General features: G+C 32.2%; 1 protein-coding gene across 1 annotated transcript; it reads left to right on the top strand.

Annotated features, from left to right (window-relative positions):
* Positions 1-36533: 36533 nt before the first annotated feature.
* On the top strand, positions 36534-62640 carry LOC130450268 (uncharacterized). The gene is made up of 4 exons (XM_056788583.1): positions 36534-36766; positions 36871-37058; positions 37142-37216; positions 60626-62640. Exons 1-4 carry the CDS (start codon positions 36681-36683, stop codon positions 61168-61170), a joined length of 894 nt encoding a protein of 297 aa, XP_056644561.1. The 5' UTR covers positions 36534-36680; the 3' UTR covers positions 61171-62640.
* The last annotated feature ends 9449 nt before the right edge of the window (positions 62641-72089 follow it).

Raw genomic sequence — 72089 nt, 5'->3', positions numbered from 1 at the left:
CTGTCCACACTGCGTCGCTTTCCAAGGCCGCTGTATAAAAATGTGGCTTCGCAGAGATTGAACACCCACCATATAACCATGATCTGTTCCCGTTCGACAAATGTTTCTTCGTAATGCTGAATGGCGAGTTAAGAGATGAAATATTCAACAGCTAAAATGAACTTAAACGTATTCCCAGGAGAATAGACAAACGCTTGATCATTTTTCGACGAATAATCTATTGTCCGGCATTTAGCTAACACTCCGGGAGAATATACATGCGTGGAGCGCCATCAGCCTATTATTCTGGGATATTAGCTAAAATCCCAACTTGTCTATTGACCTACGACATATACATTCAGTTTATATAGTTATATACATACCGAGTTAATAGAAACGTATTAATTAAGACGTGTTCTTAAATGAATAGGAATTTTCAAAAGGTGGGGGAATGCGGTGTAGTCTAATGTCGGCTATACACCGTCTGTAAGACACCTCGAGACATGCGGAGTGCGAAAGTGTACAGGGTAGCTCTCAACTCGTCCTGGTATGTCTCGGGTTGTCCAGCCCACGCTCTCTCCCGTGTCGATTTTTCTTGCCCGAATCAAAAGGTCTCGGCATGTCCCGCGAGAAAGCCTACGACATTATAGTAACGAATTGAGTATTTGGAACAACGGAAGTGAATTAGTTTTTTTAGAAATATATCAAAAAGAACCCGTACTATAGAATACAAGTGATAAATTTCATAAAGACAAAAAAATTACATAATGTTTGGATTGATATACAATTACCTCTTGATACTCCACAACTTCGTTATATTCATTGTTCTTTTAATGTTTCTTTTTAATCTCCATTACTGTTGAATCCAATAACATATCTAGTAACCATTAAAGTAATCGTAAAAATATGAAATTGGCCAACTACAGTCTCTGTAATTTTTTACTCCGTTAGTCTGAAAAATAGAAAAACTCTTGACATGAAAGCTGCGGAATTTTTACTGCATTATAGTCCAGTCTAATTACGCTTTCGAATATATTTTGCATATTTATTTGACTTTCATTCAAAAAAAAAATAGAAAACTGTTGAATACACCAAGTTCAAAATGTAGTATGCAAATACTGGATTGCTGTCGAAGGAATGGAATTGAAATTTGATGTTTGTTTAAAAGAAAGACTTGCGGAAATTTTAAATGAAATCTTTATAACATTTGAATACTGTTTTCTTTCATATATTTTCAGGTTAATTGAATAGTTGGAATAGAATTGTTCGAGTTTTACTTTCTGGAATTTATCCTAGAGGGTGAATTATTAAAGATATCTAATTGCTGAACTTCTGATTCCAGAATTAAAAACATGATTCAGTCTAAAAAAACATCTAGTGAAAAAAGTACAGAAAAATATGGAGAGAAATAAATACGGAAGTGAAAGTAGTAAAATGGAATAAAAAAAATGATAAAGTTTCTCTCGAGCTCCATCTAATGCTAATATAGACGTTATAGGAAGTTTCAAATATTCTTTTTGGCATGACTAGAAGACACCGCCTTCGCGAAATGTCTGTTTTTGTCTTTCAAATTATGGTCCGATTTTCAAAAGTTTAACTGTATACTCTCTACGTCATACCATGGTCGGAGATGACTAGAAGTGCTTTCAGATGGCTTAAATTCATTTCTGCGTATACTCAAACCATAATTAAACCATTTCCAAATATTTATTTCTATCAAATACACGACCACATATTAAATTGTAGCAATGGCACTTTTCCTTGCATTGAAGTACCTAAGCATGATCCAGCACCAATTTTAACTGAAAAACCGTTTGGCCAACCAAAAAAAACTGATATTTTTCAAATTATAGAAGGTAATAACGGAACTTAATGTTCATACAAGACGGACCTAATGAATTTGCGTTTCTCTCTGAATCATTAAGTGTCAATGAGGCGCACAATATTCACGTTTTTTATTATTAAGATGATTTTTTCTATAATTTGATGATGAGTTTGATCCGTAATACGTCTTGCATCGGGCCATCTACTGTTTTGTCTAAATTTGGATCTTTTGATCTGTGATATTTTCACTTTGTCTGATCAAATAATCATGTGTTCCGATCTCTGCAAACTTTCTCAATGCCTTTAAAAGTTCAGTTTTTTCTCAGACAAACATCAGAACGGTACATATATACATAGAATACAAAACAATTACTCATAGTTCTCTTAGGTTCAACAATACTAAGTTTTTTAAATATTGCAGCCCATCTAAGCCTAACTAAAATAGAAGTTGGTACATAATAACCAGTTAACATATTTAATATATTTTCAGTTCTCAATAATATATTAAATGAATTATTCTTCTCTTCTTTTGTGTGACAATATCCAATTCTAATTTCTTATTGTATACGCTGTTAACAAAATCATATTTCTCAATCCGCTTGATTATCAGATTTTATTCTATGTATGCAATTTTTTGATATTTTATCTACATTAGATATATATTAGATATATATATATATATATATATATATATATATATATATATATATTAGATATCTACAGAAAAAATACCAGCCTAGACATATTTCACCCCTTAACTTGGCCAACAAAAAATAGTTGAACGGGGCGAACAGATCAGGGCTATATGGTGGGCGTTCCATCACTGCGAAGCCAGTTTCTTGTACAGTAGCCTTTAAAAGCCAAGCAGTGCTGACTGGAGCATTTTTCTGAAGCACGCGCATACTTCAGCTGATTTTGCCGCGCCTTTTTTCGGCGCAACTGCCTTAGTGAGTAATATGCAGCGCTTATCAAACGGATACCCTCGCAGTACTAAAATATTGTTGCTACCACTTTTTTTATGCTTTTCTTGATCTCTGCTTTTTTAGCACGGATTCACCTTTCCGATGCCTCGCCATGGAATCTTTTCTAGACGTCGAATCATAGTAGAAGATCATAATTTCATCACCCGTTATAAATGATCAGACTACGCTTTCTTGGTCCTCGCGGAAAAGCTCTAAAGTCTACTTAACACTGTTTTTGCACTGCTCTAAGAATTCAAGAATTGCACTAATTTTCGTGATATTCATATGTTCATGTAGGATACTTAAATACATAAATTTTGGAAATGCTGGTTTATGGTGCAATTTCTTTTGTTTTAAGGCTTAGACAGTCACCGTAAAAGAACCCTCCTTAGGTGGGTCACCTTCTAATGAATCTCGTCCGCAGCGAAACGCTTAGACCCATTTTCAATTATTGGATATGACGAACACAAAGCCGTGAATAGCCTACATCCTTTTTTTGACTTGTTTTAATGTTACTCTGTTTTTAGTTAACAATTTTATAAAATTTGAGACACTTTCCTAAACAACTTGATTGAGTGGTCGTTCGAGATCTACTATAATAAAGTGGATCAAAGCAGCAAGTTGGAATTTTATTGCAAAGCTTGTTTGGTCTTGTTACTGACGCGTTCATAAAGATTTATACGAACACAATTTATTCACTATTTAAGTCCAAGAAAACATGGACCGCCCGCACTGCGTAATTCAAATCATTTTTGTACCAGCGTTCATAGTTGTTGATAGTACAGATGAATATTAGCCTAACATTAGTTACACTAGTTACCTAATGGTGACTTTGCTAGTCTCTTAGACCTGTTTCAAATAACAGACTCTGCATGCCCCACTCGGAACAGTTAATCACAAACTAATTACAGCAACATGCGCACTAGAAATCCAACCTCAGGATTATCTTTGACACGGATTTTTTGGCGTTATAGATCGGCCAAATGGAAACATCTAAAGGATTTCTATTTTAATTTTCCTTCAAATAATGTTTGCTTCAATTCCAATGACCCTTAAGTGTGTGCAAATGAGAAATACTTGCAAGCAAACCATAAATGCTCGGAAAGAAAAATATAATGTGAGAATGAGAAACAAACTTCTCAGTTACTCAAATGGATCAAGGTCTGTAAGAAAAGCGGAAATGTTTCAAATTCAACTCTTGACTCGCGGGAAATCTACCACCCAACAAGCCTGGAGTTGGTACATCTATGCCAGAAATAGAATTTTGACACCGAGATGTGGAAAATCTTCTCAAAGGCTTAAGCATCAATACAGTGACTAGCTCAGATGAAATATCACCAATCGTATTGAAGAGTTGATAAACAACAAGATGGTTCCCAATGATTGCCGTTTGGTTGCTTTAGTTCCAGCCATTGGCAAGTTCATGGAGAAAGTCGTTAACCAGCAAATCTTGAGATATCTTGAGTCTACTAACATCATCAGTGACCATCAATACGGCTTCCATAAACAAAGATAACATATAGATGGCTTTTGACAGGTTTTGGCATGACAACCTTCTAAATAAATTAATATCGACTAACGTAGCTTTCTCGAAGATCAATCCATCCATGTCGCTATAGATGGACATACCTCAGAAAGGTTTGAGGTCAACGCTCAAGAATGCATCTTGTCACTCACGCTCTTTCTCCTGCTCATCAACGATTTACTCGAAAAAACTGCAAACTCGATCTATATCTTCGCCGATGATAGCACACTGGTTTAGTCGTTCCAATAAACCGCTTGAATAAAGCTAACACCCAAATCCGTAGACAGCAACAGATCACCACAATCAATACTGATCTTGAAAATATTCTAGAGTGGAGTAGAAGCAATCTGATTGAGTTCAATGCAGCTAAGACCCAAACTGCTATTTTTACAGGTTGGCACTGCAACTTAGGATTTGGTTCTGTCTAGACAAAAAATATCACCAGCACTGGAAATTCGCTTGTTGGGTGTTAAGGTTGGAAGCAATCTGTCCTGGCTGGATTAGCAAGGCAGCTTCACAAAAATATTGCTCGCATATTTAAAGCTCGGCTCCTAAGGATACCTTGAAGATGCTCGGCTCAGAAGAAAGCAGTTCGATTTATAGGCGATCCAGAGTTGACTAGAAACTTATATAGCTAAGAGATAGAAAAAAGGTCGCCTACCTGACTCTTTTTGAAAAAATTACGTGAATTGAATGTAAAAACCTTTTCCAATTTTTTTGTTACGTTACTTCATGTTATCATTGATTAATAGGTGCAAATAATTTTTGTTACAAACAATGCCAAATTCCCTTCTCAAAATTATCCATGAATAAAATAGATTTTTCCAATGTGTATATTATATACACTAGTGGTCAAGAAGAACGCACCACCCCGATTTCTGAAAATATTTTTTTGTTTAATAAATTTAAATTAATATTGTCATTGCTTAACTTCTTTTCAATAAATTTGACGCAATAATAAGAAATGTGTAGTTATATTGAGTGATTTCTAATAAGTAAAAAAATAAAAAACATTGCAATGAAACCAAATTTTCTTAAAAATAAAACAATAATGTTCCTTTTTTGAAAACACTAGTAGCGTGTATTTCCGCTTCTTTATGTACTTAAGGCTAATATTTTCCTGGGCATGCTCTCAATTAGATGCTGTATCACTTCTTGAGGTATGTTTTCCCATTCCTCTCATGCCGCTTGCTCAAGCTCATTTGAATTTTGAGGAGATGGATTTCGACAACGACTGCGGCGTTTTAAAATGTCCCATTCATGCTCGATAGGATTCATATCTGAACTTCTTGGTGGCCAGTACATGGTATGAATTCCTACTACGTTTAAGTAATTTAGAACATCTGGCGTAACGTGTGGTCTAGCATTATCATGCATTAAACTAAAATAATCACCAATTAATGGCCCAAATGGAACGACGTGATTTTCAAGAATGTCAATTATGAATCTTGTTGCATTAAGGGCGGGTCTAGGAAGATACACTAATTCTGTGGGGGCATCAAAACAAATTTCTTCCTCCTCCCTAAAACATGATAGATCCTCCTTGGAGCGGTTCCCTGGGAATGATACAAGACTGCGCAAATCTTTCTCCTTGCCATCTATTACGTCCATCTGGACCTCTTAGACTGATTCAGTCTAGCAACACGATGCTGCCTGATTAGCAATGGTGCCTGGAGAGCCCTTCTACTGTGTAGACCAGCATTCTGAAGGTGTCGTCTTATTGATCTATTAGAGATATTTACATTTCGGACTTCTCGTAAAAGACTGTTGAGCTCGAACCGATTTCTTAATGAATTTAAGTGCAAAAAACGGTCATCTCGAGGAGTTAAAACTGAAGGACGTCCTTGTCCAGGCCTTCTAGAATGTGAACCGGTCTCTCGAGATCTTTGCATCAATCTGCCAATGGTTGTGTGGTGTACGCCAAACAGATTTGTCACTTCCGAAAACTTTGTCCTTGTCCAACTATCATGGCTATTCTTTCAGCTTCGCGTTCCTTCACCTGCCTAACTCTATTCATTTTTTGTTTCACTAGTCTCGACTTTAACACATTTTGATTGACTTAAATGCTTCTGTCCACAAGTTGGTACAACAATAGAATGAAGAAACCAGTTATTTGCTGATAAGAAATTTTACTACATTTTATCGCTAACATTTAAGATACTTTAACATTTTGTGTTAAAAAAAAAGAAACCCAAAAGATTAACATTTTAGGTTTTGATATTGTAATAAAGGATGGTGCGTTATTTATGGCCACGAGTTTACTATAAAACAAAAATTTCTTGGGAATATAGATGCTATGCGTAGTAGTAAAAATAAAATGTTGGCGTTAGAGCTGTTGTAGACGTCCGTTTTTTCACCGGACAACGGACCGTGTTTTTTACCGGATTCGTGATGGTGTATGATTTATACTGGAAGGAGACATGCATCGGACATCGGTCCGGCGAACAATATACGCCGGATGAACCACCACTTTCCCTCAGCGCGAAGGACACCGTTCCGGTGTAAGAAAGTGCGGTTATCCATGCCAATGTATCGGTGCGTGTTGACGCTGCCGGACGTATTGTCTGTTTTCTGCAAATGGAGTGCCGTCTACCTGCGTTCTTTTAAAAAATGGCTGCTATTGACATGGAATAAAAATGAAAGTTTTCTTTATCCGAAAGTAATTGTAAAATTTAGTTTCATCTTCTTCCAACTGCGTAAAAAGAGTATGAAATGCATCATATTCTTCCTTTTCAATAATATGGGATGCACCCACAATGACCTTTTACGTTTTCCTATTTCTTTTTGTTTCTTATTTTACAAATAGTAGGCCAATACGAGTTTTTTTCTTACCACTCGTTTCATACGTACGAGACCAGTTTAAAACTATGCACTAGTGCATATAAGACGGTAGACCCAGGTAACATCCATCCGGTAAAAAAACATATGAATACAAGGATAGCCGTTTATTGACAGTCCGGTAAAAAAATCGGACATATACTTTATTTGATGGCTTTTTATCTGTAGCGTGAAACAAGCAAATTGAATAACGAAGAGTAAATATTTCATTTTAATAATAACTGGTTAGAAGTAGTATAGGATCACTGATGACATGTTGGTACCATTTCGCGGGATATGTGGCTTCATAATGGTTGTTTCGAATGAACCTAATAATAACAAATTAAAAATTTTCCGTACAAAGGTATATATACCAATATTATTGACATATACAGCGGGACGTATGCAGATGCTCATGCTTTGAATTATAATGGATTTTCCAAGCCTGAATCTCGGTTTTCGGAATATGTGAAAGGAAGGAATAGAAATTAAATCTGCGATAATTGATACAGCGACTATCCATTAAGAAGTTGTTTCTTGGAAATAAAAACACATTTATAGACACTACACATAAAATTTAAAAGACATTTCCTTTAGGAAATCCTTACAAATAAAAATAGGAAGTTGCAATCATATGTGCGAAAGAGAATTAAATCTGTCTTTCTTATTTCTGCAATGCATGCCGATGAATAAATAATGATACAGATACACATATACAGTGTCAGGTGAAATGAGCGGAGGACATGATTTGTGGCTTAATTATGCCTCAATGGTGTCTGTAGATTTTCTCGTTATGTCACACTTTCTGAGATGTGAAGTCATCGAATAATGTTCTAAAATTTAGAATATAAATGAAGGAACTTGTTTTTCTAATTTTTGTTGAGTAAATTATGGTTTTACAACATCAAATCTAATTGTTAGTGCTAATATTAATATCCTATGTAATTATTAATGTAGTACACCGAAAAAGATTGATCCATTTTGACGGTATTGTCAAGTAAGTTTGAATCTCCAAGTTATTTCAGTTGTTCAGTTGTTGTTGGAATTGATACATTATTAATCATTTCGGAACTTCGTAAAGGTGTGAGAATTACTTGATGATTGTTTGTTTTGGATATAAGAGAGAACCTTAAAAGAAGCAGCCGATTCAGCTGATGAAACTTCTTAACTACTATTATGTAGTCAAAATCGCCCTGTCTAAATTTCGGTCAAAAATGACGATTTAGTTGAAAGCCCTATAGATTATCCCACTTCAGTATGTAGTTTAGCGTGTCGCGTAGTAATTAGATCAAGATAATTGATAATATAATAAGAATTACAAATAAGCCAGTGACATGGAAGAATGTTTTTGATTTTCTGGACTGCATAGGAAATATAGAGTACTGGAAATAATAGTGAAGCAAATAACAGTGACCAAGAGAAAGAAAGTGATAACTCAGAACATGATACAGCATCAGGAATTGATCTTGGTGACGGAGATGAGTTATCAAGAGACGAATTTGACATTTAATCAGATGATTAAATGATGATTACATAATCATATTAGTCACCTGTCTTTCTTCCATCTTAAATGAAGATGTTACTTAATATCAGAGTGTTGTAAGAATTTCGCATAAGACATAAAAAATAGTTCTGCTAAATTTACTACACACTAAGGTATATTAATGAAAAGGACCTTGGGATCTAAGAATTTCCATGTTAACTAAGTTAGGTTAGAAAATATTGCTCATTGATCTACATGATCAGATTGTAATAACAGAAAAATACCCTACTTGAGTGTTTTCTTTAACAAAAAAAATCTTTCTGGTCTTCGGGAATTTGCCTCGCAAGATAAACCACCCGGTCCAGTCTCTTGTAATAAAACCCGATATATTGTTCAAGAGTTCAAGTATATAAATGAAAAAATCACATAACTAAGTTTGAATTGTGAGTGTAATTGTACCTTTGTTGACCATTTGAGATTGGTCGAACTAAAAGCTTTTTTAGATCTCATATACATTTATAATTGATTCAAATCTAACCACGAAAATTGAGAATCATTATAGTCCTGTAGCCAGGAACAGAAATACACGACCAAGCTTCTCCCAAGCGATAATTGGGATAATTGATAAGTTTCATAACAATTTTTTTTATTACAATATTTCAATTTCTGAATCCAGTACCGAAGACACGTCACAGTTCCAGAATAGACCCGAGCGCTTGTCATAATGTTAGTTTTTACTAAATGCATACGGAGATAATTAGTACAGTATTTTGATCTATTTAATTTGGTTCTTATTGTTAAATAATAAAATAAATATTGAAATTGTCAAACCTCAAAAGTTATCGTTCTTGTTTTGTACCATTATTTACGAATACAACAAAAACTACTCCAGAAAAAATGTTTTTAAATGTCCCGCAAGATGAAAAACACCGAAAAAAATGGTTTCAAGCAGTGCACCGAGAAAATCCCTAAACAAAATCAAATTTATTATTAATTATTATTTATCTAAGTATACAAATCAAATAAGTAAATAAGTTACTTCAGTTGTTGTCGGATCTTCACTTCTTCGATGGGTCCACATAAGTATTGCTAATGCATGTTTACAACCACCTGTACACACAATATAAAAGATTATTATTGTTTGTAACATCAAGTATAAATTACCTGCTGAAGCTACGCAATCATTGTACATTCTAAATTTCTCTTGACTTTTCATTAAGACTTAAAGAAACAGAATAAGCTTTACTCCGAGCCCGATGTTCTGCACGTACACGTCCTTTGAGGATACATATACCATTCATACGACAAAGTTGAACTTAACCTATAGCTTTGTCGCCGCAATTCCACGTGATGCTCTACAATTGATGCAATAATTTATTATATTTTTCATATTCAATATAGTGGAGATTAAATACTTGAATATTTTCATTTATAATATTATTTTTTAACAAACTTACCTTGTTTTCTTGGCACCTCGAACAGAATTAAACCGATCGTCATTTTTTTAAAAATATCAACATCAGGAATATTGTCAGATTTTGCCTTCATAAATCCTTTGTTGCACATAGCTAATCTAAATTAACTAAATAATTTTTTTCTAGCAGTAAATATTATTGTTAAATCACGTGTTATAGCCTTAAACACTGTATTGTTATGAAATACCTTTAACATTATGACGTCACAACTATAGTGATCAATCGTGGCGCATTCATAGTCACATGATTTATTTTTAAATTTCATCATTTGTTTATTCTTCATAATTATTTGAAAAAATTTTTTTTTAAGTTTTTCGTATGAAATATGAATATTATTAATAATAAAGTTTTGAAATACATAAAAAATTAATAATTTTTTTTCAAAATCCCTATTAGTAGAATGAATCAGAAAGTTGTATAAGTAAACGTCAGCTGCGCCTCGGTGGGTGGGATGAACGACATTAGCCTCCCTCGCACTTCAAAAAAAAAAAGAAATTCAGTCATGTCCCAACTAAAAACTTGTGAATTTGTAGCTAGCGCCTCGAACGAAAAAAAATTAGACTTTCAGCGATTTCCTCTCAAATAAAAATTTTATTGATGATAGCTCATATATAACTATGAATAAATATATATGTCAACTGGCTTTATCTCGGTGGCAAAAACCGTCAGCTGATAATTTGAAAGTTATTACGTAGGAGTTAAGCGGAAGCATTTATTGCCTATTAGCTGACCAGTTATTCCTCGACTTACTGCTAACTGATTTTTTTATTAATCAGAGCAGTATATTAACAAACAACTTATTAATCAATAGATAATGGAAAATAATACTGTTTTGAAGACACAGCCAAATTTGAATATCTGGGGATAACAGTTACAAACAAAAATATATTTCAATAAGTGATAAAAAGAATTGGAAAAGAAAGCAAGGGTGACATAGAATCAATTTTATATTCCAAAATTACATCAGCGAAAACAAGACTTTATAAAACAGTTATTCGTTTAACTCCGAAGTATGGATATTATCAAAAATATACTGAAAGGAGACGATGATATTGAGAAAAATAAGAACAAATAAAAAACTAACGGCTATTTACAATCCATTGCCAATCATGAAGATATTACGAGTACAACGAGACACTTCTCTCGAATGAAATGTTCTAGAACATAAAAGAGAAAAAAGAAATACAGAAGCCAGATATAAAAAATATGAGAACAAAAGGCATAGAACAGGATTAACTGAAGAATTCAGTACACCTAACAAAATAAAGAAAACTCTAAAGCCGTGAGCTCATTAGCATATTCTGTTTTTGTATTGGATGAAATAATGAAAATTTGCTACTAGTTATATAAAAAATAGATAAAACTTAGTCACATCAAGTATCTGAGTGGTATATTTTTCAGAAAAGAAATTTTGTCAGTAAGTAGGTGTTTGACATTGACATTGAAAAAACTTGATAAAACTCAAAACCAATAAATAACAGATCATGTTTACGGGTTTCTAATCCAAATGAGTAACATTGTATATTAGAGATGACAAATTGAATCAACTGAAGGCTGCTGTACAATTTCATAGTTTTCTAGAAAGCTTGATTAATGAAATAATAGTATTTTATTTCCCCGCTTCGCGAGAAGTCATTTCGTTAGCTTGGAGAGAACTTGATACAGGAACAATTCAACTTAAATTACACCCTTTTATTCCAGTGGAAGTCCTCTTCTTCTCCAGTCCTTTTTATTCTACAAACAACAAATCTCATTATCCAAACATCGTAGCGATTCAAAGAAAAATTGCCGGGACCTTACGGAACTATAAAAACACTTTAACTTTCGTATTTTTGTTTTACAACTCCCCCGGGGTTATTCACGCTTTTGTTGTTTCTTTGATTGCATGTTTCGAGATACTTTTTTACTTTTTTTTTATATTCTAGGTAATGCAAAAAGGGCGACTCACGTCGGGATTATAAATTTACTATATATCTTTACAGGTCAGGCAATAAATAATATCTACTGCATTAAAAATAATACTTTTAACTTATTTAGTTAACGAGTGATTAACTGGGTTCGGTTAGTAATATTTTTCAATATAACGATTGATTCTTAGATGTTTAATGTCAGTGAATTTATGAAATTTCTGAAAAAAAATTCATTATTTTGTATGAAATAAGGAGTAGTTTCAAAGATGACGAATAGCAAAAACGTTCTGGAATGCCAAAGGGGATTGCATATGATTTTAGACAAGCAAACACACATAATAGGAGCAATAATATTGAATTCAAGTGCAGAAAATCGCGTTTAATGCGGTATGGAGTATGCCTTATTTGGTACCAATCTGCCCAGTACTCATAATTATCATTGTCATATAGCTCCCACTAGAGCAAGGGGCATCTGTCGTCGTTATTTCAGCATCTATGGTAAAACGATGAGGTCGCTACCCTCATACGTTGTTTTATGGGGCACTTTCAATTTTATTGACAAAAGCTCTCCATTCTCATATACTCTTGACCATTTCTGAAGAAACTATCTATGTTAAGTTTATCTGTTGTGATGATTTCTGGTAAGTTCTTAACCATATTCTCACAGGTCTGCTTTGATTCCGAAATTGAGCGAAGCGGTACTTCGTACGAAACCGAAATTTATCATCTTTATATATTTTAAGCAATTCAGGTTTCGTTAACTTGGCATTTGCTGGCAAATCATATTCCAATAACCAATTTATTGTGATATATTGCATTGTCGACTATAAGAACGGACCTTGTAATGAGATACCTACGTACCCAATTTAAAATTTATGAGACCTTATAAATTTCAGGGGAATATCGTGAGATTCACACAAAGCTTTTTATCTATCTGGCATTGACTGCCACCTATAAAATAAAGAAGAATATATTATAAAATAACTAAAGGGTATATATGACAGTCAACTTGGTACGTAAATAATTAAGTAGGCTTATTACCTGAATCCAATTTGTTTAAGAAATCGATTAAAGCTGGATGCGCTTATTGGCTCTGATAATATTTTACGGTCATTAATTTTTTTCAAAACACCTAAAATTGCATATTTGAGTTTACATTTTATTATTTATTACGTTAATAATTTTTTCATAAAGTTATTAACGGTATGTACAATTTCTCGTCCCTGGTTGTGTTCAACAACACCTTGGTTTCCGACTTTTTTCAGCAACATTTTTTAATTAAAAGATATCATTAAAGTATCCTAAAACTTTTTTTTAACAAATGGTTACTTATATTAGCACGACACAAAACACAAACTCCAAACAACTACAAATAGCACTAATAATTAAAACCAAATAATAAGACGAGTAAACTACCTGCCATATATATATTTATCCCTTTCGACTTCATGAGTGAAATCGGGCAACATCGGAAAAAGACTGCAAATAATAAAATATCCATGTAAACGAAACCGCTGATGTTCAACTTCTAATTTAAATCATGCAAAAACCGCGCACGTTGCCACGTCATTTAGCAAAACATGTTCTACCCCAATAAGAATACAGAAAACTTGTAAACACGCCAATGTAATAAAAATACAGTGAAGAAAAGGGATGAGGATATTCTCACGCTCTTTGTTAGCTATGACGTGCCTGTGTTTTTCTTATTTCGCGCCGCCATTGATGGCGACTCGACGTCTTATCCTCCAACGGACATCATGTACAACTAAATAGAATCTAAGTCTCAAAGATACAGTTTTCGTATAGTAACAGATTTAGCTTTCTATTCAAACCATTGCTCAGCGTAGTAGCTGCATAATCTCTGTCTACATCCTACATTAACGCTGGGTAGTACGCCCCTTTTTGACCACTTTGTCTTCTGCCCACACATGGCGTACTCACATATACAGGGTGTTTCAAATTAAATGCGCACTATTGGTAACTTTTTTTAATATTCTAGATACGAAGTCGGTTAAATCAGCAAAGTAGTAGTATTTCTCACGCTGATTAAGATGGTAAAAACAGAAAAACAATTTCTTATACCGTTTTTGAGCAAATCGAAAAAATAGAATATTTTTTAATAGAACTTTTCCAAATTATTCACAGACTATAAAAGCTCTAATACAGCATTAGTCTAAGTCTAGAAATAGCAACTCATTAACTTATTCATCTCTCTAACAAGTTGACTGTGGATATTCAATTCATTTTTTTAACAAGTTGGCTGAGATAAAACTCATGTATAATCTAAATATTCTATTACAGTATAAAAAAAAACAAATACAAACTAGATTAAATGTGCATAAATATCGCCGTTTTGTTCAATTCAATTTTCATTCTTTAGTACACGTTTCGTAGAACCATTTGTAGCATTCCACCTATCTTGGAAAGGTCTTTCCAACAATATTCTGACTTCGCGTCAGGGGGAGGAGCTCCATCTAGTTGAAAATAAATTTGGTAACGTGCTTCTAAATTGAGATCATCCAAATATTCTTCCAGTACCTCAGATAGCATATCAACATATCTCCTGCCTGTCAAAGTACCTTCATAAAAAACTGGCCCAACTATTTTGCTGCCAATTAAACCACACTATACATTAATACTGAATTGTCTTTGCGGATTTTTTGGATGAGCAATAAATAAATTTTCTCGACACCAACAGTGTATATTCTTACAATTAAACATACCCCTATTTGAAAAATTTGCAACGTCGGTCCATAAAATGGATTTTAAAAAATTGCAGTTCTGCCTACACATATTCACAAACCATTGAGAAAAGATCCATCTTCTTTCATTATCACCGGGTAGTAATGTTTGCACTGGTCGGTACTTGTTTGGCACAAACTTAAATTTTGTGAGAATTCTCCAAATTGTAGATAAAATTAAGCCACTTTCCCTTGCCAAATCTCTGGTTGAATTATTGGAATTGAATGTTGAAAATGATTTTTGTACGCTTCAAAATATGTCAACACATTCACTTCTACTTGTACTTGTACACTTCTATAAAAACAGTTCATTCATTCATAATTCATAATTCCAATAGACCCAGTGGTCTCGAACCCTCTTGTTCAATTCCAATTGACAATAAAGAAAAAATTGTCATAATGACAAGAAATTTCGAAAATGGGAAGTAAAAAAAATCACCCTAGCAACGATCATACTCGTATTATTCATTAAATAGGAGTCGGTCAAGTTCAACAATTACAACGATGAAAATGATTTCGGGCGTTTTGTGTTAAAAGAACTGAAGAAGAAAACTTTGAACTTAAGAAAGACAATTCTTCAACATCACCCCTACTTGCATGCGAAGTTCGAACCCTCTAGTTAAACTTTTTCTGGCCAAAAATTAAGAAAATATAACAAAAATGACCATAAAATGGAGAGGGGTGGAGATGAAAAGTTTCGACCTTAGACAGGAAATCATCTCGCAACTAATTAAACCTACATGTGAAATTTCATTTTTCAGTCGCTTTTTGTTTGACCTGTATAGGTGAACAAAGGGCAAAAACCACTTTTTTTGCACTGCGACCCCTCGAAATATTCATTTGTTTTCAACCAAACTCTAATAACATCAATCCGCCGCCAAAAAAGCTATGTATGCTAATTTTGAACCAAATCGGAATTGTAGCTTAAACAGGGACCTCCTGAACACGAGTATGGTATATCATGTTGAGGAGATCCCAAAACATGGGAAAAATGATGTGCCTCCCATTTTTCTTCTAGTCATACCTACCGTAATAGTCTAATTTTTCCTTGAAAAATTCGACTAATAAATTACATGTTCTTTGACAGCAGTGTAATCCTCTGATGCATGAAATAATGTTTTTTTTGACGTACACCGCCAAATTGTCAAAAGGATTTAAATATCTCAACTTGTTAGAAAGATGAATAGGCTATTAGCTGGATTATTTTCAAATTTGCACTGATGTTGTGTAGGAGCTTCTATATTCTGCAAATAATTTAGAAAAGCTTGAGCCAAAAATATACAGGATGTTCTATTAAAAAATATTGTATTTTTCCAATTTACTCAGAAACGGTATAAGCAATTGTTTTTCTGTTTTCACTATCTTAATCAGCTTGAAAAGTACTACTACTTTGCTAATTTAACAGACTTCGTATCTAGAATATTAAAAAAGTTAGCAATAGTTTGTAATTAATTTGAAACACCCTGTATATGCGAGTACGCCATGTGTTGGCACGTCAGAACTGAACGAATTCTATTGCTGTCAAAATCGTTAATATGGTGATAATTTTGATTTTTTTTTTAATTTATAGAGATTTGATTTTGTTTTATACGAGTAGACTAACTCTCAATAACTAATAATATCTGAACTGTTCAGCTTCGTAGGCAGGTTGTTTTTATAATAAAACTAGAAAAATGTTTTTGTAAAAATTGTGAAGGTTAAAACTTATTGTGATTGCAGCCTGTTCTAAATATAGTCCTTCTGTGTGAAACAATTCCAATGTCGCTGAGTATGTTAGGTCGGTAAGTCTCAGCTTCCTTTGTTTGCATTTTCATCGCGTTTTCATTACATTCACTATTTGTGTATAATTTATGTTTTTAGGTTCTCCTTCAATTACATATCTAAGCTTATTACAGTAGCTGAAAATTTTCATGTATTTGTATCTTCTTATCAGAAAAGAATTTTTGGTGAAAGTTGAAGCAGTAGATTTGCATCTTCTATTTTATTTTTATAACATTTAATATTTGAGCATATTTTTAGATTTTCCTGCATGATCGCATCATGTATTCAACATAGTAGCCTCTCAAATACATGATTCGATTTTAACATTTTATTGTATAATTCCTAGATTCTCTAATTGTTATAGTAGTCCAGTATATTATGGCATCAAAAGATATTTTTGTACTCTTACTTAATTTTTGAATAAAATTTTTCTTCACTAGAAATCTTATTCAGTACATATGTGCCATGATTATCCTTGAACTTTTGTCATTTCTTGGGTAGTTGCATCATTTCGTAGTTGTCGAACTTTTATGGTTAAGGAGCAAAAAATCTGGTCAAAACTACCTTCCAGTCCCACTATAAACAACTCACAATATCACCTTTACAGCTGCCAAAACGTGCTTTGGGTTAATTCAACACACTTCCATCACGATTATTCCAATTTAACCAATATTTTATCCAATTTTCATTTTATGCTATTAACCTCTTAAAAAATGGCTCCATTTTATTGCAAATTCACAAAGAATTGCAGATTTCAATACTTTTAATCAAATTCCCCGCTGTAAACTTATCGATTTTTCGAATACTCAGCCTTTGTCCTTTATTTTAAACTAATTAATTGATACCCAATGCGTAAGCGGAATCTTAATAGCGCTTACATGCCATTCTATTTAGATCAATTACAAAACTTCATCGGTTCTTTCATTAGAAGTTCGACTAGAGCGAGGTAAATCTTTCATGAACCAATTCAAACACTCATAGCCCTACAATCCCTTACAAAAACATCTTCGATAATCACGCTAATTGCTCTATGTATGTTTGTTATGCATTATAGCCTTTTCACTACTAAACAACCATAACAACTACTACTTCTAAACAACGATCGACTGTAGAGTCTATCTAGACGAGTCAAATCCAACAAAATTTGTTAACTCATGAAGCACTGTTTGGTACCTAATGATTTCTTCTTATTCCTGAAAGTGAAAAATAAATTGCGAGGTCAACGTTTTTCTACACCCGAAGAAACGGTTAATGTGCTCAAATCACATGTTCTGGAGGTACCTCAATCGGAATGGAAAATTGGTTCAAACGCATGCAAATATATTGATCTTAATGGAGAATATTCTGAAAAACAATACAGCTATATCCAATTATAAATATTTTGTTTTATTTGCCTATCTCAAAACTTAAGTCTCAACCCCCGTAAAAACATTAAACAGTGATAATGCAAAAATTGCGATCCACCGTCGTCGTTCTAATGCCAGTTAATAGCCATAAAAATTATACATAAACATAATTTAAAACAAGATATTTCAGAAACCTTTTAAAAAATACTTCCTACCATGTTCGGTTGAAAATAAATTTAAATATGTAAAAAAATACAAACGGCAAATGTAATTATGTTAATATTAAAGGACATGTCTGATTCCATCCTACGCTTTTTTGGCACTTTATAAGAAAACTTGAAAAAAAAAATTTTTCTTGATAGCAATTCTAATTTCTAGGGTATTAATAGAATACGACTACTCTCCGGAATGTGTGGGTGATTTAATTAAAAGTTTCTTTACCAAGAAGTTTATTTCAGAAGAGGACTTCTTTGTTGCTACAAAGACTTTTTGAGACTTAAAATATAACCAGTCTCATCTCAATAATTATTTTTGCTATATTTTATTGTGTTTAGATTCCATTCTGAAGTATCAGTCGTTCGAATGCACAAATACAATTAGTTTAGTCATGTTTTACATTTTTTTGGAGTAATCAGTGACAAAATTCTTAGTAAAATCAATATGAAAGCATGAAATCGAATGCTTAGAAAATATTTTTACTTCCTATGTGTTGTTTGCTAAAGATATATATATAATTAAATGTCTACCTTGCACTGTTGATACCCGAAAGCGCCGAAACAGTCTCTATCAACACTTTAGCTGTTAACACGTTAACTGCCAAGTGTACCCACCTATTATTTATCTACCCAACATTGGTATAAGCAGTGACTACCTTGATTTATAATATTTTAACTTTGAAAATAAATTGACACAAAATTTATTTTTAATTCCTGTGTTTTAATAGAAATTTAATATATTATTTGAAACTTTCTTTTATGCTTGTTCTCTGCTATTCAAGTTTTTACAGATATTTAAAACATTCATCTTGGTAAAAAAAATTAATTAAATTTTCAGATTTTATTGCGATGATTTTCTTTGATTTTCGACGTGGATTGAACCAATAGCAGTATGCCGATCAACTCGCTTTTACTTTTGGTGATGAAGCATCATCTCGAATCACCGTATTTCACTGGAAACTAAACAACAATCGACTATATGGGACTTTCAAAACGGGTCAAACCCAACAAGAAATGTTGGGTTTGACCCGTTTGGGTTGGCTTTCCATTAGTACGTTGGAATTTCTGGAATCGTTGGCGATATTCATACTGAATACACTGTTTACAGCAATACTCACAATTACATTATCTGACGCGCGTTTCGATAACCAAGTTATCGTCTTCAGAGAAAGTAAACTGTTTACCATCAGCCTCTGAAGACGATAACTTGGTTACCGAAACGCGCGTCAGACAGTGTTGGTGTAGTGCTGGTGTAAACAGTATATTCAGTATCTTTTCATTAGAGCAACGTAGAGAGATCAATGGTACACCAGCATTTTTTTTCCAGAAGTGTTCGAAAAAATCGATCACAAAAGAAAACAATCTCAAAACTTGAGTAGGTACCTTCGTAAAAGATCGAACTACTCGTGTAATTTTATTTTTTAATATTTCAATTACTTGTTAACATCAACACTGGCTAGAAAAAACAATACCTACTGGGAAACTAGTTGTTTTCGATATATCGATATATTCTTATAATCTTAATTATACTTTGCCAAATCTAAAATTTTGATTTGACGTTTCACAAAATGTTGGTAAATACCTCACTGTAAGTTCAAACGAACCATCTAATAAATTACAGGCTCACAAATTTTGAGCGAAATTCTCAGGAGAACTGATTTGATTGCGAATTTTAATTTAGTTGCCGACAGAATTTATGAGAAGAGCAATTTCGGAATTTGCCGGTTTCACCATCAGGTTTAAAGAATTACCATTCGAATCGGGAACATCGAATAAATAATTGGATATTTAGTCAAATTTTTTTAATGTTGCGGCTTACAAAGCTTTGATTTTATATAAATTGAAATAATAATATGAAATATTCATAGAAAACCATCACTATCTGCTTTGGATTTATTCCAGCTTATTAAAAAGAGTTTTCGTTTCCGTCACGATACTTCTAAGGAAGTTGCTGTTAACAGGACGAATGAGAACCTCATCTGAAAGCTGTAGGAAATGCTTAATAATAACTGACAATGTATGTATAATAGTAAGTGTAGTACTTTCTTCTGCTAAACACAGTCTATAGAATTTTTTTCTCCTGACTGCGTTGACGATGATAATAAATTAAATTGCGACATTATACAAATGTTTTATAATCTAGTTATGCCTAGAATAAAAAAAAATCCTACATTTCTAACGTTTTTCTTAATTTTGTAAGCGAAAAAATATGTGAGTGTGTTGTCTCTACGCATCTAGCTGAGTTATCTTTGTTTCTACTGATAGAAGACGAAAGATCCCACTAATTAATATCTTATATATAGTGCCAAAAAGCGGCTATATAAATGGAAACTTTTTGAATTTGAATCAAAGTATTGCGGTTTGTTAGGAAAAACACGATTTTTGGTTTGATTTTTTGATAATGTTCTAATATATAGATTATTTCCTAAGGGAAGAAGTTCCTGCTACGATTTGTCGAATCACTTTAAAGCTGAAGTACTGTGTTTGTACCTATACCATATACTCAAAATGCAAACACATTATTATGTGTTATACATAAACGCTCCCCCAAATTTGTTTTTATTTAGACAGAGGGCGCCCACTGCTCAGCGAGAAAAAAAGCCAAACCATCGAAGGTACCACAAAAATATAAGCACGAATCAGAATATCAATATTACTGGTAATGCAAAATATGTGCTTCAACATTTACTATTTTTCACGCAGGTGTTGGGCAGGTTTGGTACTTTTGTTTGCGTTTTGCTTATTTCATCTCTTCTTGTGTCTTTTCTGATATGCATGAATTATTAGATATTCAGGTAACTAGTTTGCATAAAATATATATTTCGTTTTCTTGGTGAACAGCACTTGCAAAAAACAAAGCAAAACGAAAATGATAAAATCTTGTGGCTTGTTACAAAAGTTCTTTCCTCAAACTTCTGCTTCTACATCAGGTTTTGGTTCCCCTTCTAATGAAGATACCAAGTCAACAGCGGCCGAGTTAGCGATGACATACGATACTGTCAATCGTAATTTTGCCAGGACTGTAGTACCAAATTAAATAAGATTATCTATATTGATTCCAAAACAGCCGCTAGCATACGATTGGCTAGCCAGTTACATAAAGACAATGTGTTCTACCATCTAAAAACTGTCTCCAATAAAAAATATCAAATTGTTTCCTCTGATAGTTCAATAGCTTACCCCTAAAAATGAAATACAACAAAAATTAATTTATTTTTATGAAAATCCAGATGAATTAGCCAATAAAAACTGTCTGAGTCTTATCATTATTCACTAAATATGATATGAGTTGTTTAAATTATAACATTTCGAACATTATATCAAATATCTATAGCCATTTTTCAGTTTCTGCATGCAGAAGAGAAGAAATAAAAAGATTTGTAGGGCTTGCTGAAGGAGAATTTCATAAAATAAAACTACATATAGAACTCGTTGGATATCTCTTCTACCAGAATATTGACTGTCCAATGGTTATACAAAATTCATTAATGTTGGGTAATAATGTAGAAAATAATATAGCTTTCTTTAATTAATAATTTCTTAAACCTTTTGATATATTAATTTATCTGAATGTTCTTAATTCTAGGTCTCTTCTGTTTTATATCATTTAGATGCATTATTAATACAGTTTATAGTTCTTCTTCTTTATGCTAGTCATATATTAAATATTTTCAATAGAACAATCAAAAAATTAAAAGGAATTGATATAACTATTTTAGATGTATAACATTATGACTGTTTTAAATACTGAACTAATTAAAGAATAATTAAAGAAAAATGATAAGTATTTTGGCCATGAAACAAAAAAAGTATTTAATACTATTGAAGAGTCTTACCAAGAAGTTTTTAATAGAACTATTGATAACTAAGGTTAATTTATATTTAGAGAAATGGTTCGATGTTAATCAGATTAAATGGCTTTCGTTTATTGTCTAAATTTGTATAGACTCAATATTGGTATGCATGATTTATATTTAGCATTAACAAATTTCAAAGTAATTTATGAAAAAAATTCAGACAAATACTTTCTTTAAACGAGTACTGGCTCAAAGTGGAGTCATTTATTAGTAAACAGTTCAGAAGAATTTGAAAACATCTAAAATTGTCTTATATCTACTTTCTATTCCAGCCACCTCAGCACTTACTGAAATATTTTTTGTTGTAAAAAATTTGGCCCTCGACTCAAGTGTCATCTACGATTATAAAATAATACATATAACATTTTATTATTCTATTGAAACGACCCGTTTATAAAATAATTTTTATTGGTACAAAAGAGACAAGAACAATAAAAGATATCAACTTGTCAAGAGTTCTACATAACTTTACAATTAATACTTTACAAAATAAGAATTGTCAGCATTATCAACATATCTTTTTTTCTTTGAAAAACGCTTCAAATTATGAATGAATCGTAGCTAAGTATGTTTTTGTCACGGTGTTAGCAAATACGACTAACATTTTGCAAAAATCTTCACATTGCCTTATTAAAGATTTTAGTCTTCTATTAAATCTTTCGCGATTAATCTTATTCTCTATGGTTTCAATGTTTTCTGGTGTAGGTCGTATTGTATGAACTCCAGCTACCTATTTCTCCACTACTCAAAATAATAAATATATGCGATCTTTCAATTCATGCTATAAAAAATTGTGAAGAGCCTTTTGGAAGTAAGTTTTCGATCATTATCTATTAAATCAGCGTCTTAATGCTAAAAATTCGTCCACATATCAATTAATTGTTTTTCAAAGGGATGAAACAGTCGATTGTAGACAATGTTGACCAATAATTAAGTAAGGCAGAATATGAAATGTTTCAATATAACCTCACTGCATCTAATAGGTATTGTTTTATTTATTTTTGAGAGTTTCCTGAATTTACATCATCGCTCATAAAGCCAGCGGTGATATACGAGTTACGAGTTTACAGAAAGTCGTTTCACTGCGTCACTGTTGTCTATTTACCACACATAAATCAAGAGGAGAAATCGTTAGCTCAGTTCATTTGTCTGTAATAACGTACACTCTAACGTCCAGAGTCGTTAGAATAATCTGCGTCCGTCCAATGATTTTCCAGATATTAAAATTGGATACAATGTAAATTCTTTTCATTTTTGAGTTTGCGAACGATTTCAGGGTCAATATCGCCCAAAGTGATGAATGAATATTGCACGATATACACCAGCTACACTAGAATCGACAATCTCAAGGTGAAACTGTTGTACTCTTCATTCCAGTTAGGGTTAATGTCCGCTTTTTGCGTTACATAGGCGGAGAAGCTATTAATATGATAAATACTTTGAATATTGTTTATTTTGAGTATTACTTTGGATTGTTCTATATTAATCAATATTACGTGAACGTGAAATAATTTGTTGATAGTATTATTATTGTTTATTTGAACTGCGAACGTAATGAAACAAAATACTCGTATCCCTAACAAAAATAAGTGAGGATAACCAATAGAGTACTTGCATGATTTGAGAAAAAAATAGTTTTGGCTAGTTTATACATAACTTTGATAATAATTTTTATTTTCAATTCTTTGATCCATATTTATACGATTGATTGAAAATTCAAAAATTTTGTAGATAGTTTAAACATTTCAGTAAGGCAGCCATTTGCGTGACGTCATAGGTATAAAAAACACTAAACATATGGTACAAAGTAAATACGACATTTATTCTCTCAGTCATTCTAAATAAGCATTATTATTAAACTTTGATTAATTTGGGAAATGGTATATATATCGTGTTTTAACCAGGATGTAAAAATACTACGACTAAAACACCTAATAAAGTTTTTTTATGATGCCAAGAAATTCGAAAATAAAACAAAAATGGATGGAAAGTGTTGGTCCTTTTAACGATCCTGCGAGATGTAATTATTTTTGTTGCCAGGATCATTTTAATGTAGGTAAGATTCAAATTTAACTTATTTGATAGTAATTAGTTTATTATGCTTCTGATTTTTAACGTGATTATGTATGAAAGGTTTATTGATTTTATTCTTATGTACAGAAAAATATTTTATTTATTCGTAACTAATAAATAAAAATTGTATTATAATAACACACGCGTGTTGCCAGCAACGATAACCTCGTGATCATCAAGCAGACAACTGCTAAATGTTATTATTAAACCTATAAACCGTCACAACTGAAAACCAATGATAATCGTTTACTTATTTAAGTTTCGTTAAAATTTCAAGTTTTTGCGATTTCCAATTGAATATTTATATATTCATTTTTCACTTTTAACTTAATATTTTACTTTCTGACATTATTTCATATCAAGAACTTATAAAAAAATACTTTTTAAAACATACCATTAGCCTAATGTATAATGAATGTTTTTTAATAGCAACGATTTATTAATATACTAATTATGTTGTTGTTTTTAGAAAAATGTCATAAATAAATAATTGTTTTTCATAATAATTAATTTCAATTTTATATTTTTATTTAGCACACGGAATTTTCCGTACGTTGTTCTGGAAATACCATCTACGTCTTTGTAAAAACATATTAAAACAAAGTGTTTTCAGATAAGTATGAAAAAAACAAATTTCCCTAAGTAATATATCGATTTTTTTGAACATATTTTATATTTCGATTCGCAAATTTAAGTGTAAAATAAATATATGCACCCCAGGCTAAATATACTTAAGAGGAATCTCTGTAGAAAGCAGCATAAAGGGCACATTTTTATATAGGCAATTCAAGTTTTGCTCCGACATTTTGGTGACAACTAATTCCATTTAAATTTTTAAAAAGAGTTTTTCTAATTGTGTGACTATTCTACGATACTACTTGACTACTTGGAGGTAAATTCCAACCTCCATAGCTTTGAGGTTAGAATATACTTTATAAATTTTACATGTAGTACAACAGTGTAACAAAATATATTTTTTAATAGATAGCTAATAATATAAACCAAATCATTGGCGTCCGTACTTGACTTCTACAGTCGTATGTAAAAATTTTTGAAGAATTATCAATTGTTGTCAGTTTTACAACGATATCTTTATATTTTGTAATCAGGATTTATATCAAGCGGAACTATAATAATATATTTTATGCAATTTGCCCTTTCAACCCCATTAAAGTAATTTAAAGTAAATAAGTTTTTTAGGCTCTATAAAATTAAATTGTGGTAGGAGTTTCCGCAACAATGTTTTACCAGTACAAAAAACATTTCTATGTAATCTATTCATAAGAAACATTTTATTTTGGGTCATCCATATATTACGTCACATGTTAATGGGGGGAAGGGTATCAGCGAAATGTGACAACGTGTAACAAGGGCCCTGCCCATTATCGCCTTGAAGGTTTTGTGAACGCATAATTTAAATGTGAATGAAAAACTATTAAAATCTATGAGCTTGATCTATATTTATTAATAATTTAGTATTCTCGCTATGAGATTATTCCTCATGCAACATCATTTAACTTAGCATTAACTAGAGCGGCGTTGTGATGCGAAATATGAATCGTCTCTTGAAAACTCATTTTTTATAAACCCTTTTATCAACTACAACTTTTACAAGCAATCAAAAGTATACGAAATTAACCATATATCGTCAGACTGAGTTGTAAATTTTGGTTTGGTCAATTTATATAAAAAATATTGATGACTCAGCATCGAATGTTTTATTGAAAGATTTTCCTATCTACAGCTCTTTAACTTTGATGAAATAACAAAAGAATTCGTTTACTCCAACATAGTGTAATATTTTTTTAGAATATGTCGAGATAGCAAAGAAAGCATCTGATATAATTTTTTTTTCTAGCGTAAAGAGATTCTGATATATTTTGTTTATTCTATCCTTAAAGAGGTTCATAATTTACGAGTGATACACTCAAATTCTCCAGAATCTTGAATGGTAAGGGTTTAAATAGGCTAAAGTCATCAGTTGTTTGCGATAACTTCGACAAGTGCTACAGTTAAATAACTCAATTTACCAACTTGCTTTTTTTAAGACAATTTATTTAGCAAACTGAGGATTTAATAATATAAAGTTGCAATTGGTTACACTGATCTGACTTTATATTAGCTCTTATCTTATACAATAATAATTATAAAATAAGATGAATATATATATATATATATATATATATATATATATGTTTCATTATAGTCACATTAACAATAATTAAATAATAAATGATTGAAGGTGATAACTTAATAGGGTTAAAGTTGACAATCTATAAAACTGACAGAAATATGAAATACAGACAATTTATAGTAACGATAAAGTTAATGAGGTTAGAGTTTGATAATAATGCACTGCTGTGATAAGGGTTGTTTTGGATTACTTAACTATACCACACCGCTAGCGCAATGACTTCAATACATTCCTATGTTTTACTTGACGATTAGCTTTTGCCGAGTGGCAGTTATAGTTTTCTCAGTTTAATTATTTTGATATATTCAATTCATTAAATCATTTTAAAATAAAAAGATTATTCAATACATATAGTACAGCCCATGCTGACAAAAAAAGTCATACAACACGAAGTTAACACCTTGTGAAAAAGCTTAAAACATAATGATAATATTGAAGATCAAACAAAATCAAAAATTAAAGAATTTCAAATAAAATTAACCAAAAACAGTACTAATTTGAGTTTTATTTTTAAATACATGCATACATTTAAGAAATATGTGACATCATATCAGGAGGGCGAGTCCTAAAACTCTTTATGAAAGCCCTTTTCTTCAAAAAATTGTAATTGTTTCCCTGGGTTCTTGAATGCATTAAAGGCCTTAAGGTGGCAAGAATTCAAGGAATTAAATCAATAATTGATTGTTTGTGTGAACTTTGCAGCAAGCATTGTTTCTGGAGGCAAAACCTTGAAATCTACGTATGTATATACGGCAGATGCAACATAACAACGATGTATATTTTACATTCAATTTCAGTGCATTTTTCACGAATAAATGCGTTTTTACTAGCTTTTCGTCCGTCTGTCTGTAGCAGCAGTCTATCATCACAGGAGCGAGCTCAGGTTTTTTGTATTGAATTCCTGTATAGGTGTAGATGTGCTGAAACGACAGAAATAATGGGGATTATTAGGAGAAAATTATTTGAATTAACCAAAATATGATTTTAAAGACAGGTAAAAATTTGACTTTTCGCTCTGTTGCCGTCTTTATCTAATCATTATTAAGTAAGTAGAAGCTATTAATGTCATATTTTCTATAGAAACTCCCTTTTATGAATTAAGATTTTTGTTAATATTTACTGATTGCTAATGGTGAAAAATGCGCTCTCACACCGTGCGTGCGACGACTTTTCTACTTTTTTGGAAGCTACTTGGTAACATCATAGGACATAAGTCTACTAGATTTTTTCTTATCCTGATCATAAAAAATATCTATATTTCAGAGCCCATTCAACAAACGAAAATTAAGAGAATGGAAATTATTCCTAGTAGATTTTTAAATACGAGGCACGTCATATATGCAAACAAGTTTGATATTATCTATGCTGAAAGTAGTATGTCTGGTGTTAAGAAGTTTGTTAATCAATTTCCTGAAATCAACTTCTTGATCTGACACGAAACCCACAACGTTGGAACCCACTCGATTCAGTTTTCGAATAATACATATTTAATTTCTTGCGAGGGAGCTTGCTTCCAACTTGTAGCAATACCTCGTACCATTACAACGGATTCAGAGATTGCTACTTGAGAATTGTCAGTATTTTTTCATCTTTGAAACTCTATTAAGTTGTCAATGAGTATACATAAAAAATGCGATTTCAACCTAATTAATGCAATTTCGTTCTATTTCAGCCCGAAGCTCCAGTAAATGAGAAATGAATTAATTGAAACCAAGATTTATTGCCCATTTACTTGTAAAACGGTTTTAAGTGTATTTTGATGGCAACCCGTATATTGTGGAAATTTGTTTATATGCTATGAGTCTCAGAAAATATATGCTAACTGCTCATTGTTCTAATTCGTTTGTGTACCTACAATCTCCATCTTATTTATCGAGTACATTTAATTGATTTTTCAATAATATACATGAATTTTCTGGATAATGCTCTTTCTAATGTTTATGGATATTTTTCAAAGTTAACCTTGTTTCAAACTGTTTTGAACACATTATTGTCGTTGAAAAATCATCGAGTTTTAATGTTAAATTTGTTAAGATTATTCGAAAATATTTTGAATAGGTTCAAATAAATGAAAAATTAATTTGTAGATAAATTGAAACATATATTTATATCTAGATAGATACAAGGAAGAGTTAGGAGTATTTTGATATATGGCATTGTCAAATTTGTTAATTAAGTTGTGGTTAAACAAGCTTTTTGCTTGAATAACGTAATGATAAAATGCGATCGCATAGTTATCCCCAGTAGGTAATGGGGCACTTGAGACCAGCCCCTCCACTCCACTTTCCCAGATATCCTACCATTATTAACGCTGTAATTCGCGCTCCATCTTTCCATATCTCTACTTACTTCACCGATAGCGCCATCATACCAAATCTCTACTTACTTCACCGGTAGCGCCATCTTACCATATCTTACCAAAACTTACATTTTACAGATACCATATAAGGAGCCAAGCGAGAAGACGTGGTCACGTGACTTATGAAAAGTGGAGTGGAGGGGCTGGTCTCAAGTTCCCCATTACCTACTATCCCCGGTACTATATTGACTTGTAGTTTCTAGAAAATCTCCTTTCAATTCATAATTCACACGTTTTAAGCAAATTTATCAACAACACTTGAAACCAGAAACTCAAAATACGTATATATATGATCAAAACATTTGCTGATTTGTGAAAATTTTTAATTAAATTCTTGAAGAATTTTAGACAAAACTGTCGATTGATCCATTATTTCTATCCTTTATATATATATATATATATATATATATATATATATATATATATATATATATATATATATATCTAAATATAGTAAATATTTGATAAGTAGCTAGCTAAAAATTTGTTAATTGATCAATACTCTTTCTTATATTTATTATGTAACTTGTAGATGCGATTATCATTTAAATGACGTTCTGAGTAATATGTTGAGATTTTCTTGAACTATGAGGACAAGGCTGATGGGTTAAGCTAATTTGTACTCAAAATTGGTTCCCTATAAATAACAAATACTGCCTTCAGGTTGCTCTAACGTAGTGGACTGACAAGTCTGTGCTACGAGGATGATTGTGTGATGTATGTGTTCGGAATTTGATTATAAATGTGGTAGGCAACCGCCGCGATATGGAAAAGTGATTCGTAAATTTCGGTGTGTCGCGAATCGTTTTAAAAGTGATCGTGTTGGAAAGTGTAATCTGAGTATGGAATATAGAAAATATGAATATTGAGATTCTGTTTCGTGGATACCAATATGAGAGTACAATTTTTTACTTATCAAATTAGGTTAGGTAATTACGTTTTTTATTAACAGTAAACAGGATGATAAAATTTTTCTCTTTTCACAAAAATATTAGTCGAGATTTTTTTGAGTCGGTCGTTTGATGTATTACAATGTTGGGAATATTTTCTTTTGCTCACTTCTCAAGTGAATGATTGAGTTTGCAGTTAAACAGTTCATTCAATGCACAATTTCTTCCAAAATCCATCATATGGAAAGTAAGTACGTGTAAAAATTTCATGTTTATTATCTTCATATCGATAACTACTTCATTCATTATAAATTTTCGTTTCACACACACACATATATATATATATATATATATATATATATATATATATATATATATATATATATATATATATATATATATATCTCAGATTCACCGAGTGGTCACTATGTTTTACTTAAACTACGGCAGAAAATGTATTATTTCGTGTTTTTGTTAATTTAAAAATACTAATTTTTTTCTTAATTTCTGCTTAAGAATATTTTCTGTGTGTGTATTTGCTGAAAAAAATATCAATGTTTGAGTAGAATTATCTATAAAGAGAAGAAAATGTAAAAATTACAAAAACTGTTTTCATAATGTATGTATACATATTTGTTAGTATTTTGATGGTTTTATTATAATTAAATTTATAATGAGTATTCATTTACTACATTTTCCAGCTTTCGCCCAATTTCCCCAATAACTACTCCATTGAAACAATATTCCTTCGCCAACCGGAGCCTCACCAAGTATTTCCAATTTGCCTTCTTTTGAGAATCAGAGAAAAAATCAAGTAGCATAAAAATACAGTATGAGGTTTATTCACTTCTTATAAAAATATGAAGAAGGCTAGAAATCAAAACTGACTGTTGTATTTTATATGGGGAAACAAATATCAATAGGCAGCAAAGCACAAGAAAAGATAAAAAATCCAGTTAAATATAGTTCACTTATCGAACTAATCATACAAAAACAGCACTGACATTTGAACAGAAAATGTTTTTCTTGTTGTTTTTATAGCGATTTGAATACAATTTCATGGTACAAGTAAGTTTTAAAAATAGATAAAAACGACTGATAAATAATCAATGAGCTCCTCCTGAAATGAGAGATTTAGCACCACAAGTTACTGAATTTGTACCTTAAAACCTACGACACATTTTAAAACTGGCGCAACAATTAAAGCGTACCTATGTTTGCTGAAAATGTGCTGCTAGCTTATTTTCAAGAATATTCAAAACACAAAAAACTTCCGTGTGTGGTCACATTATTCAATGTTGAGCGCCACCCTTTTGCTGGAACAACATCGACCTATCCTAACCTAGCCTAACCTAACCTAATCTAACCAAGTTTAGTTCTTTCGCTTATGGTTAATTACGATACACCTCAGAGTTCCTAAAGGATCTCTAAATGCCCTTTGTCCGTTGGTGTCTTATTACCTGCCACTCTAGTTAGAAATATTGATGATTTTAGTGACGTTCTAAGTGATTTTTAAGAAATATTTTGTTTCTTAACTTCGAATTTGTGGTTAAAGGATGCTCCAATCTTGTTGTGCCATGAATGGCTAGAAAGAAAAAAGATGCAGGATAAAATTTTTCAAATAAGTATGTTAACATCGGTAATAATCCTATTTCTCCCAATGGGAATCGAACTTTTCCAATCATGACAATCAAAAATGATTATATGTACCTATATTTTTAATTGCCAAAAGATTCCGACTTCATGAATAAATGGCTAGCGGCAGATGAGACAATTTTAAATCAAGTGATTATAAGTGGTTTGTGAACACCACTTCACCATGGAATACTTTAAAGTTAATGTATAGGGTTTTAAAAGTAGGAGAAGCTCTTTCTGTTTTTATTTTAGTATTAGATTTAATTATCATTTATATACTATTATCATTGATTATAAACCCCTTAAAGTTAAGGTAAAAAGTTTTATTTTGTTGTAACCCACCCCATATAATACAAATATTAAATTGTAACATGCCAATCGGCTTGTTACGTTTTTCTTCAAACATTTTGAATATTAATTTGTTCACGTATATTCGCACTCGTAGTCACTTCCGATTTATTTATTCTAACATTCTAGTATTTGGAGAGATTAATTTGTTTTCGACCTCCCACTCCATTTGAGAAATTCAATAAAACCTCGAAATTGATTCTTCCTTCTTCCTTCACCCATCTATAAAAGTAAATTTCAGTAAATTGGTGGTGATTATATTCATTATTTTCGCTGGTAAGTTTTTCATTGCTTTTTTATTGTGCTCAAGCTCAAGCTCAACAAATATTTATTTTTATTTATTTATTTATAATCAGTCTTAATTCAGTTTTCTTATGTATTAGACCATAAGCTCCTTTTGTTCGAATCTGTTCTTTCTACTCGTTCCTTCTTCTGTATTTTCCATCTGTGTTCCCGTTTCCTTCCTTATTGTATTTTTTTCCCTCAGCAGCTGCCAGGTAAGGAGTTTAAACCACAATGGACCCAGCAACTAGACTACGAATTCAACTCACATCAACATCTGGGAATCCAGTTGAGGGCTGCAGTTAATGCGATAAGGTTTTTCCAGCTTTTCCGCTTTTTTATCAATTGTTAACGTCGTTCGTTAATAAACTGAGTGCGTCCAATTTAATATTAATTGCTTACCCCATCTGACTATCATTTATTCATATACTTTAACTTCCTGAGGAAGAGTCTCCTGCCGAGACATTTGAGGTTATAAAATATAAGGATATCTTGTTATATTGTCTCTTCATTATGCTTTGAATTATTCTACTTATAGACTTATTGATCATTTCTATCATTATTTATGAAACAGAGTTTCCACATTACTTAAAATATACCATTTTATTATATATTTTGTATACATATTATATAATATGAATAATGTAATCCTTTATTTTTGAATTAGATTTTAAGCAGACAGATTTTCAAAATGTACAGATGTTATTAATTTTATTATCATATCATATATGTTTTAAATTTATAAATAAATTAGTTGGCCATATTAGAAAAAAATCTAAATATTTTTTCCAAAAATATGAACGTAGTTTCTGGTTTCGAACATGAACAAGATTTCATGATAATATTATTTATTCTACAGTTTTTATCTATGTGACTGATAGTTAATTTACCCCTATTATTTTAGCGTAAAAGTAACCCTTTTTTACAAATCAAAACAGGTGCATTTCAGTAACGAGGGTTATAGTCGGGATTTAAAAAAAATTATCCACAAAAAATACTTCAGTGCTAAAAATGAGTACATGAGATAAACAATATGAATAAAATATTTAAAATAATTAATAAGTACATACTTTATACACTAAAAAAGGATTTAAAATGTAACTAAAAACAATTTTCACCTTACCGTAATATTTGCATGATGGCGACATATTTCATCGAAAAAAGGATTTAACAATCAACTACCGTATGTACGGGGGAGCATATTGGAGATACTAGAATGATTTCAATTTCTAAATGGGGGGTTATTATATTCGATATAGGGGCTATTTTCGGAATTATAAGTATATATCTTAAAATTTTCAGAAAAGTGTCATTTTAAATCGAATATTTGAACAGTATTCCTGATAATTCCATTTATATCTTACATAATAGCATGGTTTTTTGCCCTCTTTAGCTCTACCTCTATCTCGATCCTCTTTTTCTAACGTTGGCACCTCGGTACTACTTGTGAAAAGCTAGGTAAGGCGGGTTATTAACCTTTAGAACATTTTTGATTTGTCTTGACGCTTATTAGCAAGGTACCATAAATAAAATAGAGCGCGAAGTTTAAATTAATCATAATCTTGTTCATTATCAACCACTAGCAGTACTGAGGTAGTGAATGTAAAATTTACGACTGGCTATGACATGCTAGGAATATAGCTTCTATGGCTAGTAGTGGAAATATATATTTTTATGAGCTTTCCAGTAAAGTTGAACTTGAAAAATTATACATACATTTTTAAAACACAAAAGCTTGGAAAGGAGCGGGTTTATCAAATTTTATTTAAAAAATGAGAAAAGAATTTATACAATTAATGAATAAGTACATTTTGTCTAAATATCATTACTAAAAATAAAATATGATTATGAAAGAAAATAATAAAAACTTTCCATTTCAATTATTGGGCATTACTTATATTTGTTTGGAGTGGCATCTATTGGTAATATTCGAACCATATCTGAAATATCAAGTACTATATTTCTGAATCCTAACAAAGATTTACAATTCACAAACTATTAAAATTAAGAACTTACTGTTTTTCATTATATATAAGTGATGGGACAGCGTTATATTAAAGATTCTTTCTGGATATTTTTGTATGAAACTCTTCGGGGAAATGTAGCTACGACACTCTTAAATTGTTCAGAAGTCATATTGGTATAAATGTGACTGTTTATAAATCCAATTGACTACTGCCAACGTTAACAACAAAAATATTATACAAAGTTTAAAAGATAATATTAATCTTGATATTAACATATTTTATTAACTAATATTCACATTTTAAAATAAAACTTGGGAAGAGGACGATTTCCATGGCGCCGAAAATGAAGAATGACATTTCTTGAAATCTCGCTTCGTTTTCGAGACATCGATATTTAAAGTTATAATCACACTTTAGTTCAGAATTCGCTTTATTGAACAGATGGCGTTCAATACTTCGTTTCAAATGAATATTTTATCTCTCTTCAAATTCAATATTAATCTTGTAATTCAATGAACAAAAGATTTTTCATTTAATTTTCATATTATTTACCCTAATAGTCCAAAATTATATTGAAAAAAAAACAGATTTTTATAGCAAAATGAGCCATTTTTGATAACTTTCATAACTCTGTGATATAACGTAACATACGATAAATACATGAATAATTTGATGTTTTTCATAAATAATTGTCGGTTGTTGTTCATTATTTATAAAATAAGAAAATATTTAATGATAGTTTGAAGATTTAATTAGTTATTTAATGTAAAAATATCCTCTTTCGAGGAAAAAGTACGTTCTGACTGCTTTCAAAAGTTATTTATTTAGGTTAGGTTAGGTAGTATTTCCACGTATAACTCATTTCTATAATGAACAAATAAAAAAATTGTGTTTAAATTTCTTAGAAATATACATATGATGTAGGTGCAGCTGGGCTATATCTAAATAGACTAGACCTTTTCTGTACGGACTAGTCCTTTTATATATGGTCTATTTTTCATAAACGGTCTGTAAAAAATAAATTTTTCTAGTCTCAATTATCGATATCTCGAAAACGAAGCGAGACATCTAAAAATTTTATACTTCATTTCCGACTTATTTTGGGCCGATTTACAAAAAGGCATAGTCAAATCCAGGCGCCACGTAAATCGTATTCGTGTGTAAAATTTAATCCAATTCATCATCCTTCAGCCTTATCTCGTCCAATGCTGGACAAAGGCTCCTCCAAATGCTTCCAGTTTTCTCTGCTCTGAGCGGTTGCTACCCAATTTTTCCGTATTGTTTTAATATCGTCAGTCAATCTCGTAGGGGGTCTTCCTGGATTTCGTCTGTCTGTTCTCGGTCTCCACTCTAGAATTCTTTTTGTCCATTGGTTATCTTGTATCCTTGCAACATGTCCTGCCCACCGCCATCTTTGTCTCAGTATTTGGTCTATGATATCTTTAATTCAAGATCGTCTGCGCAATTTGTCATTCCTTATCCCATCCCTCATAGTGATGCCGAGCATAGACCTTTCCATTTTACGCTGTGTAATTTGCAATTTAAGTACTGATCTTCTAGTTAATGTCAGGGTCTCCGCTCCATAAGTCAGGACTAGGAGGACGCATTGGTTAAAGGTTCTTAAGGCCGATTGGCACATTTCCTTTGAACACATCTCGCAATTTACCAAACGTAGCCCATCCTAGTATCGTTCTTTGAGACAGTTCTGTTGTTTGGTTGTCTCTAGTAATTTTTATCTCATGTATCATATATATATATATATATATATATATATATATATATATATATATATATATATATATATATATATATATCCACCATCTGAATATATTTGTTGTCCACATTTAGTGACCGGCTAGGAACTAAATTTGTCATCATCTTGGTTTTATTGAAATTAATTTTTAGACCAACTTTGTTGCGATTTGCAAATCTTGTATCATGTTTTTTGTCTCGCCTAATTCATCAGTTAAGAAGACAATGTCATCTGCAAACCTTAGGTGATGTAGCCTTACCCCATCTATGTTGATACCTTTATGTTCCCACTGTAGTGTTTTAAAAGCATGTTCCATAACAGTAATAAATAGTTTCGGCGACATAGTATCACCTTGCTCTACGCCTCTTTCTATCTTAATTTTTTCAGTGGGATAGTGTAGATTGACCGTTGTTGTCACGTTATTATATATATATTTGATATAATATTTGATTATCTGTGATCCACTCGACATACTTCTAATTATTTCAAAATAGCTTGCAGCTTAACGGTATCGAACGCTTTATGGTAGCCGATAAAGCTAAGGACTAGGGGTCTGTTATATTCTACAGATTTTTCAATTAATATTTTTAATGTAAGTAAATAGTCGTTTGTTCCATATCCTGAACGAAACCCTGCCTGTTCTCTTGGCTGATAAAGTTCAAATTTCCTCTCTAGTCTCTTTGTTAAGATACGTGTGTATAGTTTATAGAGGTGGTTTAAAAGACTAACCGGTCTATAGTTTTCGAGGTTTGTCCTATCTCCTTTTTTATAAAGTAAAATTGTGGTGGAGTTATTCCACTTAGTAGGGATATAGGTCCATCCATTTTTAAAGCTTCTGTAACTATTCCAACTTCCGCGGAGCTCTATTATTTTTCATATTACTTATCTAATTTCATTTAATTGCTATTACCTTGGCAAATAAGGACAAACGGTATATTTATACACTTTTCTCTTCGACGCGACGTAGCGGACAATCGATTCATTCAATTTGCTGATCGCTGCGTCGACTTCAAGTGATCGAAAAAGAGTGGCATCCGATATTCAAGCATAACAAGGGAGGAGCCTAGAGTGACTTGTCTTGTCGTTATTATTCGGTGTTCTCGATCACTCGAAGTCGCCAACGCGCTGGGCAAAATCACAAACCGGTTGTCTGCCACGTCGGGTCGTAGAAGAAAGTTTATATTTATATGAATATTGATTGTTCTCATTTGCTGGGGTGAGAGCATTCCTTTTTAAATTAAAGTAAACATTAATTCAGTGTTTTAAATTTACTACTCCCATAAAATGCCACGAATGTGCTGTGTGGATGGATGTTCTACCAGAGAAGGTACAAACATATCTCTATTTCATTGTCCCAAAGATGAAATTAGGTAAGTATTGGATTAGATTTTCTATCAAAATGTGAATATAAGATTATAAAGTATGTTAATAGAATTGAATTTTGTTACGATAAAGTTGTTAATATTATTTTTAGATGTCAACGTTGGAAACAAGCATTGGGATTTGTAAACAGTCATATTTATGCTAATATGACTCCTGAACAATTCAGTTACAAATTAAGAGTGTGCGAATTACATTTCCCTGAAGGAAGTTTTATAAAAAATAATTGTAGAAAGAATCTGCAATATAACGCTGTCCCGTCATTGAATCTAATGAAAAATAGTAAGTGCTCAGTTTTTGTATGAATAAATTTGTAAATTGTAAATCTTTGTTAGGTTCTCAAAATTTAGTACTTGATATTTCAGATATGGCCCCAGTACTAACAACAGATGTGTCAACCCAAACAAATATCCAGGAAGTAATGACGAATGGTCAAAATGGTAATTTTTTTATTGTTTTCTCTCATATTAGAAATATCATTTCAGTAAGAAAAAAAAAGGAACCTAATAATGAAATTGATAAACTACTCTCTCATTTTTTTGTTGAATGACGTAAACGTAATTAAAGAATGGAGATAGAATAGATCGACGGAAATAAATAATTATATGCATTTTATAAATGGTTGGAAAATGAGGATAAGTTTTGTAATATCCCTATAGGAAACCCCGAAATGCAAAAAATATTCATTTCTTTTATGAAGACACCTGAATCGGGATTGCATAGAGATAATTTTTTTGGCTTATCAAGAAATTATTGCCAAAATCCCAATACAATTTTCTAATGTCTTAGAAATTATTTACGTTGAAATATTTTTGTGACGTTGAAGGTGTAAATTGCATAATAGTATATTATTCACGATTGTATAATAAATGTTATTATTCACGAAGTGATGTTTACTGCCAGGAGCGCTGGCGAGTAATTGATAACTCTTGATAACTCATTAAACGCGACTAGAATACTATACTTCATCCACGACTACCAAATATTTTTGTTGGAAAATTTTGTTACATAACAGAAACACTATTATTTTATTCTAACGAATGTTTTATATTATATTCATTTGTACACATTACCGAGTTTTCGAAACTGTTAAAATCGTAAAATGTCTCATAATAATTTACAAAAAAATCTAATAAGCTTAACTTAACAAATATTGTGGATCTAATTTTATAAAATAAGATAGAATTAACATCAAAACTGAAATTTTTGTGATCTGTCGCAACATTTGAATTATATGTACATTGATTGGTTAGGTATATCTTTGATTGAATCGAAGATGGGATTTTTTTGAACGTATCGAGTTTATTTTTGAAGTCTATGTAGCCTTCTACTACGGCACTGAACTTCCATTCGCCGTGTCTTTTAAGAGCAGTAATATCCCCGCCTGCGTTAATCAGTATTGTTACAAAAGATCTGCAAAAACTATGCCAGAATAACGTTTTCGTTTTCGAAACAGTAATTTCAGGAAAGCAATTACAACAATTATCCTTTACTATTTTAACACGCTCCTATTAGTTCCAATAGTATGTGGGTTTGTTTGTTTGTAACTCTCCTTTGTGGCTTAGTACTGTTAGTATATTCCAACAATTCAATAGTGTTTGTTAGCCGAGCGAGCTAAGGCGCCAACCTCCAGATTCACCGGTCGTGGGTTCAAATCCCGTTCACGCTGTATAAAAAATCTCTTTAGATCGAAACAAATTTTACAACTGTAGATTTACTAGACCACATACATAATACATCAACCGCATACATCGACCGCCCCACGCTTTTTTAAACAATAACACTAGTATTTCCCATTCATTATTATTTTAAACTCTTTTTTAAAAACATACTTTTGATGTGCTTTAGAAGCATGTTGTTCGGCTTTGTTTGAACTATATTTATTCCAATTTTCTTTATCCCAATTCTCTTAGTTTTACATTTACCATTTCGGTAACTTAAAAAGCATGTATTACTGGTTACATGGTTTGGGCGAAGACTTTTCTGACTGAATTAATTAGAGCAAACTTCAATCGCAAAATGGAATGAAATAACTATGTGGAAGATTTACTTGATATCTTACCTTTGTTGCTAGGGATTTACCATTAGATGCTTCAGTTAACAATGTTTCGTTTTTTTGGGCTCCAAACATTCTGATTTTCGTTTTAGTAATGCTCGTAATTTTTTATAATGTTCTGAATTTATACTTTGATGTAAGGTGACGACAGTACTTCTAAGCATTGAATAATAAGTTGATAACATTGAAGATTTATATTTTGCATATAAGTCAGAAGTACAATAACAAAATCGATCCAGAAAATGAAGTGGTTTTCTTCCAATTTTGATAGTTCAAAAAAAAGCTTCATAGGCTATATTATATACTTTCCTTCATTCTTCCGGTACTAAATTTAATGAGGCAACTTCAGCCGCTTCTCTAATCTCTGGTGAAAGAAAAGAAAGAAAAGTCAATTTCAATATCCAATTTTAGTTAGTTTTTTCACACAATTTAACAATGAGAAATCTACGCACACAAACAATAATGTTGACAGGTTTGAGTCAAATTTATTTTGCTACCTCTTCTTTCTCTTTAATAGGACCAGGTCCTGTTCAATATTTTACGTTTGTTCCTCTTCTTGGATCTTCCTGAGGAGCTGAAGTCCAGCTCTTGTACCACCTCTTTGGTGGTGTGCCTACAGGTCTGCGTGACTCCCTTGATGGTTCGCAGTATTTTTATCTCTGTGGTTCTCATTATTCTTTTTGTTGTTGATGTCTCGGCTCTGGTTTCTGAAGCATATGTGAGAATAGGTCTCACACACGTTTTATAGATTCTGGTCTTGCTCTGTGAGCTCATCGCTTTGTTTCTCCACACTATATCTCTCAGACAGCCGCTGTCTTTTGATGCTCTCATCGCTTGTGTTCGTGCCTCCTCTGTCAGGTTTCTTTCACTAGATATATTCACTCCGCAGGTAATTGAATCTTGATACCTGCTGTATTATTGCGTTATCGACTGCCAATTTGCATCTAATAGTATTTTTTGATATTACCATTGATTGTGTCTTATTGACTGAGATGCTCATATTAAATTTTGCGGTAGAAATTTTTATCTTATATAGTACCCGTTGTAAGTCGTCTTCATTTTCTGCTACGGCAATACCATCGTCTGCATAAACAATACTTTTAAGGAGAGGTGACCCATTCTGAGTCCTGCATTGACTTTGTTGACATTCTCGATAATTTGATCCATTATGATGTTAAATAGGGTTGGGCTAAGACTGTCTCTCTGCCGAGTTTTAATTCTTGTTCTGGTTCCGGTATAAAGTTCTTTGATGACTCGTTGGTACTTGTAATCTATGTTGTTTTTCTCAAGACTCCTAATCACGTCTCCCAGGCGTATTCTATCAAATACTTTGGTGAAGTTAACAAAACAGACAAACATGGATTTATTAAATTCTATTGACTTTTCTACCATCCGATGAACTATGAATTTTGCGTCCACTGTTGATCTATTAGACCTGACTCCTTGTTGTTCTTCGGAAGTTGGTACCTTATTTCTTATTCTAGTTGCCAATATCTTAGTAAAAAGTTTAAAAACCGAACAGAGCGAAGTTATATTCCTAAAATTATTTGGATCTCTTTTTTCTCCTTTTTTTATGTATTGGTAGGGATATACTCGATTTCCTTTCATCTAGGATAATGCCAGAGGTTATAGTCTTCTGGAATAGTCGCGTGAGTGCTTTTTGTAACTCTGTTCCTTCGTACTTAAAAAATTCGTGAAAATAATACTGTGACATAATGAAAATTTCTCATACGATCCCTAGTTTCTGAGTTATAGGCTATTAAAGCTGCGAAATGAGAACCTACCAGTATATTATATATATCATAAGTATTTTTTCCAAATTATATATTCGAACATCATGAATTTTTAATGGATGATTATGTATATCTATGTAGTGTAGTTAAGTCTACACTACTATCTGAACTCTTACAGGGACATAAATATTCAGAGCTTCGACTTATTAAAGCGGAGGTTCCTCAAGGCAGTGTTTTGAGACCACTAATGTACCGGTTATATTTGACATCTCTGTTACGGAGAGTAAAGAGATTGTCAAGGATCTTCAAAATTCAATTAACAAAGTAGATGTCCGGACTAACAAATGGCGTAACAAAATCAATGAGGGAAAATCTACCCATATCAACTTTACTTATAAGAAAATAAACAATCTCCTAGTTACACTAAACGATAAGATTATCCCATATAAGAAAACTGTCAAATCTCAAGGACTACATCTGGATACCAAACTAGTATCAGGGACATATCAAAACAAAATTCATGGTTTAGGAGATATGCAGATTTTTAGATTGTTGTACATGCCAAGGAAACCGTTCGTCATAGAGAGACATTCTGAAGAAAATTATTATAAATTCTGATTATCTACTAAAAATACTTATCGGTATTATTAAAACACAATCGAACATTTCTAATTAAACTGCATAATGTCGAACATCGTGTTACTTATAAAAGGAAAATATTGAAATGTTGAAACACTATAACAAATATTCGAGGTGGACACCTTGCACTTCTACACACTTCTGGAGTCTACGGAGGATATTTTTTTGAACTTGGAAGATCATTTCTCTCCTTGTTTTTACCTGTGTTGCATATACCAAGCTTTTAAGATATCCCCAAAAAATTGATTCCATTGTATTTAATTCAGGGGGACGTATAAAGTGAAAACGTTCATTTATTTATTTTAATAAGTTCTGTATTTTAATAACTTCTGTAAGTAATTAAGTTTTAATAACTTCTGTGAGTATTTTCATTAGATAATTACAATTAAAGATAATTTTCTTCAGAATGTCTCTTTATGGCGAACGGTTTCCTTGGCATGCACAACGATCTGAAAATCTACATATTTCCTAAATCATAAATTCCGTCAAGTTAAACAAAGAGTACTTTTTCGTTAAAAAATTGTAGGTCTTACAGGTTGTCCTTGTAATCATTGGCCATGGGCCAACCTTGACCTATAAATAGTAGTGTAGAATTATTTATTTCGTCAAACACATTTCATGGATCATTCATTAAAAATTCATAATGTTCAAATGAATAATTTAAAAAATATATTTAAATATAATTTCTGATTTTGTCTATAAGACCTATAATTCAGAAACGTATGATAATTTTTTTTAAGTTACAGCATCATTTTCATGTCTTTTTACACTTAAATTTGCTATCCAAAATATGAAATACAGTTATTTTTCAAAAAAATTCATAAAACTCATCATCCAATTAAATATTTTGCAAAATCTTTGAAAATAACTTAGTTTCAATTACGGAAAATCTTGATACATTATTGAATTTGTTTTTTACCTAATCCGTATTTCACTGTTGTAACCTATACCTATGTTTCTAATAGTTTGGTAATTAGTATTGGTAACCTCATTTTGGAATCTTAGTGTTTGAATTTTTTTCATCCTTTCTTAGTACGCATTCACGTCAACATTTATGCAAATTTCATACTTATTCTTAAATTCTCGACATTCATACTGTTAGACTTGGCGAAACGGCTTCTAGTTAGCCGTCGATACTTACCCCGCAAGTGATACAGGGGTTATTATAAACTATAATGAGATAGTATGAATCATATGACGATTTGTAAATGTTTGGAATTGAAGTTCACCCTATTTTTTATCTTGAAAAAAATGAAAAATTAATATTTGCAAAATTATTTTTCCATTCGAGATAAAAATCATACCTAAGTTTGAAAACTAAAAATGCAGCACTTTTTGGCCAAGAATTCAAATATCATAAATTACACGATTTTTCTCCGATAACTGAACTTAGAAGTTTTTTTCGAAAAATCTATTTTTTTCCAAAAGATATATAAAACCAAAAAATTGAAAAAAATACACACAATTCAATATTATAATTTGGTCATTTTTCAACTATTAAAAACTCTCTAAATTGGTAGAAAATCGGAAAATTAACATTTTTCAGTTACTATCTTCTACATTTTACGATTTATTGATGCACTTCAGATAAAAATGAGACCTAAGTTTGGAAACCAAAATTTAAGGAAAAAAATAGGAATTATTTTATTAATCGTATTATGACCTAAAATGGACAGCCAGACAAATTAATAGATTTCGTGAGTTTTTAATTCAAATTCAAATGTCGTTTCATACACAATGCAATCTCTTTTCTATCTTCCAGGAGATCAAAATATAATTACTTTTTTATTTTTCAACGTCTAGCCTAAATGCCCAAATTGGAAGATTCTTACTTAAAAATTGGCAGTTTTTCAAACACAGTTTTATAACCATTTGATATATGAATTTCTTGAAATGCTGTAATAAATGTTTTTTTTTTCAAATTTTTAACCTAAAAACAAAATTATACGATCAAAAAAAACCTTTTTTAAGTGGGAGGGTGCATTTTGAGAGTAATTTGCTGGCCAATTTGCTTGATTGTAGTTCTCTCATCTGCGATTGATGTCCCTGATTTTTTTGCATAATTCTACGTTATTCTAATGGAACGGTGGGGATATGTCGGGTTATTTCGTAAAAACAGACGATTATTTTGGATTTGGATTTTAACAAATGTTTCAAGTAAACAACTTGAGTTGTAGACAGACAGTTAAATGGAAATACTATGTGGAATATTGTGAAATACACAGAACTCTACCTGTAAAATTCCTGCATCGGTTAGATTGAGAGGTTTAATGGTTATTTTCGCGGTCCAAAGTCCGGGAAAAGGAAGTAGGTGGCTGGAGCGAATCAACATCCCTTCCTCTGGATAATCGGATAAAGCACATAGGTCCCTTAAATTTGCCTTAGAACTTAGAGACGACGATTTATGCGTGAAACAAGCTGAAGAATTGAAGGTAGAGAAACGTCCTATGATGATGCTACCGGGAACATAGAAATATGAACAAGTTAGACTTTCAGATAGTAGTCCAGCCCGATTAGAGCCAAATCTCACGAAAATTATGTCGCTGATTTCCTGGATTTAGGTAGTTTTGAGGATGCTTTATCGATACAGTAAAAGTTAATCAATCAAAATTTTGGCCGCTAAGCGATATATTTTTGTTTAAATTTTAAAAATTTCGAATTTTGCAAATAACTCGGAATCTATGTCAAATTTCGAAAAAAGTAATCGAATCAAAAATGTAGTTCAAAAAATATCCTACAAAAGAAGTTCCTTGTGATTTTTTCCTAATCTCAAAATTACTCTTACAAAAAGCGAATTTCGTATTATCGGATTGTTTCAACAACAGTTTCTTCTTCAGCCGGGACTTAATTTCCTTCAGACTCTACGTGGCGCGAAAACTTTTTATGAAGATGCGACCCCGAAGTTTCAGCGCGTTTTACAAAGAAATGACAGCTCTTAGGGAAAAATCACAGGGAACTTTTTTTGTAGAAAATCTTGATATCTTCACTTTTTCCAAATTTGGCAAAAATTTGATGAAAATCAGCGACATAACTAATTTTCGTGGGTCAGGAGCTGTGATCATTAGACTATAGAGCTGAAAGACTATGGCTATAGGAAATTTTCTACCAAAGAATAAAAAACATCCGTTCTTTTGCATATTTCACTATAGTCCTCGATATTTTTAAGCTCTTCATAAATTCTTGAGATTGAGTACTTAATACATATTTTTACTTTTTTATGAATAAGTATAAGCACAAGAGTGCACAAGATACAATAAAAATTTTTAGAAGGTTTGCGTTTTCTAGAGGTCAAACACTTGGAGAAAAAAAGACTTTTTTATTTGGATAATTTATGATGTAATTTAGCATCAATCCTCGAGTAATAGATTATTCAGGAGAATGAGAAATAATGGCGGTCCCGGTTACCAAAATTGACTTTCGGTAAGTGTTTTTCTTTCATTTAGGTCAGTAATTGAGTGAAATAAATTGTATCTTGGTAGAAGATTTAACAAATGCTACAAATACTGTTGAAATAGAGCAAATGACTAATAGATACAATTAATTTTTTGAATGTGGACGTTTGTAAATCGACTGCAGACTTTATTAATTCGAGAAGCAAATTGAGCAGTATAATGTTATAGTGAGGGTTAAATTACCGTTCACTCAAACACGTAAATAGAATAAGAAAGTTCTAGAATTATGTCGCAGGAATAAAAATATGTTTTCAAATATTTTTCTTTTGTATCTCCCGAATATTACTTTGGAAAATTGTAGTAAATACGAAATTCCCATAACACTTTTATTCTATTTATATTTATTAAATAAATATGAAAAATTATCACTTTTAGCGAAAAAAAACTAAATAGCATATGTTATACATATATACTATTTTCTTTATCTTATAATTACTCATTTATTCTTTTAATTTTTCAATTTCATCATCTATGGATGAAATATCTCTCGACGACTAGTTCGACTAGGAGCTTTCTTTTTATCTTAAAGATTTTTCAATTGCTGTTTCTTCAAATATTTATTCTTACTATCAAGGTCATCTAATTCTTTATCTTTTTTCTTCATAACGGCTTCTTGAATTCTTAACTGACTGAATCGGAATATTCGATATTTCAATATTTTTGATGCCAACATTTCTCAATTCATCATAAATTCATCTTTGGGCGATGAGCGAATCTTCTTGATGATTTTCAATTAATCAGTCTTTATTATTAGAAAATCCTCGTTCATGAGATGAGTTACCATGATAAAAAGTAGGAATAATTTTTATGTATTTGGTCAATTCTTTAATATCATCTGGCGTAGCCATAATATTATCTAACCACAAACAATTCAGTTTTTTATCATCTGACTTGAAATAATTTAAGATTTCATCTTGGAAGGATGATCTTCTGCATAACTTTTTGTATTTTATAAGCGTCAACCCCGCTTATCTAATTATTTTCGATTGAAAAATCAAGCGAAATTGACAAACGTTTTGCTCCAATATCTAAATTTTGTGCGACATTTGGATTTAAACAAGAAATTCCTTTCACTAATATGTAGTTTACTGGAGATCGTTCAAGTAATTTTTCAGTCAAAGCAGTATATGCTTGACGACAATCTTTTTTAAATTCTAGAACATCACGTTCTTTAATGTATTTGCATTCTTTGATAGCTCTTCTAGTCGCACAACCAATGTTTTATGTCGTAATAAAAAATCAAATTTTCAGATTTTTTTAGATCTATAGATTTTATATATATGAAGTTAAAAGCATAATATTCTTTCTCACTTTTGAGAGGTTAAGTTGCTCAATCATCAGCTGGTATTTTTCACGCACACATTTTCAAGAGATAAAACAGATGGTACTGAATAATACAATAAAAATACGCTAGATGGTATGACAATCGCATGCGCGCCAATTTTTCAATCTCATTCGAAGGAAACGAAAAAACTGTAGAGTTGAACAATTTTAAATAATCCTAATTGAAATTCCCTGACTTTTTCAGTAAATTGAGTATTCTCTAAGGTTTCCAGGTTTTCCACCCGGCCTACGAATATTAACTATGCGAGAATATATCACATATAGTTGTCCCATAACCACTATGAAATGAGGCTAGTCGAAGAAATAACTCTAATGTGAATGTTCGAAGAACTTGTTGGCGTTTATGGTCAATTCCTCTACGTCTGTTTACTACGAATCTGCCCGTTTCTCTTCGTTCTAATTGTCTCTGTTGATTTTGTTAATCTCGTGCCTCTTGTGATTGTGATTGACGTAACTGCGCCGTGCTGGCCTGATCTTCGTAATTTTATATGTTGCATGATTCTTGATTGTTCGACGACTCAAATTGGTTCGTTTACGTTTGTTGGCATTGCTTAGTATTCATATAACCTATAAATAAATCAAGTTGAAATACTTATTTGTGAAAAACAGTGACTTAATACTATATTTGCTCGCTTATGTTTTGGCATACCTTCCACAATAATGAAACGCGTATATTTATACACGTACACGTTTCTATTTTAATTTAAAACTATTTGCAAAAAATTTTAAGTACAATATGTACAGGTACACGTGTTTATTCACATGAGAGTAAAAACTGTCTTTTCAGTTATTAATAAATTGTGAAGAAATAATTATTGCACTGGAGCTTAATGATAGTTTAACGTAGACAGAAAAAAAATCTTGCCAAAAAAATTGAAGTTTATAATTAATAAATCAAAAATAAGGGTTTATCATAGAAGAATAAAAATTTAGGGTTGTATCTATTTTCATAAAAAAATTAAAACGAAAAATTTCATCTAAAATATAGAAAAAAAAATTAAGGGATGGCCCACCCTTAACATTTAGCCGTAGAATCATGTCTTTCTTATAAAATATGTTTTCTTTCTACTAGTTTAGTGCCTAAACCGTTTTAGCCAGCGCAACTCTCATGTTTAGTACATTCTCATAGTTAATATGTCATCAATTTGCAGTACTATAAATATCTACTCCCTTTTTCCTCAATACAATTTTCACGTTCAGTTAATTGATCTCATATAAATCAATAGTATTTAACACGTATCATGAACGCCCGCCAGCAATTATTTTGTTACTTGTAAACCATTCCAAAATATTGTCATACGTTTATTAGGATTTATTAATTATTCATCAGTTTCTTCAGTTGCCAATTGATATACGTTCAAAATTTTCGATTAAAATAGAAATATAAGATATTTCATGATTGTGAAAGGTGAGTAGAATATTAAGATTAAATTCTCAATATTTTTAAGCAAGTACTTCGAATTTAATCTATTTTCCATAGTGAACTATGCTAGCGAGATATATTAAGAACCCCAGATCTTCGTTATTTTATGAAAGAGTTTGTCAGCGTATAGTTCAAACATAGGTAGAACATGGAGTTTGAGTTACCGTGGCTTTGGCAGGTAAACGGTAAAATACCGACCTACATTCATCAAATAATAGAGTGTGATTTTGTAGTATGTATTACTTTCAAAATTTTTTCAAAAATCATGTCATTCATTGCCAATTAGATGATGTTTCCTCGTTAGCCAGACCAGTCAAGCATGTAGGGTATATATAGGAGCGAGCTCGAGGCAATGGGTGCGAGTGAGATAAAATAATCTTATATATTCAACTACCTTAAATTGTCGATTTTATTCTTTCACAGGTTAGTAAAAGAATTGTAGGGAATTATATTTGTCAAAAATTTCTAGTTTCGTTCTTCTTTCATTTAGTTATCGCTTTAGTTTTCTCCCAACTCTATTCTTCTAACTTTAACAAAGTACCCAAGTAGTCTTTGTGTCAGACGACATCATCGTGAGGAACCCATTGTAAAAGAGGTCATATAAATTGAGTCAGTCAGTTAAGGAGTTGCTCGGAAGACGAGAGTAATGACTATTGTAAAATATTCTGTGAATCGGAAAGACGTACGATTTCCAGAGAAGACGTCTTATTTGTTTAAAGACTTAAAAGTTAGTTGCTTAGAAGACGTGAGCACTCTTATTTTAAGATATTCGGTGAATCCAAAGCACGTACTGCTTCTGGAAAAGACTATTTTGTTTTAAAGACTTGAAAGACGTGAAGACGACGGATCACTTATAGTCTATATAAGATAAAGTAATTAGTGAAATTATTCTAAATACCTACAAATTGTGCGATTTTTCGTTTTTGGCCTATTGTGAGAAAATGTACAATGGCGATGGTAATATTTTTTCAGAAAGTAGAAAATTCAACGAATGAAAATCTCACCGACTCTTTAAAAAAGACTGATATTTTCACGGGAGAATTTTCGTTTGGAAATTAGAGTGCTTCTTCAATATTAAGTAAGAATTTTATTTTATTTATTTACACCACCCTACAGCACAAGGGCCAATCTAAACGTGGGCAAGACATACCTACATAAAATTTAACAATTGAACAATTAAAGTTGTAAAGTACAAGTAAATGATTGTACATTTAGGTGAAATGTAAATAATATACACCAAAAAATATGAAAAAAGTGAGTATAACAGTATATGGATAAAGTTAAGGAACAGAAAAAATTTTCTTTTTATGTTAGAAGTAGTGCCGCAAAAAATAAGCAGTTAGTTCTACATTTGACAGTGATATTGATTCAGTCGATGTAATGAAGAAAATTTGAAACTCGAAGAGTATGTATTCTTAAAAGACCTGGATCTGGACAGTCAATTTTATTCATTACAACTTTGTGAAAGAATATCAAGTTGCTAGATCGGTTAAGTTAGAGCCTTCTAACACTGTGTTTTGATAGATTATCTGTGGTGAATAAATATTGTCAGATCTGAACCATATATATTTAACATACTTTCTGCGAATATTATTTATTCTTCTAACAAGAGTTTGGTAACTTGGGTACCATATAAGAGAAGCATATTCTAGTTTTGGAAGAACGAAAGCATTAAAAAGTAATGATACGGTTTTAACTTCCGTAAATCGAGGTTCTAAAGGCTCAACCAAGGATAATATTAATATACTCAACAAAGTTTAATTTACTATCAAATGTAACACTAAGACCTTTGAATACTGCAGACGTTTGAAGCACAGTATTAAAAATGTGATAATTGGAATTAAGTGGGTTAAGTTTTCTAGTATAAGATAAAGTATTACACTTTGAAATGATGAGAGGAAGTGAATTTTTATCGCACCAATCATAAATTTTATATCTATCAGATTGAAGTAAGTAGTAGTCATTAATGTTCGATATGGAATTATATAGCTTCGGATCATCTGTATAAAAGAGACCATTAGAATGTAATCCTCAGACATTGTCATTTATAAATATTAAAAATAATAGTGGCCCAAGTAATGAGCACTGGGGCACACCAGAAGATGCGTTAATTTCTATGGAATTGAAACCATAGTATGTAACTGTAAGTTTTCTATCCGTGAGGTATCTAAAGCTTTAGAAAAATCTATATAGATGACATCAACCTGACCACCGCTATCCAAATGTGCTGCCGTATATTGCGTTAAGAAAATTAAATTCGGGACCGTAGATCTACCAGGATAAAAACATTGCGATTCATTACATATAGTTTCACATGGTAGAAAATAATTTCAGAGAAATGATGCAAAGTTTAAGATACCTTAGAAAAGTTGTAAATAATTGAGATGGGTTTATTGTTCTCAATAACAACTTTATATTTTTCAAAAATAGGACAAACTCGTTCAGTTTTCCATGTCAATGGAAATTTACGACATCTTAACGAGAGATTAAAAAGGTAACATAATGGTTTTGCAAAACTTGAGACTCAATAAAATAGAGAGTAAAACAAGCCTAAAAATTCATACTTGGATCACTAAGGTCAAAATAATGAGATATGTGAGGTAATATATCCTCACTGATAATAATCAGCAAAAGTATTCAAGTAGGACCAAAATTTCTTAGGATCATTTGTTAGCTGTTGTTCTACATTTCTCATATAGTTATATATAATGATTGCAGAGTACTTAATTCAATGTAGTCATCATTATTATTGGTATTTTTAATTAAATTTTTTTAACAAACGATGTTTCACCTTAAGGTTGCGAATAATGTCGTTGTTAAACCATAAGGGGCATTTTTTGAAAGATCTGGAAATTGTTTTGGGAACGCTAGTAAAGACTGAATCTTGAATTTGACTGTAAAAATATTCGCAAGCTCTGTCAACATAGGTTTCAACCAATTGATTCTATTTGATATTGAACAAATTGCTGGAGAGTTGGCGCTTCGCTGGATCCCTTCGAAAGCTGTACCTCGGATTCACTGGTGATGAAAATGGCTCATTTGCATTTTTTAGCATGATAATGATTTCAATGGAGGGGTGAAATCCATCCTAATAAGTTTATGTATCAACGCATCTACTTACTAAAAGTTTCGATTGAATACTAAATCAAAAGTACGATTGTGAGAGTTGTTCAATTGTGTAGCATTGAGAAATTTGGTGAAGTTGTTTGTTGTCATAAATCTATCATCATTAGTTGAGCGTGCATCCTATAATATTGGGAAATATTAAAATCGCCAATAATAAGCAGTCCTGATTCCAATAACATCAACCTTAGGAAGCACGTTAGTTATATCCGACAGGTCGAAAGAGTTGTCATTGTAGTGCTTTCTCAATGCAAACAAAATTCACTACCACTTTTGGTATTGGTTGATTCTAATTCACGACCTTGTCTGAATATTATGAAATCATCAGTGAAAAGTTCATATTCAAAGTAATAGCTATTGAATCAAAGGAACAGTCTATAGAAGCATTTCGAATATCGGGAAGCTCAGTATTCACGTCTCGAACATTTTCATAGTAGATGGTGAACCATTTTTTTTGGGTGGAAAGTTGGATAGTTGTGTCTGATCAAAAGCAGAACCAGAACCTCCGCTGGTCTATAATTCTGTCCTCTTTACTCAAGCAATATTTGTTAATGTAAGCCTCCCAAATCAATTAGATCTTAAACCTGAACGATCATCATAATACAATCGATTTCTAAAATGGTTTGGTGAATTGTTGATCTGTAAACAATTTATTCTACATTGAAGATAATAAAGTTGATTATTTAACTTCAACACATCACAGAGAAACAAGAAAATACTATGAAAATTCCAAATATTGACTAATATGTTTTATGCCTGCTTCATCTGCTCTCAATTTATCTTGTAATCATATAGATTTTTTTTCTCTGTATGTTATTGCGTTTGTCACAGCGCTACACTACATAATGACTACATTAATATACTGTCGTTGAACTGCGATGCATCGATACGAAACGTTAAATTCTACAGAGAAGGGATTCGGTTGACGAACACATTATGTTGCCAAACAACATTTCTCTTTAGTTGCCTCTCAGTATTTGTTACGTGAGTCATGCTTCACGTTGAATTTTAAACAAAATGGATGCTGATCGTGACATAAACTTGAAACTAGCACTAGAAGTTGAACAATACCCATGTTTGTATAATTTCAAGTTATCGGATTATTGTAAAAAAGATGTTACCGAGAAAGCATGGGCGGAGGTTGGTAAACGAACTAATCTTACAGGTGAGATTTTTCGAAAGAATTATATGACTAATTATAAAAAGCAGAATCTACGTTTTAACGGATTATAGTTGTTGATGTTACAAGAAATTAACCATTGATTTGTTAATGATTTTGTTGAGAACTAGAAACATATATTTATTTCAAATTTATACAGATTACAATACTCCAAATACATACTCTAGATCCAAAATCAGCTAAATTCATTTCGCCCAAATTTACAGCAAATTAAAAATTCTTAGTTGTCGTGAAATCTGATATGGTTCAAATTATTACTCAAGCTTTACTAGAGATTGTACAGGGAACTTCATTGCATAAAATAACTAAAAAGCCCCATTTTTCTGGCATTTCAAATAATATAATGGAGTTAACTCATTTCGAATCAATTATGCAGAGTTGGCTCCGTTAGAAAATAAAATAAAATTATCTGAACTTTATACATTTGCAGTATTAGAATCCATCTCATATGTTGTTTTTTATTATATTTTTTGTTTTAAGTATGTAGGTAAGTGAAAAAACTGAACTTAAAAGTGAAAGGTTTGGACTATAACTCTTCGGCCGATTAACCTCTACTATCTCGTGGTTTTCAGAATCGTAACATTTCTCCAAAAAGTTATTGTGAACTGATAAGCTTTCCAGGGCTTTCCAACAAATGCCGCTATTTTTACATAATAATGTATTCATGTAATTAAGTTTAGAATGTTTCCCACTCTGGGATATTAACATTTCCGGTGCTAACTCTATGGATTGTGCTATAATTGTAGAAGATATCATAGTACTCTACAGGAAATGCTATAAATTCGTGTGTTTTGATTTGCCACTCGTTAACAGAAGAGGTTCATGGAAAGCGACACAACTAAGTAACGTTAGTATCAATAAATGTACGCTGGTAACATAAGTCAAACACGAATTATCTCTAAACATAAATGTAAACGTCTCATTGATGTGGATATATAATATTACTAAATCTAAAACCCAGAAATTTCTATAAAATTGAAAAAGTATTGTGTGTTTGTGACTCATTTATACTCGACAAGCGGCGGACAAATTTAGACAGAAGAACCCGAAATGCAACGCATCAAATAAATTGTCAATTTAATCGTTCTACCTAGAAACATGAAGATCACAATGAACGTGAAAAAATTCAAGTAAGACAGACCCGTGAAGAGCGACTAATAATGACGCAAGTTTGAATCGAGCTGCTTTCTGTTTCGATATATCAAATGATCACAATGCCTGCAGCTGTGTTGCTATTTGAACCTATGAACTTAGTTTACCAATATTCTACTAACGACACACGATTAGTGATAAAAAATTACTTAATTACGTAGTAAAAGCAATCTTATTGCAAGGAGAAGACATTTTGATACCCCGCATCCCAATGATTCCGACTGACGTACCATTTGAGTTTAAATGACTGCAGTACATTTTGCTTTATTAAATATTTGTGGTATTAATATAGAAAAACCCATGTTTCTCACATGGTCAATTGGTGTTAAAACAAACTAAAGAGTCGATCGTAACGCGGTATGAAATTCGCCGGGTCAGTTAGTTTTCCATATTGTTGATCTAATGAAATTTGTTTCTTCGTTAGTTATAGAACCAGTTTAATGATGATAGAGCTACCTCGTACGTGGTTAAACATAAGACAACAACAATTGACTTACCGCTAGAAAATTGATTTCAAGGAAACGTTTCTGCAACTATTTATTTTTTTGACATTGATGTTTATTGTTTTGTATGTCGTCGTTTTCAATTATTTTGTCAAAAGTTCTATCCCTTTTTTTAATTTAAATTTAACCCAAGAGGTTATGAGCCCAGATTTACGCCAACTGTAGGAGTTGAATACGTGCCTTAATCAAGTTTGTTTTTTGAACTGCTGTGTGACTGTATGATAGTTGAGAAACTGGAGGATCAAATCAACAAGTCTCGTTGGAAAAGGCAAATCACCTTACTGGTGGAGCAACAAAAGGTTATGGATATTGTGAATGGTAAGTTGACATTGGTTGCTGATGGTTCCAATAAGGATGAATTCGAAACCAAGGTATCGCTTTCTCGGCTCTTCTTGGTGAATACTGGGAACGCTACCAATGAGGAACTCACGTCTTCCTGTGAAACGGCCAAGGATATTTGGGCCAAGTTGAGTTCTGTGTATGAGCTGAATTCAAGTCAGAGATTAAATAATAGACTTCTGAAATCTTTCTTATCTCATGGAATCATGAATGCTCAGGATGGAATTGTCAATCATATTGCCCGCCTTCATCATGATTTCAATGAGCTCAATGTCGAATTGAAGAGGAAGATCATGTCAACTCTTTCTCCTCCCTACTTTGAATTTAAAAGTGTCTGGGAGAGTGTTCCTATTCAAGATAGAACCTTCAATAGGTTAACGGAACATTTGAGACTAATTGAAATGCGACTGCCGATGAAGTAGCACTTCTTGCCAAAATGTCGCTGAAGGGAGTGGCAATGAAACTTCACATGCATCACAGAATAATGGTGGTGGTGTAAGCGGTGAGAAAACTTCTCCCAACAACGAACATCCAAGTGAAAACAAGTGACCTTCTCTGAGCTGGGTGGCTGACACTGGGGCAACCCAGCATATGACGAATTTGAAAGAATATTTCGATTCCTTCAATTACTTTCAGTCACCTAGGTACATCCAGGTTGATAACCATGATGTTATCCAAGCATACTAGCAGTGAGACATATATGTGGATATTAAAATAAATGGAAAATGGGAAACAAACCACCTGAAAGATGTATGGTATGTGGCTAATGTGAACCAGAACTTGTTTTCTGTTAGTCGCTTGTTAGGACGGAGCTACCAATGCTATGCCAATAAGTTTGGCTGTAGGGTAACCAAAGACAAGCAAACGCGGTTGACTGGAAGTAAAATGTAAGGAAATGAAGGCTGTATGTACAGGAATGGTTTCATACACATGTGTGTGAACCCTTTCAGGATGACTCAATTGAGGGGTCTCTTTACTTTCTTTGCTTGAAGGATGATGTCTCCAAATTTTGCCGGGTATTTTTCCTTCAACAGAAGTCCGAGGTGGCTGCTTGCACTTGGCTACATTCATCAATGTAGCAAAAAATGCAGGTTATTTTGTTAAAGAACATTCTTATGGTGGGGACGGTGAGTTCAAGAATGCCAGTGTTCAAAAGCTGATGAATGAGAATGGAATAAGAACGCAAACAACCACTCCATATACCACTCAACATAATGGGGCATCGGAACAAGAAAACCGCATGCTTATAGAAGCTGCGCGGTCTATGATTCCTTCAAAGAATTTGCCAATCCATCTTTGGGTGGAAGCGGTGAACAATGCAGGTTTTTTTTAACAGGACTGGACAGTGCAAGTCGCCCATTGAAATTTGGGTGCAATGCCCACCTCCAAAAAAGAATATTCCAAGATTTTTGGACCTGAATGTTTCGCACATGTGCCTAAGGATAAGTGGCGAAAAATGGACAAGAAAACCATGCCTTTTTGTGGGCTATACTGGTGATCCCAACGGTTATCGTTTCTTTTGCTTTGAGAAAGATTCAATCATAATATCTAGTGATGTTATTTTTGAAAGAAAAACTCCCTTGATCAAGTTACTCAAGTCTTTTAATGTTGAGCATGTGGTAGAAGACGTGCCCTGCCAGAAATCCAATGTGTCTGCATTACCCTCCGAAGGAAATTCTTCAGCTGGAACCTGAATTTCTATTTCGGAAACTGGAGTTGATCAGGTTAAAGCAAGGAATGACGACGGTAAATTTCCTGTCGAACAGTCACGTCAGCTTCACAGGAGTAGCTGCACCAGGCTGTAGCCATCATACCTTTTTAATAATTATGTGCTTATTGCAGAAAGGGACATCACTGTAAAAGAAGCGCTTGAGTCAGATGAATGCGATTTATGGAAACAAGCCATTCTTGATAATCGATCGACAGATATGAAGCCCGTTTGGTTGCAAAGAGGTCCACCCAGGAAGAGGGTTAGGTTAGGTGTGTATTTTGAGCAAAACTTCGGTCCAGTTCCTCGATTTGAAACAGTGAGAGCTCTGTTGAATCTGGCTGCTGCTGAAAAGTACTATTTGGTTCAGTTTGATATGCAAACTGCTTTTCTGTATGGTAAACTTGAAGAGGATGTGTGACAAGTGGCAGATTCCTGTCTTTTCGTTAAGAAGTGCTCCAATGGTCGAAAACTGATGGTTGCCATCTACGTTGATGATGAGATTCTGGTTGGGGATAGACTTGAGAGAGACCAGTTTTTTGTTAAAATTAAGAACTGGATACGTTTGGATATGTTTCTTGGAATGCAAATAGAAGTCAAAACTGATGGTTTCATATAATTGCACCAAGAGGCTTACACCAAACGCATCTTAAGAAGCTTCAACATGACAGATTCAAATCTTTCACCGATTGAAAAGTGGATTCGTGACAAGAATAGACCACCATTGGAGAAGAGCGTACCCTATATACAAGCTGTTGGAGCCTGCTCTGACTATGACTATTCGTCAATACTTATATGCTGTTAGTATAGTTTCAGAGGTGTTGGATCGCCCAAAGAAATCTGGCGTGAAAAGGATCCTCAAATATTTAAAGGGGATTTCACATTATGGTCTGTTGCACTGAGGAGGTGTAGCCTTGGAATTAAAGTGCTTTACTGAGTCCGATTATGCCAAAGAACCTGAGACACGACGCTCAAGATTTAGATCTGAATCTACTTGTAGTGGAGCTGCCATTACATGGCAAGAAACCAATCGTGGTATTGATCGCAACTGAAGCTGAGTATGTGGCTGCAAATGAAGGCGCGAAGGAAGTTGTGTGGATGAGTAGGCTGCTGAACGAAGTAACAAGCCTGTCTCGGTTACCAACGTTGCTTTTTCACAATATGAGTACTATATGACTAATCTGGTACCCAGAGTTTCATCGTCGGACTAAGCAAATATAGGTAAGCTTCCACTTCATACGGAAAAACGTCATGAATGAGCAAATCAAGCTGGGACACGTTTCAAGACATCATCAACCCAATAGGAAAACTATTGGAGTCTTGATTTTGGGGAAAAGTGTTGGAGCTACCTACCTCGTATTTGGTACAACAACACCGTTTTAACATTGATTTCCAGGAAATTCTTGTGTAACTATTAATTTTTTGACATTTACATTTATTGTTTTGTATGTGTAGTCGTTTTCAATTACATTATCAAAAATTTTATCTCTTTTTTAATTTGAATTTAACCGAAGAAATGAAAGCTTCTCACATTTTTGTTAGAATTAATAAGAATCGAAAGTATAAATCCTATAGTGTTGTATAATTCTCTGGACATGAACGATGTTTTATGGACTGGATGTATTATTATTTTTGTTTAAAAAGACTTTTCACTATTTGTCCATCTTTTTAATTCTTAATATAGTTTTAGGTATAATAATAAATAAGACATGGAGTCATGACAAACAGGCAGACAGAAGAAAACTTTAAATAAGTAATATACCATAAATATCAGTACATTGATAATTGTTGAAAATTCAAAGTTAAAGTTTTTGCACTGTAATAGAGAACATTGTTTCAATTATCAAATGATAGTCTTGGCTTTTGATATTGGTTTTTGGAAAGATCTTATCAGAGCCATGAAAAAACCTACGAAAAAAAGGGAAAAGAATGAAAAGTCATTGTACTTCTGCTTAGAAATTGGGATAGCTTGTTTAATTGGAAGATTTACTGGGACTGTAAGGTCATTCTCATCCGTTATTTTACTCTACCTTGTGTTTTTGTTAAGAATAATTGCTTAAAACTCGCAGTCAAATGACGATTTAATGTGAAATATGCCAATGTTTTGCTCACTTGAATGTGCACACAGTTAGATATCAGAAACTTCTCCTTATCTACAGTTTATTTTCTATGTATGCAGGGTTTTCGAGACTTAATACAAATAAATCCGGAGTGAGTTTATGATGTGAAAATAATGCTGTGACATCAAAAATTCTCTCATATGATCCCTCATTTCTGAGTTATAGGCCTCTAAGCTGCGAAATCAGAACTTATATTTAAGTATATTTTATAAATTTCACATTTGAACATTATAAAGTTCCAATCTGACTATCTGAAGGCCAGCGGGTGCCAAGCCCGTAATATTTACAGGGACAACCTGTACAATCTAAACATAGCAAAAATTAATTTTTCAACCGATTTTTCAACAAAGAAGTACCTTTCTTTAACTTTATATAAAATTTGTGGCTTAGGAGCTCTGTAGATTTTTAGATCGTTGTACAGGCAAAGAAAACTGTTCGCCATAAAGAGACATTCTGAAGAAAATTATCATAAATTGTAATTATTTATTGAAATTGAAAAAATACTTACATTAAAACACAATATGTTAGAGGAATATAAAAACTGACAAGTGATGGAAAATATTCTAGATCTAGATAAAACTTGGCTGAATGAAGGACAAACTATTGAGAAAGACAATCCGGTTTACAACTCTAGATAAGCTCTTTAGAAATTCTCGGCTTGAAGACTCTAATTGGGAGTGGTAATTGGAGGTTTTTCTGAATTTGAAGAATACGACAAATTAACATAAAGAAATGAGGGGCGATATTTGAGAAGAGTATTTCGCAGAATATAATTAACTAAATTAGATGTTACATAAAATATTTTCCTGGTTAAGCGAGACTCTTGTGAGATATAAAGAGTTATTTATTTCAATTTTTATTTTGTATGCCTTTCAAATTAAAAAAAAACATATTTTCAGGTAAATATCTTTTATGTGACAAATATGAAAAGATATATTGGTAAAAGTTATTTTGAATAAACAGCTAGGTTTATATACCAAATTCCTAAATCACCTGTCAACAAGAATACACCGGTCTACTACAACATTTATTTTTATTGCTTTTATATCTATAACTAAAAATTAGAACAAAAAATACTTCTGAATTTGTTTTTATGAGTATAAAATCAATAAAGGAACATAGTACACAAAGAGATCATTTATTAAAACATATCAAAAATCAATAGTTTTAAAATGGAGTTAAGAAATTTTTTCTACTTTTTCTGTCATGTTCGGTTTTTCTCTTTTCTAATTAACCCTCAAATATAGTCTCCCATCACGCTATCAGTTTACTGGCCTTGGTAACGTCTCTCAAATGCCACTGTCTTGATGGAAGCGTTCCTTTTGTTCTTCTGAATAAGCTTCCATACAACCTTCAAATTTATCTAGATGAGAATATAACATATGCTTTTTTAGAGACATTCTAAATCCCATGATAGAAAAATTCGTGATCATGTCATTGATCAGCTCTTTTTTCAGCTCTATGGTTTCCAAGGAAACCATGAATTACTACCTTAAAACTGATCCAGGATTTTTTTTCTTTATTGCTGAGCTACTCTACAAAAATATTACAATTCATTGTTTTTCTTTGAGTGCAAATAAGGATTCAATTTTCTTCCCTGAGAGCTTTGGAAAAAAACTTTTTAAAATGTTTGAAAGCTGTAGACTCATGATTAAGAGCCTTTACAAATTGTTTAATAAAACCCAATTTAATATGCAATGGTGGCATTGATCTAGATCGACAATTGCTCCCTTTTAACATTGTATTTTCCTACTTCGTGCTCAGTACGTGCAGGCCAATGTTTTTGTCGGTAGTGATCGGCATCATTTCTACTATCCCACAGGCATAGATAACAGAAGTGTTTAATATAAACACCTTGCATTCCAGTCAAAAAACACACCATCTTAAAATTACCAATAACTTCCCACTTGTATTCAATATATTGAATTGAGTTAATAGCATTTTAATATTGTCGTAATTTTCTTTGAGATCACGGAATGTGCAAATGGAATCTATGGAAATTTGTTCTCATTATGTAATAGAACAGCTGTTAGATTTTTAGTGGAACTGACAATTGAAAAACGTCATCCAGATGTATGACATGGAATACTAATTTCTTCAAATAGACCTTTATGTCATGGCAAAAACAGAGACCATCTTCCTTACTGTAGCAATAAAAAAATTCTTCATGACGGGATATTTGAAGATCAGAACAGTAACTCGGCTTTACTTTTTGGAAGATTTAAAACTCTTATTAAGTCATTGGGATCTTGAGAATTGATGAGGTGTGGCATTTTTGCTTTAGATTCAAAAACGAAATTAGAATGTGCGGATACAGATGAACTTCCTAACCTTGTGCTGCTTTTCCAACAATGGCGGAGCAGGTACAGGATTTTCTTCTGTATATGATATTGAAGCAGATGTGGATGGTAGGTCAGGATACGTTGTACGTATTTCTACATCTGAATGGATTCACAATACAAAAATAACAATCGGTACCAACTAACAATAGAACGTAACATAACGTAAACCTAGTTCACGTTATTATAAGATAGTTTTTAGAATAAAAAAGAGAAAATGACCTTACTTACCGTCAAGATTGTATCTGCAGGAGTTATATGATACATGTGAAGGCCTTTTTTTGTCTTTATTTTTGACTGGTGGATTGAAGTAAGCTTGATATGCCTTGCAAATCTTTGAATTTGTACTTAAATTTTCTCTCTTATTCTAATAAATTCACCGCAAATAAAACGAAATGAGTCAGCGTCTCGTTTACAATTTCTTGTAGCCATTTTGCACATATTGATACGTTATTTCTCTGTAATATTCAAACACCAATTGTCGCACACAACGTGCGATACAAGAAACTCTGCTCACACGCCCTTTTACTTCTCTTTCTACAACAATAGCGCAATTGGGCGCAAAAATCAAACATTGTCAAATCAATGTTCAAATCAAGTTCTATAAGTAATAACAAAACTATAGTGTTTATTTAGATCATCGATCATCTTCCTTTTTCTCTTGTACTTGATATGTTTTATAAAGATGGTCCGAAAAGTTTAATTTAAATATTAATATTATTATTCTATTTGTTCCAGTACACGAATGTAAAGAAAAATGGAAAAACATAAGATCGGCTTTTGTTAGGAGTTTGAAGCCATCACCAGGATCATCAAAAATAAAAAGGCCCTATTACTTACACGACCACTTACGTTTTATTCTTCCATTCGTGAAAACTGTGAATTCCATTGAATCTGTGAAGGTTGAATGTCCTGACGATTATTCTGAAAATCAAGATTCCATTCCAGATGATACAGATGAACAGGAAATATATGAAGAAGCTCTATCACCCTTACCATCAATTTTAATTGACGATAATCAGTTACTTGATGTTACCACAGAATCATCTCCAAGTAGGAAGAAAAGGAAACTAGATTCACCATCTTACGAATTTGAATATAAAAAGCCACGGGTTATTGACGATGAAACTGCAATTCACTATTTTCTTCTTAGTTTAATACCAGATTTGAAAAGTCTAACTGAAGCTCAACTACGAAATTTTAAAATAAAATCGTTGTTATTGATACAGGAGATGAAAGAGAAAAATGAGCCCAATATCAATAATCCTCTTATATTAACGTGATACTTGTGAAATGTTGACATTTATATCATTTATTTAATATACTCATATCTACTAATAGGTAGTCTGCTGAAATTTCATTTAATAGATATATGGAGACATAAAGATAGAGATATGTCTATATCGTGTACAAGGATGTCGAAATAATGTACTAGGATGAAAGTGTCTTGTTAACTGAAATGTACTAATCTTATTTTGATATATTTTTGATATATCCCATGTCAATTTTCTCCTTTTATACCAATTCTGAGTTTCTGGAATTTTCAGTCAGTCAGTAAAAAAAAGTATCTTCGATTACGTAATAACGTAGCCAAAGGACTCCACAGATCAAAAATAAATTGGAAGGTCAACGTACCTAAATAGGAATGGAAAAAATGCCTCGACAATTGGTTCAATCGCTTTCAAAAATGTATTTATTTCAATTTAGAATATTTTGAAAGCTAATTTTATTTGTATCAAAGCTTCAGTAGTAACCCTCGTATTCATATTCCTGATCTAAAAAAGGAACAAACCAGTATTTATGTAACACTGGTTACATTATTTTTACAAAATCTAATAAGATTGATCAATTTTTTTTGATCCGTTTGAGGTAGCTTCAAAATGTGTATTTTGAAAACAGAAACGGCTATTTTGGTTTAGAGAACCTTTAACCAGACAGTTTTCTTTCGACGTGGGGAAACAAATAGTACTCATACAGTGATCAAGATTTTGTTGAATGACCCATAACTCGACCTATCGACAGTTTCAAATTCCTTTTGTTTGAGCAACGGTATGAAATATTGTATTGTCATGATGGTGAATATTCGTCTCTTATTTTGGTAAATGAAAGGTCAAATATAGGGGAACTGGGAACTTTATGTGCTTTTACATCAACGGTAAAAAAATGGGAAACCACTAGATCTAAATCAACATTTCACCAACGACTAACACATTCATAATGGATTTCTAGATGGCATACCCTACATATTATATAAGATTCTGAATTTTTTGAATCTCTAGGTTACCTTACAATATACTCTTTGCCTAAATGGTTATGCAAATTTGATTTTTGCATACTCAAATTCTATTATTGGTAATGGAAAGCGTATTAAATTAGACTTAAAGTTTTTATTTTGTTATTAATTGTTGCTGTGTTTCTCCTCAAAATGGATGTTTTTGTATACGATAACGTCATGGTCTAATAAAAACCTCTCTGTTGTACATTATGTTAGGAAAAAAGTAGTCGCTGATATGGTGAATACTTTTCGACATCCATCACCTAGATCAGCGCTGTCCAACTTATCATTACGCGAGGGCCATATTTTCTACAAATACTGTGGGGGCCAATAAGGTTCATAAATGATAAGTCAGATTAAGTAGATTGATAAAAAAGTTATTTATACTAAAAACAAAACTTTAAAAAATTCATAATATATTAATGAGAACGTTGTGGCCGTAATTGCTTAGCAACAATATATTTTGTGTCCACATCAATATTCGTTTTTATATTTTGACATTATATATTTCAAATCGGAAGAAGCACGCTCGCAAATATTCCGAAGATTGAAACAGTTTGAAGTCCAAAATCTCTCAAATTTGGATATTTCTCTTTATATAAAAATTTTAATATTTCCATTCCAGTTACTCCACGAGATGTAAAAAATTGTTGCATTTTTTTATATTTGTTGCTATTTAAGATCAACGGAGTTTATATCAATTTTGATTCGATCACAAAACAAATCAATAGATGGCTTAAGATCGTCAAATTGAGAAAATCTTTAATTGAAATCTGTAATTAGCATATCCAATTTTAGTAGAAATTCGATTCTATATTACATTTCTTCATAGATCTATTTACAATTTTAATTTGTTTCTAGTAACAAATTTATAAAGACAACATACATTTTGATTTTGTCCTTTCAAGGATTTATTAGAAATTTTTAAATAATTTGTAATGTCGGGTAGGAAATCAAGTGAATAAATAAAATTTTTATCAACTAAATTTGCTGTCAAATTTTCACTGACGGCAATTTCCTTTGAGAAAAAGATGAACTTCTTTTCAAAGTATCGAGAATCTCCTCAAGCACTTTCTAGTACTTAACCAACGAACGTTACTATGTAAAAGCAAATTTCCATACTCAATTTCCAATTCATCCAAAAATGTTTTCAATTTTCAGTGTGTTAGAGAACGATTTCCGTTGTGAATTAAATGAATAATTCTGCAAACTTACTCCATTGAGTCCTTTAGTTGTAGGAATAAACCACATAAACACTACTGATGGATAATACAGTATAACATAGGTTATTAGTCCTTTTGGAATTGCGAGCCCAATATTTTCGCCCGTCATAGCTCCACCACCGCCATACTGCTCTACTGCACATTTCAATTGTTTGTAAATATTTTCACCTTTTGTTCCATGTGGCAGCTAATTATTGTAATTTTCAAAGTTCTTCTGAATAATTATAGCTTTCATTTACAGTTCTTATGAAGATAAGATTTGACTTTTCGTTTGTGCTTTCATCCAAATGCTAGGGAAAAATAGGAGCAACTATTGATTAGGCTTTCTAATTTATTAGTGACATGCATGCTATTCTCGCTTACATGTCGGCTTATAGTCTGGTGAGAAAGTGATAATGTTTGAGATTTTCTTACCATTTCGTTGTCATTAAATACTTGAGCCATTTTATGACACATTTTTTAATGAATTCTCCATCTAAAAATGGCTTCTTTTCCTTTACTATTTCTAAACTATCTTCACACTATGCAGCTACAGATTTTCTTGTTAATTTTGGTTCCTGATTAAAGCAATTTTTCCATTTTTTTCATTAGTGGTATTTTTAAGTCTCGCGTCTCCGAATGATACTTTTTTTATATTTCTTACACACAGCTATGATTTGTAAACATTCCAAACACTGTATTTTACCATTCTTGTTCAGACATAATAAATAATCTATCGACCAACGATCTTGAAATTCTCGATTTTTGAGGTATTAGTAGCACTCATATTCAATATTTATTTTAATTAACGAATGAATATGAAATTGAGTTAATAATATTATAACACAGTCACCTCAACAAAAATTCTAGACAAGACTCTCTATTACCGAGCCGCAAGCGAGAGATCTGCAAGAGAAGCTAACAGATCAGATCAGATATTCTTGCGCTTGAACTTACGATAGCTCTCAGACAAGCATACATATCGCGGCATCATAATATGTCTTACGCTCTATTTTGATCGTATGCAAGAATTTAGGCTCTACGACCTGTCGTGTTGCGGCACCGTAATTTGAGCCTAAATAACATTAATTTATTAATAATAAAATGTACTCACATTGGACCATTTGGACAGCCCTTATATAGATAACTACATTTGGTCTAGGCGGTTGTAATGAGGGAAAGGTACCTTATGTCATCAGAAAATAATGATATATTTATGATGGGAAATTATTGCTAGGACAATATAATTTGATAATTTCTTCACAGTTCCAGCTATATGTCATTATTGAAATAACTTTTTACGAAGAAAGACCGATTATCTGATTATTATTTATCTCTGCGCAAACTTTCTGTGACTACTGCGTGATCTCTTCTTCATCTAACAGGAATTACATATAGAATAAATTAAAATACAATTTTATTTTAAAAGATATTCTATCCAATTAATTTATTAAACTACAATCTGCTTTCTTGGTTATCTCCTGTAAGACTTAATTGTAGTGAATTTCATAAGGTTTCATTTTCTTATTCTCATAATTCTTTTTCCCCTGGCCCTATAAGAATGTCTCTAAATTTGTTCAATCGAGTTGCTACGAAAGCGATTTCAAACGACGGTAATTCTTAACGCACACTTATGTTTGAAATATAACGCACAACATTATAAAGCTGTCTGGCAACTCACATGCGATTGAATATAGGTCTGGAGAGATTTCTGGAAAATTACGCGCAATTGGTCGTTTTCTCGCTTTGCAATAAAAAATTTGAATAATGGAATTGCCAATGGAATTCCAATAATATTAAGTTGAAATTGCTAGAACCGTTGATGATATTAATACTGAATACACTGTTTGCACTACCACGACACCAACATTCTTAATTACACTGTCTGATGCGCGTTTCGATCACCAAGAGATCACCATACATTGAAGGTGAAGTAAAACTACTAAACTATCGAGTGGGCTGTAAGTAATTGGCCCTTTGTCCCTATTCAAGCTACTCTCACATTAAGCAATTTTAATGCTTTCAGATGCATCCATAAATTCATTACACATTGCATTCTGGATACAGTTCATATTTTAAATGAGCTATGTGCCCTTTAAACCGGACAATAACGGATCTCTTAGTCTGCCCAATATACTTCCCGTCACAATCACCACAGCTAATTTCATATATACCACTCGTTACCAAATTTGGTATTTTGTCCTTATTTACCCAACAATTGTTTTAATGTATTCTTCGATTTATAAACCAATTTAAAACTCACTCTGTCAAATATTCCTTCCAATCCTTTTGTATGAACAGGACGATTAATTAACCTATTTACAATTATGGACTTGTAAATAGGTTAATTAATCGTCATAGGCTGAAGGAATCTCTCTATGTGAACCACTTTTTTTCAAAACCCAAAATGGAAAACAAGAAAAATTTGCTCTGATACCTCTCAATTCTTTTTGTATAAAAGAATTGGAATGAATATTTAACAGAGTGAGTTTTAAATCGGTGGGTTCATAAATCCAATAATACATTAAAACAATTTTTGTGCAGGGATAAAATACCAAATTTGGAAGAGTGGTATGTATGAAATTAGTTGTGGTGATTGTGACGGGAAGTATATTGGGCAGACTAAGAGATCCGTTATTGTCCGGTTCAAAGAGTACATAGCTCATTTAGAATGTGAACGGGCTGGATAATCAAGTATTGTCGATCACGCTGGCAGTCATAATCATGACATAAATATTAATAATGTAAAAATGTATCCAGAGTGTAATGCATCTGCAAGCATTAAAATTGCTAAATGTGAGAGTAGCTTAAATAGGGACAAAGAGTCATCTACTTACAGTCCACTCGATAGTTTAGTAGTCAAGTAATAAATGTGAATTTTCCCGCCAAAGAGGTTTTCCGTCTGAATGAATTTTCGCGGAAGAAGGTTTATTGGTGGGAAAATTTTGTATAAAACAGGTAAGTCAAGTCATTAGGTTTCAGCTTACCTTCAGTCTCTGGAGAAGAAAATTTGGTTACCGAAAAGCGCGTCAGTGTAATTGTATTGATGTATTGGTGTAAACAGTGTACTCAGTATTCCGCTAATATTTATTCATAAACCATATTCAGCTTTGTGGCAGTAATTAGCCTCTAGTAGGTAATTGTAATTAAATATTCCAATTTTTTAACACAGTAACTGTCAGCTTGGCACATGTGGTATCAACGAGAACGGCTTTCTTTGTGCTTTATTGGCCTTTCTATTGCACAAAACTTGACAAAACATCAAATTATCATGTCTGAACAATTCATAAACACTGAAAAGGTTTACATAAACCAGGAAATTAGTTAAAATGTCCTAACAACAGCAGCATTGTTTGTATTCATCAGCCAGATGAATAGAAAATAGTACACCATAGAAACGTTCTAGAATGAAACTACAAAAGAAGCAACTGTAGCAAAAAATCTGTAGCTTCCATTTTTTTCTGATTTCATAATGAGTGGTCTATATTGTTATTGAGCTATTTTTGTGACAAAGAAACAATATCAAACGAGAAGGAATCTTAAACAATGAAAAAGGGTTGTAATTAACAGTAGAGAAAATACAAGTTCAAATTTGACCCTAATGACAGGTTTTAATCGTTTTTTCACGGAATAAGTTTCCTTACTCGATCTAGTTCGATGCTATCCCGTTCTTCAGTGAAAGCAGTTTTGAGATCCGATTTCGTAGTTGGTGGATAGGATTTAGTCCGTAGCGGCAATTTCGACAACTTGTGAATGGTGCCGAAGGGAACCTGCAGTATATAGACGAGCATTGCTCTGCATTAGAATGGAGTTTTCGTCAAAGAAACTGGCGTAAGGAACGACGTGATCCCCTGAATTTCCCTTCTATGTGTTGATTCGCCGTTAATACCCCACTCCACCTCTAATATCAATAATATCCATATCTGTTTTTGATTCGTTCTCGCTGACTCCACCATTGTCGCAATGGGGTGACCGCTTGAGCAGCTTTATCACTTGTGTGTCCATTTTCAGGTAGAATTCTCGTTTTTGTTAACGGATATGTTAATCGATTGATGTTTGATGGCTAACTGATGGTGTTGGTTCAGGTAGATAACCTTTCATGAAAGTCAATAATTAAAACTATTGTAAACAAGTATAAAATGGGTGGTTACTGATCAAACCATATCGTTGAACTGTAAGAGCATGAAATATTCCAATATTTTATAGTATTTTTAAAATAATGCCATTGATTGTTCGCGAGTATAGTACAGCTTGCAACTTTCTGAAAGTACAGTTCCGCCTAACGCAATGGATTTTCAAGAATAATAGAAAGCCATTAATAAGAATGGTTAGGTTAGGTTAGAATGGTTACTTATGTACAACAAATATATTTTTGTATCCATTTTTCTCAAAAACACGTTTTCAAAAATTTGTGAAACGATTGTGGTCATTTTCCATTCCCTTCGCGCAATAAATTCCTAATAGATGAAAGTTTGTTCTCTATAAAAACTTCACTAAAACCAATTTAAAAATTGAATAAATGCAATCACTAGACTTTCCAGCGCAATCCTGTATGTTTTGTTTTGACGTGAAAATATCTTCATATAGCAAACATGTAACACTAAAATTTTGCTTCTATCTTTTTCCGATTTGCATAGGTCAAAGTAGTCTCACTCAAATACACAGAAAACATATTGTATTCATGGATTCATTCTAAAAGACCTTGTTAAACATTATATGTTTTTTAACCAATTATACTCTACTTGACTATTCTGTACACTTAAAGGACGAATCAATTTTTCCATCCCTTTAAAATGCAGAGATCTTTTTCTTGCTGGAAAATATTCGAGAAAGTTGAATTAAATTTGAAAAGGTTCTTCTTCATCTCAGGAATAAATTTATTCACACATTCTCTGGAAATTTACGAGATTTTATTCAAGAAAGGCACTATAAATATATGCAAAGTCATTTTCTGACTTACAGCTTGTGATATCAAAAGGAATCAAATTTGTTTTGTAGAAGTCTTTCTCATGTTCCAATTTCTCGTTCTGATTTCTCAAAGAATTCCTTTATGATAATGTTTGTCTTGGAGATCAGATAAGTTTCTTTTTGAGATTTGAATATTGTTTATTCGATCCAGATATTGGAAACAGAATATGAGATCAGATTCGTTTCACAATCAAATTATAAATGACTTTAATCAGTTTTAATATTTTCAAATCACTATTTTATTCAATATCTAATTGATTATCCAGTTTTATCAATTCGAAGTCGTCTATTATCCTTCATCGAATAAGATGCGTATCTAATGGAAATTTGTACACATATAGAAAAAATAAAAGTGTAATTTTAAAATATCTGTTGTATCCTATGCGTTTTCTTCTTTTTCCTACTTCAGATATTTTGTCCATGATTAAAAAAAAATAACGGGCTTAAAACTCCTCCTCGTCTCACTCCGCTTTAGTTATAAAACTACTTCTCCTCTTCCCGCTACTCTCTTACTACACTACACATCGAAGTATTTCTCTAAATCAACTGCTGCAACATAAATCCCATTATCTGTGACTCTTATTTTTTTATTTGTCTCAAAGTGAATATCCAATCTTGCGTTGATGTATTGCAGCTAAATGCTGTCCCTTATTACCTAAATTCCCGGTGCTTTCTCTACTTTTAGTTTTTCTGTCGCCTTTATTACCTCGCCCTTTTTTATTTTCGATCCTGAATCTGATTGTTCTTCGTTTTATTCTGCTCCTGTAGGTCCTGCTGTTGTAACTCGTCGAAGTGTTCCTCCTATCTGTCTAATGTTTCATTTTCTTGACTTATAATATTACCATTTATAGTATTTAAGGTGCTTTTTGAACTTTTCTCCTCTTTTTTGATTGATTTCAATATGTAATGCAACATTTTCTATTTGTATAATTAAAAATAATTTTCCAAGTATTACAAAAAAATTGAAATCAATTTTGTTCATATTTAGCCTGACTTACTTAATGTAGCTATTTTGTAAAATTTAAACAAACTATTACGAGGGCTGCTACTTAAGTTTTGAGATGTAGCGATACTGATGTGAATATGTCAAAACTGACATTGTCATCATAAAGTTTTATGGGGTACGTACTCAGAATACAGATTACTGATATTGTAAGATCGTCATGTGACAAACCGTGTGATTGAAGAACCCTTGGATACATTCAATATTGTGTCAAAAAGATTTATTCTTGTTGAATACCGCATAATTTGTGTCGATTGGAGCAAAGAAATGTTGAAAAAATTGAATCGTAGTGCTTAAAAGACATAAGATCGTGACAGGAGAGAAATGATGGATGTATGCATATGTCCCCCAAAACGTTTTTGAATAGTCAAATAATCGAATTGATGGGTCGTTCGTCGTACAGCTTGTTTGGCACTCAATGATTCCTACGTATTCCAGCAGATTAAAAATAAATGTCGAAGTCAAAGTTTTTCTATACCTAAAGAAGCGATTAATTCGGTCAAATCACATGTTTTGATTCAAATGCAGGCTAAAGTGTGTTAATCTTATTGGATAATATTTTGAAAAACCATAAAGCCCTACCCAATTATAAATATTTGTTTTTATTTGTCTATACCAAAACATACGTAGCAACTCTCGTAAAAGAAATCCATAGATTACTGAAACTAAATTAGATTGACAGCATACGTACGAAACTATAGAAAGTAATCAACCGGATTCAACAAAATTAAAATTGCTTTCTTTATCTCCGATTCTGGGTCTTGATGATTCATTGAGAATTGGAGGCCGATTATATAAACAACAAATTGTTTGTCCTAACATTTAGCTGGACAAAATTGATGATTAACTCTGGGCATAAACGATATCTTCTAAACTCTATTTGTAAATTGGATCTCACGGAAAAGGTGAGCAGTTCGAAGTGTCCTCCGTAAATGTATCTCTTGATCCAAAGTAAATCTCACTTGGGTTATACAAAAATGACTCTTTCATTTTCATGGAAGGGATGGGAAATGCCTAATAGAATAATAGTTAAGGCATATCTTTGTATATTTTTGCAGCGAGTACGTGAACTTCGAACAGAATCACTCCTCAAAGACGTCAAGCGTTTTACCTCCAGAAGAGCCATTTGCAAGCATCTCTACTCCGATAATGATATAAATCTTGTTGGCGCTAATGGTATATGTAAATCGATTTCCTTACACGCACATTCCTTGATTTGCTCAAATGTCTATAAAATTTTCAATCAAAAGAGAATAAGAATATTTTTCTACTAAATTCCCGAACAATAACCCCAATTTTAGGCGATACTTATAGTTTGCAGGCATTTCCAGTCTTATCCTAATTGTTGATTCTTTCACGTCCATTCCTTCGTCAAATCTAATCCGTTTTTCTAAAAAATGCACCAAGTGATATAAATCCAATAGTTCATCCTGGAAAGGTTTTTTAGTATTGCAAGTCGATAATCAATTTCGTGCTCCGTTATGGCGGATTAGAACAATCATTTCTATTTAGATGGGCTTTTAAGGCTTGCCTTGTACTGTTATGATTTTGGAGAGAGAAGTACAAAACCGTACTAATTGAGTCTCAAACCAAATTCTTATTTTATGTGTTGTTAAAATAATAGACTCAAAATAAAATCAATGGAGTTATATGAAAAATAGGGTCTTATATTAGGAAATACGTCATAGTGTAAAATATATAGGTACAATATGAATATACAAGACATTTCAAGAAGCCTTGTAAAGTGAGTGAACATTATTCAAACTACTTTCCTTCTAAATGGAGTACTCGGAAAAGTAATTGCTTCTAATGATGTTCGTTCCAATTACAAAAATGAAGTTAGTTAATTTTTTTAAGTACATTTCTACCACAAATCACTGCTTTTTTTCTTTTCCGATAACTTTCAAGCCAAATGTAATTGCTGCAACTTCGTTTTAGCACTCTAATTATCCTAATTGATCGGTTAAGTGCGTGGTTAGTTGGTAACCCTCTTCACGTATTGACATTTGGGAAAACCTTATTCCACCCTCGAAGTAATAAATACTACCAGACCGTTTATTTTCATTTTATCCGACCCAAAAGGGGATTACAAGAAAAGAAATCGTTCTGGTTTTAAAATGTGAATCTTTGGGGCGTTGAGAAAATTAAAGGAGCTCAATAATTAAATTAAGCCTCCGCATTTATGTTTCTGCTATTCGGGATGCTACTTTTGTGGGAACAAGCAATCGATGGTGTACGATATTTTCCTATATTTTGGTTTCACTTCCCAAATTTTGAAACATAAGTGAATGATAATATATTATATTTTTTATCAAATAAAAATCATCAACTGCCTAAAATTATTAGAAACATCAGAAACTGATGATAATATTGAAAAATTTTATTCGATCCAATCACCTAACCCAAACTTATAGGAAATGATAATAAAATGGAAGAAATCGTTGTTTATCACTAAATAGATTGTGGAAAGAAACTAGTTTCAAAAAAGATAGAGTGACACAATCAAGCTTCAAAGCACTAAGACTTTAATGTGAAACTATTAATCAGTATCATTACATTAACTTTGTTGCTAAAGAAGGGGAAATCATAGGTTATCCATCAAGACAAAACGCAGGCTAATTCTGTATTGTCAGAAGGTTCATAGGCAGCATCCCAGCGTTATCCTCCCTATTCACCGGATGTTGCAATTTCTATATATTTTTTAAGGTGGAATATGAATGGAAATAAAAAAGATTTGAGCCTGTTCAAGCTGTT

Source organism: Diorhabda sublineata, chromosome 11, assembly GCF_026230105.1.
Source record: "Diorhabda sublineata isolate icDioSubl1.1 chromosome 11, icDioSubl1.1, whole genome shotgun sequence".
Classification (NCBI taxonomy): domain Eukaryota; kingdom Metazoa; phylum Arthropoda; class Insecta; order Coleoptera; family Chrysomelidae; genus Diorhabda; species Diorhabda sublineata.
The sequence above is the reverse complement of the archived record's forward strand: the minus strand, read 5'-3'. Positions and strand labels throughout refer to the sequence as shown.

Coding starts and splice junctions, on each gene's coding strand:
- LOC130450268 (XM_056788583.1), top strand. CDS start 36,681: ATGCCACGAATGTGCTGTGTGGATGGATGTTCTACCAGAGAAGGTACA. Junction 36,767..36,870: donor TGTCCCAAAGATGAAATTAG/GTAAGTATTGGA, acceptor TATTATTTTTAG/ATGTCAACGTTGGAAACAAG. Junction 37,059..37,141: donor ATTGAATCTAATGAAAAATA/GTAAGTGCTCAG, acceptor TTGATATTTCAG/ATATGGCCCCAGTACTAACA.